This window comes from Pezoporus wallicus, unplaced genomic scaffold, assembly GCF_028554395.1.
Source record: "Pezoporus wallicus isolate ANWC-B61680 ecotype Strahan unplaced genomic scaffold, APGP_CSIRO_Pwel_v1 contig_5767, whole genome shotgun sequence".
Taxonomy (NCBI): Eukaryota; Metazoa; Chordata; class Aves; order Psittaciformes; family Psittacidae; genus Pezoporus; species Pezoporus wallicus.
Genome location: NW_026640599.1, coordinates 10207689 through 10262387, shown reverse-complemented (window position 1 = coordinate 10262387; position 54699 = coordinate 10207689). Strand labels below are relative to the sequence as shown.

Sequence of the window (54699 nt, the reverse complement as noted above, 5' to 3'; positions counted from 1 at the left end):
AGCCGGCTCATATTGAGCTTCTCATTGACCAACACCCACAAGTCCCTGTCCTCAAGGCTGCTCTCTATTCATTCTCCACCAGCCTGTATTTGTGCTTGGGATTGCACTTGGCTTTGTTGAACTTCATGAGGTTGGCATTGGCCCACCTTTCAAGCCTGTCAGGGTCCCTCTGAATGCCATCCCTTCCCTTCAGCATGCAGACTGCACCACACAGCTTGGTGTCATCAGCAAACTTGGTGAGGTCATACTCAATCTCATTGTCCATGTCGCTGACAAAGATCTTAAACAGTGCTGGTCCCAATACCAACCCTTAGTTGTTGGTTCTAAGCTGTGTTACTTACTTTCCAGCAAAACTATTTCATAGGTGCATTAACTGCACTCTGGGTGAGCCTCAAACCTACTTTGAGACCCTCAGGTGAAAGATCCTACATAAAACTGAAAATTTAGTTCATCTGGCACAGAATCGAGTAATCTCTTACCTTTACATGAAAATGCATATCATACAGGGTTGGCCCAACGGGACTGAAGAATGCAGCAAAAGTAAGAAGCAGAGAACAGATTAAACTTCTAAAAAGAAAGGGTTCTCTGAAGAAGCTCCTCATCTCTCCCTATCCTCACCTGGCTTGAGGTATGGAGACTTTGCTCTACTTAAATTGATAGGCGTTTGTGATCTGCTTATACATGGAGCCACTTTTCAACAGTCCATAAGCTGCCAGATGCAGTGGTAAGTACCAAGCTCAAAATCCTTTCAGAGACAAATGTGAAGTTTTAACTGCAAAAATAAATTCCCAGTGTGAACATACAGATTGGTGGAATAAGGAACAGTGTGACATAGCAAATAATGTAAAGGAAGAATTGGACCTTGAGGGAAATGGGAGCCAATTAAGAACAGTTTCCAAAACACTTAAGAGCACAAACTCACCTTTAAGTGCATAGTGGTCCTGCTGGTGTTAACAGGGCAATTTGTGTGCCTGAAGTGTACAGGTACATGGTTGCAGGGCTGTGCGGGTGTTTGCTGGCTCAGCATGTTTAACTCGCATATTGTCAGACAGCTAGGCAAGAGGCAAGAAGCCAAAACCGTACAGAGAACACATGAATGCTTGATGTTGCTGTGGAAGGACTGTTCACTTTCTCATACCTATGTTTTGAGAGAAGTATGGCTCTGTGTTAGATTTATAAAGGATTAAGTTGTATACAATTACTGCCAAAGGAATAAATGGGAAACAGTTTAAAGAAAGAAAAATAGTTGTTCCTAAACTCTGTCAACAGCATTTGGCTGTAGCCAGGAAAAAGTACAAAAGAATGCCCAGTGCTAGTCAGTAAAAAAAAAAACAACAAAACAAAAAACTTTAAAGGCAACTTGCAAAAGCTGTGACTTAATTCTGTATGTGTAGTACTTAGGACTACATTGCAAATGAAGTATTTTGGGATCCATAATAGATTACATAGTCAAATAAATGATTAAGCAAAAACAGGAAGAAAAATCAGAGAACCTTAAGGCACACTTGCAGGAGAAAATGCTTTTCAGGTTTTCATCATAAACTATATAAATGGAAACAATTAAACATAGACTTCTGTAATGTTTGGCAGAGGAAGGGGCTTTCTAAATAACCTAAGAAATCCTGTCTAGTATGTTAGATTTCTGTACAACTGTCCGCAGAGAGGCAATAAGGAGAAATAAGAGGTGGTACCCCAATTCATTTGAATCCTAAGGATTGTGGAACTTGAGACTTAATTTGTGAATCTTATTTTTTTCAAATGTACTTTTTTAAAAAAAAAGTATACTAGGCTTTAGAAAACTGCTTGAACTGAAAAGCTGGTGGTTTATATATGCATACCATGCAATTTCTTAATGAAGCCTTCCTCCAGTAAATATCATATATATTAACATTATTCCAACTAAAATATTTCAACAGTTTTCACTCCTGCTTGATCATGGTGTTCTAGTTCCTTGTATTTTATAAAAGACACTGAAGAATATGTATTTATTTAAATATTTGAGGTAATTTCTTTGACAGGATGCCTGTTCCTTGACATCAGAATTCATTGTGATTCCATCTTGGTTGCACATTGCCTTCTTAAGAGACTTGCTTAGGTTTTTGTTTCGGTTTTAATCCTTTCAAGGTAAAGAAAAGAGGAGAACTTACGTACTTGCAGCACTTCATATATAGTTTTTGACTGTCACAGCTGGTATGTTATTCGCCACATACCGAAAACTCTGTAAAAAAGTTTATCCTCCCTAGGCTTAGTCTGGAAAGGTGCAAAACAAGCACTTCTACTATGCAAATGGGATGGACTGGAGATGTACAGGAAATCGGGTGTGCAGATATTGATGTAACCTTACAGAAACAGGAGCAGCAACACAAAGCCAGAGTACATTCATAATTTCAGCATTCTAGTAAGTGAACACCAGGTATTAAGCCAGTTGTGCCAAAATAACTAGGGCAATGGAAGAACTGATGAATGACAAGTAGCGTCCTGTGATTTCAAGAAGGTGGCAACCGAATAGATCATGCATGCACAGGCGCCATCATATGGTCAGGGGGTGTCAGGGTCTGGAAACCAGCAGTCTGTGCTATGCATCATTATTGCGGTGTTATTATTGTTGTTGTTGTTGTTGTTAAGGATGTTTGGAACTTTGTAAGTGTTGAGCCCCAGCCTTGCCGCAAGAAGTGACCCAGAACAGCAGGGACACTGCTCTGGCAGAAGCGTGGACAGAGGCCAGCATGTGAACAGGGCGGGAGCAGAAGCTTAAACCTTTCACGTCGGCAATACTAAGGCTATCACCAAGATGACTCAGCATGGAAAACCAGCAGAAATTCATTTTCTGGCAGTGAGCTAGAAGGAAGCACTTTTGAAAGTGCTACAAAACTAATGCAGTAAAAACACATTTTTAAAATTCTTTTGTGTGTACCAGAACAACATCATGTTAATGGAAAACTCATGCTTCACCCCTTCTGAAACAGGAAGTGAGATTTGGCTAGAAATGACATTTCCCAAAGGCACACCAAAGTCTCAGAAATTATTGCTGACATGGCACCATAACTTTGTACCATTGCACAAGATACCTACTTACTTGTTTTAAAGCAGTGTGACATATGACATCATCCTGCCTTCTTACATATTGAAATAAAGCAGCTTGGCACAGAACATCTCCAGGCAGCACTGTATCCTGTAACAATGCTTTAGTTTAACTTGAGCCAATACCAAGTACCATATGATAGGTAAAAACCCCTTCCCTTGGTGCCTCAACCAGGAAAACAGGGTGAGACAGAAGTAATGGAATTATGGTTGAACTAACAGAAGTGCTGATCGCCCTCATTTTTCTCCCCACTACATTTTATTTTGGCTCATTTAAAGGAGCCCCTGAGAGACACTCAGCACTCTAAAAAAATTACTATGAAAAAGTCCTGAATAGATACTTGATCCACCATTAGGTATGTGAAGTCCTACAACAACAAACGTACATTAGTATATAACCACAGGTTATTTATACAGGGTGGTTATGTAGAGCTTAAACTTCTGCTTTTATGAACTAGTCCTGCATGTTAGAGCCAAGGTGGCTAAAGCAGCAATGTCTTCTTGCCTTTATAAGTCTGATTACACATCAACTTTTCCTAAAAGCTCTTCTTTTTTAAGATGTACAATGCAACAAAATAAAACAGCATCCTACATTTTTGTGAGTCTAAGCCTACCAATCCTCTTGAGCTTTTGTATCTTTCTCAGCATTCTGTGCTGAGGTGGAAGAGAGGTGTGAGTCCTTGCTGCGAGTGAGTTATGTGACCCTTGATACCTGGAATAGGGTGTTTCTGTTCTCCTAAGAAATGGTTTGTTCCATTAATAAAAGGGTTTCACACTCATCTGGGTGGAAAGCAGAAACATTTAGTGAACACCCCACGAGAGTATTTTCAATGGAAGAACTGCTTTTGGACATCTCTAGCCACGAAGTCTGCGATACACAGCGTAGCGCTGGAGAGATGCTGTAGGGCGGGGTTACATGTGGACCTCTGAAGGCAACCACTCCTTCCTCCCAGTTTCTATTCAGTTTTAAACTTGAGTTCTGTCAGAAACAATGGGAAGCTAGCATCCACTTTACTTGAGAATACCCTAGTTTCCATGCCTAAAATCAAGCAATGCAACAGCCACCCCACAGGCACTTACAAAAAGCTGGAGTGAAGAACTACTTGCAGTGTTCACCTTAAAAGCACCAACTTGGAATCTAATTTCTTACACATAGACTAGAGAACTAACCAGAAATGTAACTGTGGGTGGTTTGCAGGGCAGTACAGTATTTGTGACACAGAATCACAGAATAATTAGGGTTGGAAAGGACATGGATAAACATAATAGAAAACTCAGCTTCTCAAGTAGCTTGTTTGAGCTAAGCAGCAAGAACTCCCTGGAATGACAATCAGCCAGTCTCTCTTCCTAGTTTTAATACAGAACTAGTCACAGGTTGATAAAACCAACCAAAACTTGTCTAGCACAGTTAATATACACTGGTCTGCTAGGTTTGTTAGATATCAGAAATCTGTATTTACTGAGGCAATAAACTTCCCTCCTCATGGGGAAGAGGTACCCCTATACTAGCACCCTCCTAAAACCAAGTTCTGACAGATTATTGGAAGAGATTCACTCACCCAAATGAAGGTATTGGTGCCACCCTGTCATGGTTTAAACCCTAGCCAGACAGCTTGTTCACTCACTCCCAGTGAGTGGCGCCAGGCTGGAAGCAATCGTGTCCCGTTTCCCCCCCCCCCCCCCCCCAAGGCTCTCCCCTTCTCCACTCCCGGAGGGATGCAGAAGAGGATTGAAAGAGTGCAACTCCCACAGGTTGAGACAAGAACAGTCCAGCAACCAATGTACAACACAAATCACCACCGCTACCACCACCGACAACAATGATAAAAGAACAAGGGAAGAGAGTACAATACCACCCGCCGAGAAAACGAGTCCGACCCAGAAGCCTATGTCCTTCTGGGTAACTCTCAAGTTACATCCTGGGCATGATGTGTTGTGGTATGGAACACCTCTTTGGCTAGCTTGGGTCAGGTGTCCTGTCTCTGCTTCCTCCTGGCTTCCCCTCCTCCCTGGCAGAGCATGAGGCTCACAAAGTCCTTGGCCAAACCAAAACATCCTTGTTATCAGCTCTGTGCCCAAGCCGAAAGTCAAAACAGCACTGCACTAGCTATCAAGGAGAAAAATGACTGCTACTGCTGAACCCAGGACACACCCCCAGTGTCCTGCTCCATCCAACTACTGCTCCATCCAGCTACTGCTCCAGAATGTGGCAAGTGCAACAGCTGACAATTACACACGTGCGCCCTGGTGAGCCAAGTCATTTGAAATGCAACTGCGTACCTATGTTCAGGTAGCTAAATCTCACCTGTGAAGGGCTGAAAAATAAAATCATCACTCTGAAGCAAATCCTCAGCAAAGGGAGAGAGCTCACAAGACATCTTGGTATTTTTCAAGAAAGCCAAGTGATTTTGAACTCCCTTTTACATGGCACCTCATTTCAGTGAATGTGGCACGGGTGGATACAGACACACAGCACATATTTACACTTTTACTGTTCATACTTGGCTCTCTGATGCTGCAGAGTGATGTGCTTTATGTATTCACTGAAGTGTCAACACATTCCCATTATACTTTATTCATGCCAGCAGAGTCAGACCTTTCCAGTTAGAGGAAATGTAACATTTTGGTGGCAAAAAAGAACTTTGCACTTCATCTGCCCCCCACTTCTTTACCCCAGTGTGATAGGATACATAGCACACTGCGTGTCATATGGACACCACAGCTGACGCCTCAGACATGCTCCTAACCCCCCTTCTTTTCTTGGGAAGGATCAGGAACAGACTTTGGGCCAGACACACTTCAGTTAACAACCATCCCACTCTCAGGCAACTATTCTGCACAACACAGCATATATGCACAAATAACAAATGCAAGTCTACTATTGGAAGGAGAGAACAGCTGAGAATGTAAGAAACTGCCTTGGGAGAGGGCCCTACACTGGAAAAGCTGCTGTGAAAGCAGGTTGATGCAATAATGGGCCAGAGACAAAATTCACTACCTTGTCACTTTGTTGACTTTATTCTCTCTCTAGTACTTGCACAGACCATCAGGAAACCAAAATATTACTTAATATTTAGGAGGGAACAAGACATTTTCAACAGACATTAAGTTGCTGGAGCAGGTCCAGAGAAGGGCAACAAAGCTGGTGAAGCATCTAGAAAACAAGTCTTATGAGGAAGTTGACGGAACTGGGGCTGTTTAGTCTGGAGAAGAGAAGGTTCAAGGGGAGTATCACTCTCTACAACTGCTTTAAAGGAGGATGGAGAGAGAAGGTGTCTAATTTCTTCTCCCAGGTAACAAGATAGGAAAAGAGGTAACAGCCTCAAGCTGCACTAGGAAAAGCTTAGATATTAAGAAAAATTTCCTTCAACCGAAAGGGTGGTCAGGCATTGGAACAGACTGTGCAGGGAAACGGTGGGATCACCACCCCTGGAAGTGTTCAAAAACGGTGTAGATGAGGCCCTCTGACATGGTTTAGTGGTGGACTTGGCATCCTGGGGTAATGGTTGGACTTGATAATTTGAAAGTCTTTTCCAACCTAGCTGATTCTATGATTCCATAAAGCATGTCTTAATATTACTGATAACATGTACCTAATAAACCTGGTATCAAATACAGCAGTATCAAATCACATTTTAGACCTAAATTAAGTAATGACCTATGGCTATTTAGCTGGAAGAATGAAGGCTGGCTACTAATCCTAGCACTAAGATAATAATACTAGTACTTTGCATTTATTACCTCCCCAAGTGAAGGAGTACATGAAGTGTTTTGAATAGACTATGGCACTTCTATTTTTTAAATTGCAGATCAAGAGATCAAGGCCCAATCTCCGGATTATCTGGATGCCTAAAAATACCCGTTGGTGCTTAACCAGTTTCTCCAAAGCAGTTCAGCATTTCTGTACACTAGCCAAACACATTCAATACATTTAAGAATTCTTCGGACTAAACTTCAGCATGGTGGTGTAGTATCATCCTAGCACTCTGCAGTTAGGTGTGCTCATCCTCATGCTCCCAAACATAAGTTGGTATCCAAGTTCCTAGAATTCGGAGTCACAGAAATGAGTTTCCAAACCATGGAAGATGCAGTCTCTGAAACAGACACATTTATGACTGTTCTGGTCGAGCACTAGGAGAATTCGGAAGAACTATAGCTAACTCACTTTTAAAAAGGAGAAGCACTACACAAAAATTAATGTGTTTACTTTCAGCACCATGTGAAGTAGAAGTACTTTACAAATGGAGACACTGAATACAGGAATGTAGGTGGAATAAGAGAACACAAAATATAATGCAAAATCAGGAACAAAAGTCAAGCTGCTTCATCAAAGTACTTTTTGATGAAACAGTATTTACCGTTAGAGTGCCCTTGATGATATTAAATACGTCTAAAACCAGGCTTTGAGAATAAACACTGTACTTTGTATAAATATATAGAAAAGAACATGACTTGTTAAATAGCCTAGTATATAAAATACCTAGAACTATGTGTATTAGTACAAATGAAGAAGTTTAAATTTTAATGGATGAAAGTACTGGCACCCTACAGTACATTCATTACGTTTTCTCCTCAGGAGTGTGATTCATGCTAGCTAAGCAAAGTAGCTTTACACCTTTTCCTCATCTCATTCTGAATTCCACGCCTTTCCCTCCCGCAAATCATTCCCTTCTACACCTTTTCCACATATGTTATAGCTCAAGATCACAGCTAATACTTGCTCAGTATAACTTTGAAATAATCTGTTTACTCCCACTGTATAAAGAGCTCCCAGGTCACCCACACAAAGTTTCACAATGACAAACAGCCATATTTCAAATTAACCACATTTTTTTCATAAATCCCTTTTAAGATAAGGTCAAAACCAGTACTGCCAGTTCAGATCCAATTTACGTGTTGTTTTTCCTCAGGGGTTTATCCAAAACTCCTTGTAATATTGGAAGTGACAAAGTCAGTCAACATTGCCACCCTAAGTGGCATTCTAGCTTACCCAAAGTGTAAGCTAGAATCCTAAAGTCAGAACGATAAAAACTAAGGAAATTCTTGCTGTAAACAGTTGTCTAAGCAAAACAAGATGTGCAAAAAGGGTACTAGTCTTCAAGAAGTGTTTGGGTTTCTGCTTTTAATGCTTGCACTGGTTGAACAATCACTGCAATCTTTTGTTACTCAGAAAAATTGTATTAATGAAAATAAGCAATATTTTATTTCAATACCAGATTTATGGTTTGTGTGTTACACTGGGGTTGGCTTGACTGATATTAATCAGGTATGTCTGAAACACAAAATAACATAAATTAGACATTCCATGAGACATGTACAATTATTTTCTATGAAGATGTGGATAGTTAAACCCACTTCTACGCCAATTCTTTTACACTTTTTAATGGTGATAGTGACTAGTATTTTAGTAAGAGGGTAAAATTCAATAAAATTTATAAGGACAGCCATACAACTCAAAGATGACATTTGCACAGCTTCCGATTCCACTGTGAAAATATACCCCCTCCAAAATAGAAATAGGCACTTCATCTTTAAAAATGAAGCACACTCTTTTGTTCTTCAGTCATCATCAACAGTTGGCTTGATTGTCACTCCTCTTCTGATTTGACCCCAACCAATTAAACTGCAAAAAGAAAACCAGTTTATATTACTTTCAATAGTACTCAGAAATATCCTGAATAAATCAACATCCTTCTGTCATTCTTATCCCTTTAGTTCTCACAATTTGATTTTTTCCACTTGTCTCCCACTCAAAACATCCTACAAGACTTAAAACTGGTAACTGGAAATACAGCATAAAAAAGGATGAGGGACAGAGAACATTTGCATGTTTGTAACCAGCTAAGGATGTACCTTTGAACAATAAACTAAAAATCTGACAGTGTTGTAACATGATGTACTGGTGGACTGCAAATCTGTTCATAGCTTCATCTCTTTTTACCTTTACCTGAAGTGCTACATTAATGTTTTCAAACAGAAATGAAAACATTAAAATTCAGATAAGGTGACAGCAAAATTACAGAGCTGTAACTCTCAATGAACTTGTAACCTATAAAGGTTAACTCTTGGGTAAGATCTACTATTTACAGTCATTAAAATTAAGGGCCCTTTTATAGACAGCCGTTACCTTAGAAAAATATGTCTTTTTAAATAAATTATGTCCATTTCCACAGCCAGCAGGCAGCCCATGTTATTGACACAATTGTCTGTAAAACATTTCCAGTTTCTGGCAAGGAGATATGCAGAAACCACATATGCATCTCCATTGAATTTGATAAACAGCAGAGCTGCTCTCTGGACACCAGAAAAGGAAATGAAGTGTATTAGCCCAACACTACCCATTTTTAGGACCATATCCATAGGTTATAACTAGCCCACCTCTGAATTTACCGTTCCTTGGAATCACTAGTGTATCCTGTTTGCTTGGCCACTTGTTGTTTAATCTCTGTCCCTTTATATATATTTATTCTCTAATTTGTACCTAATTTTCATCTGTTGCTTTCACACTATCTTCCATCTTTTCAGTACTCCACTGCCTCAGGCTAAACAGTATCAACTGTACATTATCTTTATTTCAATTGTATTTTATTATGCTGATCTTCCAAGTTTGCCTCCTTTCCCCATTTCTCAACCTTCAGTCTCCTTATGTTGTCTCTGTCCTTTTAATACAGCATAGAAGGCAACTTTTTAGTAACATAGTCTTTATAACAGGCTGCCACTACTTGTCCAACCCATAATCCAGAGACAAGTGAGTTTTTTGGCAAAATCTGGTCATGATTTTCAAGTGGAAAGTAATCTTCAGAAAAAATAAAGCCCATAATCAGATTTCCAAAGACTACCAGTCTCTAGCTTAAAAAACAAAAAAGCAAGCAAAGCATAATTTCCAATATAAAATCACTTCTCCTTTTCCTTCTATTTTCCCTGACTTAATTCGGGTCCTGTCTATGTTTCTTTTCTCTTCTCCTGTTCAAGGCATGTTATCTTTTTCCTTGGTTTTGTCACGGAATAATCTCTTCTCTAATTTGCCAGCTAGCTCTGACAGCAAGCACTAAATTCCCATCTGTACCTTCTTGTTGATCTGAAAAAGAAATCTGCATCTCAGATATTTAAAGCTTGGTTTTTTTTATACAGTGCACACGTATTGTAAAAATGGCTATGTTCCCTTATACTATACAGGAGCTGTGCAGTGTCAACAAATCTAAATACCAGTATGTTCTTATGATACTCATGTGGTCTGATGGAACACTTAACAGGTACAGTATGCATAATCATCTAAAAAGAAGTATGGGCCTAAGATTAGAATGAATCATGAACCAATTCTGCCCATCATTTTCAGCCTCTAGATGCTTCTGTGCAGTCATTCTGTATTTGTAATGAGAATGGGCCAATCCAGTTGATACTTCTTTTTTTTCCTCTCTGCTCATAGTACATAAGATATTTAAACCTTATAATGTCCCCCCTCTGTTCCCCTGCTACTACTGCAAGATTGTGCTAGAAGTCACATACAGCTTCACAGGTAGAACACCATTGACTTAGGTGTATATAAAGACAGGCTTTGGCTTACCATTACTAGAATTTCCAAACCGCTGGACCAAGATTGCCTACTGTTAGCTCAATTTAAAGCTTGGGCAACAAACCACAAACCTCAGCTGTTTCCTCAGCTGTAGGTATTTACCCAATTAATAATGCTGCTTTAAAAAAGGAGGCTAATAATGCTATTAAGCATTCCACAATAATGGCATCCATATCTTAGGAGAATCCAGAGGAATTTTTGAAACAGACATACACTTACCTATTCTAGAAGAAATCAGATCCAAGTATTTTTTTGTTAACAATAATACAACCAGGTGCTCTACCTATTTAGCACCAACTTACCGCCAGTGTTTCTCAACTCTTCGACTCAGGGCGATTTTTTCTCCCACTTCTGTGCATACTGGGTTAGTTAGCATAATCTTCCCCAAATCAGCCTTTACTGCACTAACTCTCCCTCCAGTAGACAAGGATCCTATGTTTACCATTAAAACTTCATTCCTCGATAATTTTTGCACCTGAAGGCAGATATACAAAACTCTGAAACATAAGCTTTAGTATTAAAAAAAAAAAATACCACGGACAATATTGAGTATCTTCTCTTACCTACTTGCCACAGGAAAAAAAACCAAACATACAGCTGAGAAATGTAACAACCGTAAATACACACACACACACACAAGCCATGCAGAGTCAGTAGATAAAGCTTACACATGAAAGCATAAATATGTAAATACACTGTGTATGTAGTACTACGAGTCCTTGGTATGATACACTTTCTTGGGATTTCTGTACATTTTCTATAAAACATCCCGATGATTGCACATACTACACCAAAGTGGAAACAGTCTCAGATATGGCTACAAATTGGAACACGATACCATTCCTTTAAATTATGTGGATATTCTTATTTCCCTTATGCCTACTTCCATCAAAATGATTTCTCAAAAAAGAATTAATTTCACAGGATAAAGGGAGTGCTGAAGCACTTACTGTTGCATGAAATGCTGCATTAAACTGTTTTAATGAAACATTAGAATCTAATTCTAGATTTTAATGCTAACAAGGAAAACTACGGTATTTTAGTTTAATTTGTGTAAAATGGACCATGGAAAAACAAGACTCTGCCATACATCGAGTTCAGCTTCTTTTCAACAACAGCATTTCAAAAATACTTAGCTTTAAAACGTTCTTAACAGAGAGAATCTACAAAAAGCATGTAACCAGAAGTAGATCCATACCTATATAAAACAATTGCACAAATAGGCTGACAACAAAGAAAAACAATTATAGGTATGTTTCAAAGTACACCTAACTTCAGGACATAAACACTTTTTGCTACTTTAAAATACTCTGATACGAATTCCTACTCCTGTGAAAAACATTCTTCTGTAATACTAACTAAGCAGGTGAGTTTAGTGACAAACATAAAAAGGAGACAAAATTACTGCATAAGACCAAAACAATGTATATACTAATAAAACTTAGAAGAGAAAGCATGAAAAAAAAAAAAAACAAACCCAGAAAAAGGGGTACAGACCTTTGCAGCTTTCTTGTCTCCTTCAGTGCGCACACCTAATAGTCGTCTCAGCAAGAAATAGGAAATCTCTAGCTCTGTAAATATTTCTGGCAGCGCTCCAACAGCACCAAGGACCTGACCTACCATTCGGTCAGCCCGACACAGTGTTGGATCAATCTTAGTTCCAACACCTACAATACAACAAAGGAGGTCACAAGGAGTAACTGAAAGGCAGTTGTCACATGGACTTAGAGAACATGTGAAAATGACAAACAGAATGTATTGGGAATTCCCTACTACTTGGGACAGCACTTTCAGAATGCCAGCCAGACTATAAGCTCTGTCTAAACAGATGAAGAAATATTCTACTGCTAAAGCTGCTATGATTAGCATTGTGAGTTAATCTGTGCTGGCCAGTGACATTCAGGAAATTTATTAAATATCTGATTTTCACACTCATGTTGTCTCTCCCTCTATACATATGAATTATTTGAAATTCTTCATAGCCTTTTTGTTTACTACGCTGGGATTTATTGTTAAATGAAACCAAATGTTTTCACTTCATAAGCATGAAGAAATAAAACTTTTCACAAAAGAATATTCTCACCTATAAGACCTCCTGGAGCAGCATATTGTAGATCATTGTGTTCAGCAAAGAGTGACACGATTTTGGAAAAGATTGGCTTGCACATGAGTTTTCCTTCACTGTCCTTAGACACAATACCAGGCCGGACCTCAATTTCCTGGCCCACCTCATTAGGAAAGTGAAAAAGTGATTAACTAGTGGTTTCATAGGAACATAAAGCTAACTATTAGTCACAGAAAAGACCCACTTATCCCAAGATCTACTATTTATACAAGTCCTTGGTTCTGGGCTACTGCAGAACTCCTAAGACTTCTGTTGCGCTGCTTACTGCAAACTGAACAATACTGAAAGCTCTGTATCTCACAGCCAATGTAACAATCAATTTTCTTTTCAATATAATTTGTAAAACTCCTTGAACAAAGGATCTTTATCAGCAATAATGCTGACATCATAATTTTAGATTTTTTTCTTTTAAATAACATGTCATTTAGAAATGTTATAGCATTGAGAAAAAATAAGTTAATTTGATTGGTGTAATTGATCAGCATTGATAAACCACAGGACAAAGAAAATACAAGTTGCATAAATGTTCCAAGATGTGGTTTGCTTTCCAGTCTAGCAAAGCGACTTTTAAAGCTTCCATCTATTGACAGTATCCCACAAGCAAAGTAAAAATTTCAAAATATACAGAATACTTAAATGATGAAGTGGGACCTGCGGGAACCCATACATGCTTCCAAGGTTCTTTTAAAGTTCTTTTGCTATCCCTTTCCCCCTATAATTCAGCAAGTAAAAGTGGTAGGACAGAAAAAACAAATAAAAAAGGCACTCTCAATTTTTGTAAGCAATGAAATCAGTATCATGATTAGCAAAAGACTGCAGTAACAAAATATATTTGAAAAATAAAAAGCAGTGTAAAACAGGAAAGTAAAAATGAGGCACAGACAGAAAGGGTAAGTGCCATCTGACTGTACTTTTTTTTTTTATTAAATAAAATCATTTGTATAGATTCGGTTTGTATTAAGCACGGAAAGCATCTACTCGTTATCAATACACATCCCCAGACACAAAAGGGAAAAGGTTACCTTTAGAACACCCTTTAGAATACTGCCACCAGCTACACCTCCCTTAAGGTCATCAACTTCACAGCCAGGCTTGTTGACATCAAAAGACCTAATTACTGAAAAACACAGACCAAGTTTATACTTGAGATCAGGTTCTTAAAGAATGAGTGTCTTTAGCAACTTTGCTTCCCTATTCTAATGAAGGTATCCACATATTTATAAATATTACAAAAATGTAATTCAGGAAGAACACTAAAATACAATGAATATTTTACTCCAATTTTTAAGTAGATAGTTGACTTCTCAAAAAAAGCTGCCCATGTACATAAATATTTAAAATAATTGTTTCTGCATAGTAGAAGTTAAAGATCTGAAAAAGACAGCAGTGATAAAGAATATTACAAAACCTCTTCAATATTGACAATGTTAAATGTGAATATTGTAACCTTGTTTCAATGTGGTTGATTTTTCTGCATTTTTAACATGATTTTTAGGTCTCACATGTTTCATGTGGGGAAAAAAAAAGGCACACAAATTGCTTTATCGTAGTGGAACTAAATTTCATATATGCTGGACAAGAACAAAGACTGACAATTCTGAGACAGGAGATTAACACAGAAATAATAACCAGGCTACCAGTAAGTTTTCCATGGAAATAATTTAATTTTCAAATTCAACATTTTTTCAGTACTTTGTTAAATCAAATTTAAGTTCATAGCAATTTAAGGGAATGTTTTAAGACATAGAAATTTCTCATCCTTACTGCATTTTAGTGCTGTCATACACAGAAAATACAGAAAACCTAGCAGTTACCTCAAATAGATTGAGCTATAGCAGTTGACTATGAACAAACAATACAGCTCTAGGAAAATACGCAAGTTTTAAAATAAGAGCACACTAAACACTCCTTTTAAATCTACCTCTTTTTAGTGCATTCAGCTCATCCTATTTTAAGTGTACATACCTGTAGGAAATGGTTAGCCACAAAAGCCCAGACCTAAACATCTACGTACCAATAAGCCTCGGTTCAGATGTGAAGTCTCGCAGTGGGACTGGGATTTTTTTCACTATATACTCGCAAACTACCTCAATGTTGTATTTCAGCTGTGCTGAGATTGGAATTATTGGAGCTCCTTCTGCAACTGTACCTGAATCAAAATAAAATTCAACATCAAGCCTTAACATAGTGTTTACAGTAACATGACCAAGTGTTCTGTCATTGATAAAAATACTAATGAATTTCAATGCACATTTTTATGTGTGTTTCCCAAAGCAGTAAGTATCAGAGCATTTACATTTCCCTCCAACATTTTAGTTCAAACCAGCCAGATGTACTTTTGGGGGCATTCTGAAACAACCCTTATGTTGCCTTTGGGTAACTATACTGAAGAATTTTACAGCTGCTCTCTAAACATTACGCAAGGTAATCTTCTGCTCCTAGAGAGAATTCACTTCCTACATTGTGATCAGAAATATTCTTAAGATAACTTCCTCAGAGAAATCAGGTATCTTGCTATTTCATACAGCAGTATTAATTTTACAGATTTTATTCTGACAAATTACTTATCAATTTAATGATATATGTTTTCTAAGTTTTGCGATACAAATACAGATTTTAGAAAAATTGTAATTTTGTGGAAGGATGCATTTAGTTAGTTATCGAAGCTTGTTAAATATTATTAGTTTTAATTCTTTTTTTTTTTTTGTGGTAACTCAAATTCTCAAACTCCAAACGTACCCATTAAGCCACCCTGACATAGCTGTTACGAACAGCTTACGCATGGCAACAATTCTGAACTACAAATAACAAACAAACAAACAAAAAAAACTTCACAAGACCCACTGGTGACTTCTGATGCTGACAATCTAGCTCTGCAGCTTCTCACATAACTCAGCTGAAGCAGATAAGTAGGGAAAACAGTGGAAGCTTCTCTGAAACATGACACTCAGAGCACTAAAGCTGAGCAGAACACGGAACTTTACAGGGTAGGATAACACTGCATGTGCTGGACTTACAGAAAGAAAGACCAATCTTTTGTGATTAGATAAAAGAACACATTTATACCTACAAGGTGCCCTAACGAGTGCTGCTTCACTCTTTCTTGTACTGCAGTAAAATCACAGTACAACCTCTACCAAAGAAACAGGCCAAGAAGAAGCAATACCAAGAAACCACTGCAGATTCAGTATAAGCTACTAGATAAGAGCTACTGCTGTTAGTTTTACATAAAGAGCTCTGACCAACAGCCTTAACACTACTATATGTAAGCAGTCTGAAAGAGGTAAGAAGCATAACTCCAGTGGTCTATTTTCAGATTAACAGACTATGTACACTATCATTATCTAAGGAACAGAACCTCTTCTGCAAACATATAGAAAAGTACTATGTCCATGTCCCAACACCGAAGAATTTCCACCACTAACTATATTTCTGCTGTTGAAAACTTACCTTGTACAAATGCAAGAATCTGTTCATACTGTTCTTTAGCCTGGCTCTCCTTCACCAAATCAATCTTATTCTGTAGAATCAAAATGTGTTTCAATTTCATGATTTCTATAGCAGCTAGATGTTCTGAGGTCTGGGGTTGAGGGCATGACTCATTACCAGCTGAAAGAAAAGTGATTGCAATATAGAAACTACAAAGATAGACAAAATTCCCACAGTTAAGACATTACTTTCCATTGTATTTTTATAAAAGATGACTCTCTTACTCACCTCTCAGTAAGCTACACGTGAAGCACTCAAGTTAATAAGCACCTGCTCTTCCCCAGAACTGATGGCTATAACATCCACACAATATATGACAGAAGAGAGGTTGCCTGAGCGATTCCCTCATTCTACTTGTTCCCAGGGGAAACACACATCTAAAATTTCCAAAGATACTGACAGGCTTGTGTCTATTTGACTTATTTCACCCTTTAGGTCTTCAGACATCTTGGTACTGATTGTGGGATAATGGACAGTTTATCTTTTCTTAAAATTCTATGGTATTTTCTTATCACTAAGGCCATAAAAATGCCAAGATCCCCAAACTCTGTAACACACGATAAATATAGAGTATGTGAATAGGGTAGCTGTCAGCATGGTTTGGATTTCACCCACCCAAGAAGCCAGCTTTGGCCTGATGTGCCATTATGGTGGTTAATCTCACTTGAAGATTGGTCTAGCACACTTTCTAGATCAAAACAGGCAGAAGGAATGACAGCTCATCACCTGCCTTAGACTATTTAAACTATAATATCTGAAGCTGGTTTTCTTCTTTGTTGACATGTCCTATCCAGGTAAGATAATTACCATTTATCACTGCAGAGTACTAATACATATGTTCTATTATAGAACACTTGTACATCTACAGAACACTACGTTCCACAGACATACAAAAATCAGTTTTACACAATTCCTTTTGGTTGCAAATCAGAACAGAAAATGTCTGATCCAAGGTAAATCTCCTATGCTTCAATTTTGTCTGTATTCATCTGGGTTTACTGTCTGTATGGATGGTCACAGACTTTCCTGAATGACAAAGGCTACATACATATTTAAAACAAAGTGAACCTTCAGAGAAACTCAAAATGCACCTATAGCTAATCTATTTCAGTAAAATAATATAAATTTTACAGCACTATACAACTACAATGTTTCCTCTTATCTATCTAATCTTCCATCAGCTTGGCCAGCTACCACACAAATGAGTATGTACAGCAATGTTTTTTTAAACCCCAGTTTGTTAGGGTTCATTTTCATCATAGCATCACTTTATTTTCTTAAGCATATCTCAAAGCATTCACTTGTTTTAACTGCTCACCCACCCCACTGTATTTTAAAAACCATATACTGTTGCATCATGATATTAAAAAAATAGAGCTCTGCTTTTGTGTAGCAATCATTACCTATCAACAGTAAAGCTGCATCCATTACTGCTGCACCGTTCAACATAGTAGCCATCAAAATATCATGGCCAGGACAATCCACAAAAGAGACATGCCTGTTGCAGAAGGAGGTTAAAAAGAAATCCAAAAGACAATTATCAACAATTTATACAGCTGATTTATGTAAGCAGCTAGGCAGACACAAAAGTGAAAAGCATTTTTAAAATAGGTAAGTAAACATTTCAAAACACGCTGAGAAGCAATATCTTGACAGTATTTTCATAAACATTCAAAAAGAATACAAAGATTATTGAATGGCTACTGAATATTTTTTCTAAGATTTGACATACATCCATATTAGATACTGCTTTAATATCTCACAAATTTACTTGTTAATTAGACTAGATTTAAATGCACCAGAAAAAAAAAAACAAACCCAACCAACCAAACCTAAAAAAAACCAAACACACCACACAGGATTTTTCTTATCTTTTAAAAAAGGACAACTCCCATTCTCCTATTTTAGAAAATTATGAGTCTTTAATTACAGTTGTAATTACACTTCAAAGACTTATCTACAGAAACAATGTTACATCTTTTAGTATAATCTGTATGATTTTATTGTGCAGACCATAATAGTCAATTAGCTACATCCTCGTGTCCTGGTTTCAGCTGGGATAGAATTACCCTTCTTCCTATTAAGTGGTGCAGTGCTGTGTTTTGGCTTTAGTCTAAGAACAACGCTGATAACACACAAATGTTCTAGTTGTTGCTCAGTAGTGCTTACCCCGATCAAGGCCTTTTCAGTCTCTCATGCTCTGCCAGTGAAGAGGGACACAGGAAGCCGGGAGGAAGCAGAGACAGAACACCTGCCACAAACTACCCAAAAGGGTATTCCATACCACAGCACGTCATGCCCAATACATAAACTAGGGGCAGTTATCCAGACAGAGCAGATTGCTGCTTGGATCGGGTTGGGTATTGGTGGATGGTGAGCAATTGTATTGGGCATCACTTGGGTTTGATGGGGTTTTGGGTTTGAGGGGTTTTTTGTTTTTTTTTGGGGTTTTCTGCTTTGTATTCTCTTTCTCCTCCTGTTATTTCCTTTTTCATCATAATTAGTAGTAGTAGTAACATATTGTACTTTTTATTTTTAAACTCTTCTTATCCCAGCCAACAGGTTTCGGTTTTTTTTTCCAGCTGTCCTCCCTGCCCCACTGGGTGGTGGGGGCGGGGTGAGGGGTTGAGCAAGCAGCTGTGTGGTACTTATTTGCCAGCTGGGGTTAAATCACAACATCTTGCTTGAACCTATTCAGTGAAGAATCCTTGTTTTCTGGTAGCATGCCACCAAAAAGCAAGTTACTAATTTGCTGCTTCTACTATAAGCAAATAAATTCAAAGCTTTTAGCAAACAATTTAAAAATGGCTGGATGACTGTCACTCTGCAACAGAAGTCATTATTAGAACAAGTGCTCTACTGGGAATCTCAGGAAAGGAAGGAAATACTTGATTACGGCAGCATGTGTATTTTATACGTAAGTATAGGAACCTTGTTATACAACAGTCTTCGTGGCTACTCTCATTTGAGCAAGCACTGTAAAGACCCATGTAACAGCTGCTGTGGTTATTATGTTTGCATAGTGACCATGATATGCATTATTAGAAAGGAACTAAATAGAGGCCTGATCTCACATTAGGCATCAAGATTTCATATACTCATTAAGAACTTTGATAACCTTTCTGCTTCTAGGAAGAAAAAGTTAAATTATCTTCAGTATCCTGCAGATACCTGAGGACAGAAGACACAGCTGTGCTCTACTGTGGACTATGCATTGCAACTAATAAAAACAACAGCAATTCAGGTGATACCTTAGATGAGGGGTGCCCAGCATCTAAAAACATGTGGTCTCGCATACCAACTCATTCAGCTTTCAGTGCAATCCTGCCTATTTTCAGTTAACGCAAAAGGCGGTAAACACAATTTATACCATATGTTTTACAGCAGTTACCTGACTAGTTTAAAGTTCCCTTTGGTGCCAGGAATATCTGTAGGGAACTCATCTGGGGTGCTGCTTCCACAGGATCGGTAACACTCTGGCCGGGAACAGCTTGGGTCATCCAGCTTGTAAATCTGTAAGCAATTGTTAAAAATTGAGAAAAAGTTTATTCATCAAGTTTTAGCTATCTGTAAGCTTACAGCCATCTTGAAATATATTAGCAATATATTTGCTAGATTTTAGCAATGACTCACCTTTGCATTAGCATATCCCAGCTTGATCGTGATATTTCTTTCCAATTCATTTTTAAATCTGACAGTATGAACTCCAGATATAGCTTTGACTACTGTTGACTTCCCATGGGCTACATGACCAATTGTACCTATGTAGTAAAAGCAAATGTCTGTCAACAAACCGTCATTTACTTTTGAGTACTGTTCCACTACTATCAACACATAATTACCCCAAACTCTCTGTAGCCAGAGCTCCCACCAGAAGCATGCATGGGTTTCGTAATAAATTTTGTTTAAAGAAACAAAGCCCTCAGCGGACAGGTCTTTGCATTTTCATGAAACTCATTTTAGTGCTTAATTTTAAGGTAAAATAAAACTTTGCTTTAGCAACTATTCCCCACTTCATTCAACATGATTCTTAGAGTAAAATTGGTGCTTTTCAAGTTAAAAGGGTTTGAACAAGTCTCTTCCTACACCATGGTAAAATTTATAACGAACCCACTATATTTATATTAGTCTGATTCAATAAGAATTTCTTAAAAATGTTCTCACATAGATACCATATGCTACTGCATTAGCACCAGAAAGAATCACATTAACGCAACCCTCTTGTTTTAGAAGTTTGCTTTTACCTATATTAATTGTTGCTTGCCTGCTGATGACTTCTGGTGAAAGAGGTGTCAACTTGGTAACATCCTGTGTGAGGGAGATTTTAGAATTTATTCATCTTGTATCTAAAGGTTTAGAAAGTACTCTATGTATTTTATTAACAATTATCCAGTAGTTCTATTCAGCAAAATACAACCAGGCTCATTAAAATAATTCTATATATGCGTTTCAGTCTGTTAAGAATGTGAAATAGGAACAAAAGATGAACAAAGCGCTGACTGCAAACCAGTACGGGTTACAAATCATAACACTGACTTTAAGTTGGTATAGGCTGCAAGGTGTAGAAGATGGAAGTAAATAAGCTCTAACACCAAGAAAAGCCACCCCAAAAGTTCTGCTGTCCTCAATAGCCTGTTGCTGCAAGGTATAGGCTGCAAGGTGTAGAAGATGGAAGTAAATAAGAAGCTCTAACACTAAGAAAAGACACCCCAAAAGTTCTGCTGTCCTCAATAGCCTGTTGCATGAACCTACTGGTAGCACCTTGGAAATCAAACACAAACACATTCCGTACAGTTAAAAAGACAACTCTAAAAAAGTTAGTTTAGGGCTACTTTCTAGACTCTTTGTCCAAGCATTCAAATGTTGAAATCCCCTTAAATGTTCCTCTGTACTATTTTGGAGCTCTTTGCAGTTAATTTCTATCCTGCACTGAATTCATATGAATGAGCTACTCAGTTCAAGCAAAGATTCACAATGCCAAGAGTCCTCAGTGCTGGACAGGATAGAAGTATTTGCAAGCATACAAATAACCCCACAGAGAATAATTTACATTAATTCATGTATTATCTACAATGTTATATGCAGGTCCTGTGCGTAGCAATCAAACACATCTGGGTGAAAATGTAAGCTCATTCAGTCTATTCTCAATTGTTACATGAATACACCGTTCACATTCCAGACAAAAGATCTGTCCATCTAACACAGTCAATTAAATTTGTATGTCTTGTATATTTAACTTGAATGACTACCCACGTTGAAACCGGTGCTGGGAACATGACCTGCAGATGGCACCATCCAGCAGGCTGACAAGCATGTAAGCATGATGCAAAATCCTGTCATCAAGAAAATTGTTCCTGGTGCACATAATTATGCACGCATGCAGTTTTCTCCTCACGAGAGATGCAAGGCTAAGTTCAGCTATAAGCTCCAGTCTACTGTACAAATTCAAAGGCCAAATGTAAAAACACAGAGTAGGCCATAAAGGTAATTCCTACTGACCTCCCAACTAGGCCTGTGTTCTTTCTTACTGTCAAATGCCATGATCAACAATGAAAAGAAGAAACATTCTGAAATTACTAACGTGCTTCACTAACGATTATCAACATGCTTAGCTGTAACACAAAAAGAATTCTTCTGCTCAAACACCAAGATTATCAAACAGTATTACCATAAAGACAAATAAGCTTTTCTAACTTGCTGAACACCAGGGAGGCAGCAATAAGATTTTCGACTGGTTTTGTCTGCGTACATGTGTAATAAGAGAGACAGTCCAGGCAAGACCACCACAGCAAAAGACCTCTGCAAGCGATTTTCTTGACAGTCACGATAATTTTCTTGGTAGATCAACCAAGACAAGGCTAGCAACCAATCCATCTAGCCCACTGAGGAAACAGAACTCCAGTTTATGGTTCTGCTTCGGGGAGGGAAGAGCCTCTAACACTCCGCAGCACAGCCACACTCGCAAAGAGGAAACTGCACGTCTCCACTGCTGTGCCACTAAAGGCTCACTCGCAAGACCGGCACGTCAACCCGCCGAGCCTGGGGCTCACCTCACCAGCAAGCGATCGCCTTTTTCTGCCAACACAAACCCGCTGCGACCAGCCAAACCTGCTGCCAGCGCCGCCACTATGCCCAATGCCTACCCTCACCTACCCGTTCCTTCAGCCCCGCCGTACTACCACTCGCCTTCCCTGTCCCGAAGCCCGCCGCTCTCCGCTCCCCTTCAGCCCTCACCGGTCCCAGCGGGGCCCGGTGGGAGGCACGGACCCCGCCGCGTCCCAGCGCCCGCACGCCCAAAGCGGTCCGCCCTGCCGCCAAGGCCCCACCAACCGCATCCACCGCTCCCGGGAGCCCGCAGTCCCTTCCCGGTCCCCCGAGCGCCCCGCGGCTGAGTCTCACCAACGTGGCGAGGTCCTGCCGGCTGAGATGCGGCTGCCCCAAAGTCACTCCCGCCTCGTCCCCCGCCATCTTGGCACAAAGAGGAAGCTAGGCGGTCTGCGCGGCCGCCTGACCCCCGGCTCCGCGTGGCCCCGCCGGCGGCGGCGCTCAACCCGGTAGTCGCCGACCAGGGTAGGCAGACGCCCAGCTCCGGGACCGGCCACGCCGAGCGGCGTGGGGCAACCACCAGCCCCACCGCGGAGCTGCAGCGACTCAGGCGCGCCTCGGGGCAGCCCCGCGAAAGGACCCCCTTCTCACTCGCGCCGGGTGATGCAACCAGGCCTGCCACAGGTGCTGCTCCGCGTGCGCCGGCACCGCTAGGGCCGCGCGCGCGTGCGCGGGGCCGGGGCCGGAAGGCATTATGCGCGTGCTGCCGGGTAACGGCTGTGGGCTGAGCGTGGTGGGGTACCGCTGGGGGTGTGTGGTAATTAAAACGCACCGCTAAGGATGCTAAGCGTGCTTTCAAGCATAGGTTTAGCTGCTGCTGAGAAGTGTCTGGGGAATTCGCTCGTCTCCGTGTTTCCGTGGAAAAGGGGTTCTCTTTTGCCCGCAATGGGCCCGCGGTTATGCTGTGTTGGTCCTGTGCGTGCTGCGGATGTAACATACTGCCAGTGCCTCGGTAGGGTGATCGGGATGGGGACCTCGCTGGGTTAAAAGATAGGACAAAAAAAAAAAAAAAGATTCCTTATGTTGGTGCATGTCAAACAGCATGTCAGTGTAGTTTTGTTTGGGGCAGTGAGTGGGTGTGAAGCAGAAAGGAGCATGGTGGTAAAATTGAAAACAGATATGCTTGTATATAATGGAAATGTGCGTATCTAATGTGCGATCCACTTACCTGTTTGAGCAGTAAAATGTTACTGTACGTACCTTAGTGATTTCTGCTGGCTGTCAGCTTGGTAACATTTTGAATTTCAACCTTTCTCTTGTTACTGTGTCTTGGAGGCTGAGTGCTTAGTGTCAGGGAGACCACAGGGATACAAGATCGCCCCATGGTATGAACAGATATAGTCTGCTGTACCAAACAGCTTAAACCCCAATCAAATGCATGCTGTTTTCAGCCTTGGATGCAATGAATAAATGCTTAAAAAATGGAATAAAATCCCCAATCCATTGATGAGACCCAGCTTAGAAGCTCCACAGAGACCGAAGACCAAATTTACAACCCTACCCTGAGGGAAATTGAATTGACTTCTTCGTGGAAACCTCTTAAAGACATAGAGGATGTTGCTACTACTAAGATTTCTTCCATCATCAGAGAAACAGGTTTCAATGTAAGTAACCAGTTATAGGAAATAGAGGCACATTCATCAACAGTGGCTTTGCCTGCTGGAAAAAAATATGGTTCTTAGATTTTTGCCTGGCTAACTGCTTGGGTAAAAAAAACAGGTTTGCAGCAGACAGCCACGTGATTAAAATGTGGTGATAGAAATCTGTGTGAAACTGGTATGCCTGGTTTAACAATGCATGTAGCCTCCCACTTTTGCAAATACTACTATTTCCATTCTTTTCTGAGACAAGAGTTAGGAGTGTGTTCTGGATACAGCACATTGCCAGGGTTCTTGTTTTGAAGAAATGTGAATGTGAGGTACAAAACCTCAGTGTGTATAATGGTGCTGCTAATGACAAAATATATTTTGTCTTGAAAGCCAGTAATTTTGTACATTGGCCTGGAAAATAAATGTTCATATCTAACCTTTCATTGGGCCATGTGATGTTTTTGATTTGTCTAAAATATCTCACTTCTAGGAAAAACAGTAGAAGCTCATGACCAAGATACACAAAATATAGTGGGAGCATGATGCAATACTTTGTTGTAGTTGCCTCGGCATCCAGGCATATGTAATCATTCGTTTATGAAAATTAACTGAAAATACTAGACTCTAGTTACTTAGCCATTTAAATTATGCAATAATGCAGTGCAGTGTAAAATTATGGAAACAGTTTTTTGTCACATTTGCAGCAGCCTTCAGAAAGGATTTAATACTTGCCAAGAACCCTGTCAGGAATCTGAAAAAAAGAAAAAAAAAAAGTACACAAACTGTTGCTTCTATTTTAACAGTGAGATGATACATTTTGCATGTTCTGGGATGGTGTCATTATCTTGTTTCACTGTATTTGGAAATACTTGTAACATGAAGAAAACCCAGAAAAATCTATAAAACTGCACATGTTTAATTATTTCATAGAATCATAGAATGGTTTGGGTTGGAAGGAACCTTAGAGATCACCTAGTTCCAAACCCCCTGCCATGGGCAGGGACACCTTCCCCTAGACCAGGTTGCTCAAAGCCCTGTCCAGCCTGGCCTTGAACACTGCTTCATTGGGCAGCCTGTTCCAATGTCTCACAACTCTCACAGTAAATAATTGTTTCCTAATATGTAATCTAAATCTACCCTTTTTTAGTTTAAAGCCATCCCCTCTTGTCCTATCCTTACATGCCCTTGTCAAAAGTCCCTTTCCAGATTTCTTATAGGTGCCCTTTAGATACTGGAAGCTGCTGTAAGATCTCCCCAGAGCCTTCTCTTCTCCAGGCCAAACAACCCCAACTACAGTACAAAAAACATTTCCAGGAGTTATCAAGTATATTTCGTATATATATAAAAGAAAGATTAAAATTACTCAAACAGTAAATAGTGTATTAATTTAACTGAAAACCTTGCATCAGGATTTTTTTCCTTACAATAGTCTCAATTAAGCCAGTGGGAACTACTTAGTACAATTGCCTAAATCAGAGGGGTCAGCCCAAATCTCTATGTAAATTAATATTAACTAATATAATGTTGATACTGCTGCTCGTTGTTGAGGTCCCACATTTAACGGTCTCACATTTTTGTTTAGGAGACTATAATTGAGGCATTATTAACATATTTTGATTTTTTGGTAGAGGCAAATTGTCCAATGTGAAGGAGAGGAGGGTGGCAGTGTTTTGTGTTTTAAAATATTAAGAATAAGGATGACAAAGCTGTTGGTTTGGGTTTTTTTGGTTTTATTTTTTGCTAGGTTTGAGCTCCTTTTCTGTGGAAGTGTGTAGGAGAGACCTGAAGATCATCTTGAGGCACAGCTTGCTGCAAAGAGCAAAATGACAGTCAGGTAAAACCAGCATGGTCCTACTTAGCTTTTCTGATCCTCTCTGACCTAGGAAGGTCAAAAGTCTGAAGAGGGCAGGAGAATGCACAAAGGTTTGGTTGTATAATTTCTGTGTATGAGAAACTTGCTTTCTACTCCTTTTACTCCTTTTTTTTTTTTTTTTTTTTTTTTTTTGCTGAAGCATGAGATGTGAGTGGGTACGTGCTTGGTGTGGCAGAACACATACCCTATGAATAAGGGAGAGAATGTCTTTTCCTTTGAGGGTTAGGCAAGAGGAACGGTAGCTGTCTTGACACAGTCTGTACTGAAAGGTCAGTTGTTTTACCGTAAGTTCACGAGTAACAGGTTTTAAAACAGTGACTGGGAAGATGGGGAAAACTTACTGTCTGAGTAAGCAGATGAGATGGAGTAGTATCAAGTGTGCTGAGCAGAGAGTGAACAGGCCGCCGTGATGAAGGAGTGAATGGGAGCAAGTTGATTGTAGTCTGGAGTAAGTAGGCGGTGAGGGAGCGGTAGGAGGGCAGTTGAGGAGAGTGGGAATTAGCAGTGGGAAGTCTTTTGTGAAGCAGTGCGTGGGATTGCTGGTTCTTTGTGTGGAGCTGTGGAGGGTGGGAAGGATACTCAGCTTGGGGGGGGGGGGGGTGGCAGCTATAGGGGAGGCATGCTCTTGTTTTACAGACCAAGAATGGGGTGGGGGTGGTAATGAGAGACTGAAAATAGGCAGTGAAGGAGATGGGAACAGCAATAAACAGGGAGGAGATGGCAGCCTGTGGTCTGCTATTTAAAGCAGTGAATGACATAGGAGGTGACAGGGAGGTACGTAGTAAGGTAGCAAATGCTGGGGTGACAGTAGCAAACCAAAGGTCCATGTAATTTAGTTTACCTCAATAAAGTTGGAATTTGCCAGACAAAGGCAAGATAAAGCAAGGAGGTGATATTTGTGCCAAGACAAAGCCCTGTTCACCCCAGGCTGGGCTGCAGCTTCCCTGCATGCACAGCCTGCATGCAGTTTGTTGCTCAAGGGCAGCTACGCTGAGCACCCGTGGTGGCTGGCGGCCCTGGCCCCTTGGGCTCACCCAGGATGGCCTGGTTCCCACACCGGCTGGCAGGGCTGCCGGCCTGGAGCCAGAAGGGAGCCAGGATCTGCTGGCAGCACCTGCGGCTGACCCGGCGTCAGGGCAGGCACGCAGCAACCTGCTGGCAGGGGTGGCTGTTTCGCGGGATGGATTGCAACTCTACAGGCGAGCGGGGCTTCTGCCCTGGAAAACTGACAGTCTTGTGGAAAGGGGCCGTAGTTTGTGGCGGGAACCGGCCTAAGGGCCGAGGGGTGGAAGAAAACCACACAGTCTCGAGATACCAAAAGCAGATGGCCGTGGCTGAGCGTCCTTGTGAGCCACATGCAGACGATGCTTGCTGGTGCCGCTTGGCCAGGCCCCCGTCAAGGGACTTCTCTCCGCGGGGCGTGCCCGCTATCCCAGCGGCGACAGGGCCGGCCCGGCGCCTGGTTCACTCGGCATGGGGCAGGGAGGTGCAGGTAGGACAGGGCACGCCGCAGGGCGGGAACCGGCCGCTAGGCCGGGCCAGGCCGCCTGAGGCGGGAGCGCGGCGTCGGCTCTTCGCCGCTCCGGGCGCGCACCCCTCTCCTCCGCCCGGGCCCGCAGGTGGCGGCGGAAGTGACGGCCGGCGAGGGGTGCCTCTCGCGGGGGAAGATGGCGGCTGCGGCCGTGCTAAGCAGCGCAGAAGGTAAACAAGTGTGAGCCGCGGGGGACGGGCGGGAGCTGCGCGGACCCCGGGGGCGAGGCCAGGCCGGAGCGACGGTGCCCGGGCGGCGCGGCGGGGGGCGGTTCCCCACCTCCCCCTGAGCGCGGACCGTAGGGAGGAGGGAGCCCAGGATCCCCCCTTCCTCCGCCTTCTCCGCCTCCTCCTGGCTTTGCCTCAGCCATTGCCCCTCTCTTCAGTCCCCCGGCGCCTCCCTTCGCCGCTGCCGCCCCCGGCTTTATGTTACACAGAGGTACCCCTCTCCGCCGGTACAGCGGGAGGAGCCGCGTCTTCAGCGCCGCCGCTGCCGAGAGGTAGGTGAAGCCGCCGCCGAGGTCCTCTGGTCCCTCCCGCCACTGCGTTGCCCTACCGGGGGCGGCCCAGGCCCCTTCCTGGTCTTCAGGGACCCTCCTGCTAGGGCTGAGCCGGCCGCGGCGGGCGGAGGTGGTGGGCCAGGTGCCCTCGGGCGCCGGGAGTGGCGGAGGGAGGCAAGGTGTAGCGGGACGGCGGGCACTGTGGGGCCGCGCTGAGCGGTGTCGGACGAGCGGGCGCAGTGAAAGCATTGCGCGCCCGCGGGACGGCCTCTGAGGGGCGCCCCGCCCCCAGCCGGGCGCCGCGGGCTGCTGCTGCGGCATGTCTCTAAGTCGGAGCCCGCCTGCCCACTTCGTTGAGGAGTTCGGCCTGCGAGCTTTCGCTCACGGCAGAGTGGTGCAAAACGTGTCAATCCGATAAGCTGAAGTAGGTCATCCGAGTTCGTTCCCCGAAAGTGGCTATTTCGCGATCAGTAGCATTGGGAGAGAAAAAAGTATCTCTGAGCTGAACGAGCAGATTGCTGCCCAGGATTGGTACTGAAGCTTTGACTTATTTGGGAAATACTTAAATGTCGCTTAAAAATATCAAGTTTTTTGGGGGGGTGGTGGGTTGTGTTGTTCGGTTGTTTTTTTCCCTCCCCTTTAGAATAATAGGGGAACCGTAAAGCTGTTACTGGATAAAAGGGCAGAACTACTGAAGTCTGGCTTCCTGTTAACTTCTTTGTTGTGTATACCTGTCCCTGAGATAATAACCCAGCTCTTCTCACCACCATTGCCCCAGTTCACGCTCGGATCCCCTCAGCATACCACCACACGTCAGCAGCCTTTCTGCTATTTTCCAACACCTAACCAAGGAGTTTAATTTCTGACACATGTCCTATAAACTTTCCCACAGTCACTCCTCTTTTCACTTCTCTTAATTATACCCTGTGGCTGGTTTGAATTTACATGTGTGTTGATTTGCCTTTCAGCAAGCAAAGTAGAAGAGATAACTGTTGAGCTCACATTGGAGACACTATCTAGCTGGCAATTTGTGGGGAAACTAGAAATTTAGTAAGTTTGAGATTTCTGTCTTTCTGATGAGGTCAAAAGCTGTATGTCCTGAACAAAAGGCACAATCTCACTAATTTCATTTTTGCAGAAGATGCTAAAAGTATTAAGTTAGCAGTAAATGCACAGATAATAACAGACAATTGTAAGGGGTAGTTCAATTTAGGTTAAAATTATTTTTGCCAATATAGTTTAAATACTACTTTTATCTCGTTACCTTTTTATTATGCTAAAAATTTGTGTGATGAGAGTCCAAAACTATAGGATTTGATTTTTGCTACTTAACTTGCTACTTTTCTGTATAAAATACCCTATGATTTTCTTGACAAGTATCTTAATATTGAGAATATCACTCTTTATTAATATTTTTTCTTACATTTGGAAAAATTATTATAGAAACCACAAATATATATAAAAGGAATGTTGATACTCAGAGCAGGCCTGTCCACTTCAAGAGCAGTGGCAAACATGTAGTTTTTAACACTAATATCATTTAACTCTTGGGTATTAATGATAAAAGTTTTTCTAGTTAAAGACAATACTCTTTCTTATGGATATATTAAAAATATTTTATCCTGGGCACCTGTTCTGCTATCAGTAACTGTAACTGGAAGAGCATTGAGCATTTTTTCATGTTCTGGAACATGTTCAGGAGCATGTTTTTCTGTACAGGTATAGTGATGCAGTGAGCTTTTAGCCAAATGGTTTAAACTGTTTTAATGTCTGAAGTGTAGTTATATCATCTGCATAATGGGCTGATCTGATGAGAAACCAATGTGTATCTCATTGATGGTTAATTCATGAGACAGAAGCTGACTTTCAGTTAGGTGAAGTTAAACTGGCCAAGTAACTACATCTGATGCATATGTCTGGCAGTCTTAAAATGCTTGTCAAGCATGTACTTTCATCAGAATCCTTTTGATAGTCATCAAAAGCTGGATTTAAGCTGGGGAGCATATTTTATTCTCTGGAGGCTCATGTTGTAAAATGGAGAGTTCTAACTTATAATCAATTAGTATTTGTCTAAATTGAACATATGTGAAAACTATATTTTTTAACAGTATTTTGAAACAAAATTGTTCTGATATTTTGTGTGTGTGCTTGTAACATTTGGATCCTTCTGTGCAGAAAGGCTGAATTGGGTTATAGATTAAGTTTTTAGGAACAGAGTGTAATGTGACCTGAAAAACCTGCCTATTATGAATACCTGCATACGCGAACACCAACACATCTACTTGGGTTAGACATTTCTCAAAAAGAAAACAGAACAAAACGCTCTTCTAGTACTCTTCTTTGTGGAGAAGAGCTAAGGACTACTCAGCAGGGTTCTAGCATACTTAAGAATGACGTGTACAGAACTGAGAGACAATCCATACAGAGTTTTGGTATGTTTGGTTATAACTAGTTCTCGGAATGCTTCTAGCCTAACCAAGATGACCTCAGAGATGGCTGGTGTATTACGGAAGTGCTGCTGTTGTTACAGACTGATGCAGATTGCTCAGAGACAGCCACATGGGTAGAGGTTGTAAGAGGAGCTCTCATGGTCAGATGTGTGCCGCTGCAAAGTTCTTTGTACAGTATGGACAGTTTTCAGGACTGCCCAAGTTTTAATTTCGAGTTCTGGCAGTCTGGCTCCTCTGGAGCAATCAGTAAGCTCGTGACTACTCGCTTCCAAAGTAATCCAGTGTTTTTTGAATTCTCAGCACGGATTGGGTGAAGTCCTTAGGGTGAACCTACCAATGTGTTTAAGATAAATTATTTCTTAAACATAGCATATTCGTTCTGAAGGCTTTTAGATAAAACACATACAAACTTGATGTGTGTGTTTGTTTCCTACATTTGCAATTGTTTTAGCAATGGAAAGTTTTGATGTCGACTGGTTGTTGATCTGTCTTACTTCTGCATTATTTTTTCTGCTGCTGTTAGTGGAGAATTATGATGAAAAATGGTGGTTTGGGAAAAGTTGAATAGTTCTAGCGTCAAACTGTGTAAATAAAAGCTTCATTTGGGGGATAAATTATATATACTGTGTAAATATATATTTTTACACTCGCTGTGTTCTCATTGCAGTGCACTGCATTCAAAGGCCCAAGTTTTAGTGATGGATATGTGCAGTTGTGAATGTTTTCCTTGTATGTTCAAATGCCTGTGTGTATTGTGTTTTCATATGTCTGAAACACTGGAGAAAAGTCCTGTTTGTGCAGGAAAATGTTTGTTTTAACAAATTAGGGTTGAAGAATTCTCCTCTAAGCAGTCTTTGCTATGCACCTCACTAAAGCATATGTAATGGCTTTTAAATCTGCATTTAAATGCATGTTTTTGATGGATGAAAGGCATGGGATAGATGGAACAGATTACTGGATTTTAAGCTCTATTTTATTACTTTATGTAACCGGAGTATAGTTCTGTATATCTGGTGAAATATCCTTTCATGCAACTTGTAAATACAATATTTTATTATGTGAATTCACATAATAAATTGAGTTGTGTTCACATAAGTGCTTTTTCAGAATTTCTCTAATGAAGGTAGAATGAATACGTATTTCATGATCTGTAAACAGAGGAACTAGCTAGGTCTGTCTCAGCATCTCAAATGAGCTATTAAGGAACAGCAGTAAAGAAAAGCAGAAATCTGCCTTCCAGCTGGTGTGTTAGAGTTGGTAATGTAAATACTTTCTAGAACAAAACATTTCTATCCCTAGAAAGTGTGTATAAGCTTACATATTACATAAACAGACTTATTTAAACGGTACTTTTTCAGGCAGTACTGCATTTGGATAGATTTTTACATCTTTTTGGCATAAGCAAAAAGTGGATATTCCATAACTTCCTTCTTTGCATTTAGACTCCATTTCTTCTGCTTGTGACTAAGAGCCTCAGGCACCCTGAGGAAAGAAGGTTCTCCTTGTTTAGCAAGAAAAAGCAGTCTTGAACAGGGTTTTCAGACTTCTATTACAGCTGCAGAATAAAGATGAGAAATCAGTGTTCCAAGTAAGTGCTTTTACAGCACAGAGGAGTAGACTCTGTAATGCATTATATGCTAAAAGAGGAGAAAATGTCAGGAAAAGCCAATAAGGTTAAGCATATTTCTTTTTTTTCTTTTCTGCAGAGAATCTTACTTCCTGTGCTGCATTATACTGATCAACTCTAATATGTGCAGAACAATGCAGAACGTCAGTTTAGATTCCCCCCTCTTTGTTGTTTGCACATTGGATTTTTTTGTTCCAATTTTCTTACAGACCACTGTAGGCTAAGTGTCTTCCTGAGGATTAAGTGTGCTATTGTGGTTTGCATGTGTGAAGAAAATCTGAATTTTGCATTTTTATTGAAAATATGGAAAAAAAATCATTACGTTACTGTCCTCTGGGAAATAAGCTGCAGCATTTGAATAGTGCATAGAATTACATCTAAGATTGCAAGTGTGCGTGTGGGAGGAATGGCACAGCTATGCTTCAGAAAAATGACTTCGTTTGAGAGTATTTTGTATTGCTTTTTTAATATTTGAACTACCACATTGCTGTTTGCTTTTGACTGAGGTTATTGGCTGTAGAAATGAAGATTTTTACCAGTTAATTGTAATATGCATCTGACTACCTAGTTTCCCGGTTTCTGTGTTATTTAACCCCCTTGTGTATTTGCACTGGCCAATGCGTTTTTGTGTTTTAAAGAAAAATACATCTGCTGATACTGTATATGGCTTTATGCCAGAAAAAAAAGAGTACTTACTCCTTCTATTTAATGCAGGAAGACAAGTGGTCTTTAGCTTTTCACTCAGAATTTGTTGTGTGGGTGATGTTATGAAGAAATCTTACTGGTTTTGTCTCTACTTAAATAATCCATTAAATGCTGTCTGATGTTTGGGACGAAAAATATTTGGAGATTGAAAACTGTAGATTTTCTAAAAATAATACAAGCAAGGATGTGAAAATAAGAATTTAAGTGACTTAAAACTCCATGTTTTTTAAAACATTCTGGAATAATAAATTCAGTGTTGACCACTTTGTCATCATTGTAGTGTTTTGCAGCTGACTTCTGCTTTTAATTATTTTTACAGATTAATGTATTTTGGTGATTCCTACCACTTTATTTTTTGATAATTTAAAATCTGAGGGGTGGTAGCTGCCGTCTGATTTTTTTTTTTTTCTTTGCCTGGGTGTGTCTTATTTCTGTTTAATCAGAATTAAAAGCATGGTTGGGAAAAAAAATAACCAATCAATCAGTGCAGTTTCTATGTAAAAGCAGCTTGATCACAGAATCACAGTGTAGCTGAGGTTGGAAGAGCCCTCTGGATGTCATCCGGTCCCCTCCCCCTGCTCAGCAGCACCACCTAAAGCCAGTTGCCCAGGACTCTCTGTCGCTGGTTTTAGGGTTTTGTGTGTTATTTATTTGATTTGATCCTTAAAAGGGACGCTGGAGGTGCTTCACTGTATTTGGTGCATTTGCCCTCTACCATTTGTCCCTCCTTTTTTCCACTGGCCAGCTTTTTGCTTCTTTGAGGGTGGTGAAAGAGGACTTTTAAAGCCAACCTGTATAAAAGTTAATGTCTCTCCTTTTATTTGCAGAGTACCTATAATGTAATTACCTTTCTCAAGTTAAAGGGAAAGACCCTAGTATGTGTTTGTATCTTGCTGGTATGGTTCTCTGTTGTTCGTGTGCACAGTAATGTATGAACTGTTTTGAAGAAATCCCTTCCATGAGATTCCTGCCTGCATGAGCCTGTGTGATGGGATATCCTGTTATTTTCAGATTAATATGTGTTGTTTCAGTCATCTGAAGAATGTTGCTTAATTTCTGATGTTTTTCCCCTAATATATTGCTCTGTTTTTGTTAACATCTCACATTTGCAAATTCCAGTTGTCCTGTCCCATTTTTTTCCATTGATCTTGGATTTGAAGCTGAGCCATGAGTCCTAGTTCACCTCCTAAAGGAAATGTAACTTTAACGGTTGCACTGCCCTGTGAATCTTAGTCATGTTTGAACCTCTTGACTGATTACAGACAAAATTGAGAGGTGATAGTTTCAGGGTGCCATATATTTTATGAAAACGGGTGGCCCACTTAAAAGCAAGTGGCCATTAAATCTCTTAAATAGGAAAGACTGAAATATGATCTCAACTGTTATTAAACATCAGAGAACTGGGGTCAGGAGGGGAGGAGTTACAAAGAAAGAAAAAAGCTAGTGTTTACCTTTTCATTTGATACTGGAAATCCAATTAGAAAACAAAGTCCCATAAACTAGGCTTTATGCTTACTCTTCAGTTTGTTGCTTCTTTTTGAGGTGGTCAGAAGTTAGTAAAGTAATTATTTCCTTGTCTGCTTTTGTGCAAGAATTGGCAGCAACTAAGAAGAATATTTGGTACGAACTTTTCTTTCTGGTAGGCCTGTGCTGTGTTCAGGAATAAGAGACTCAAAATATGAAGCTTCAGAACAGCTTGCATTTTCTTTTTGTCTTCAGTGACGTTGGGAGTAGTGTGCTATCATGGATACTGGCGAGAAAGTGATTGCATTATCAGCTTTGTTCTCTTTCTGCTACTTACTTACAGGAATTTAGAATTTTAACATAAAGCCTTAATTGTCATGAACGCTCCCAGCATTTACTCTATTGTGCACAGAACCTGTCAGCAGGTCCCACAGTATGGGAGTGGTGCTGATTCCATGAGGTGTGGCTACAAACACCTACTCGCCATTTTAGTTTTACATGGACAAAAAGTACTTCCAGTTTTGTTTTCCAGGATGTGTGCTGATGAATTAAGGAGAGGAGATGATTACCCATTGATGGAGTCTAATAAATTACATTCCAGTTACAATGGCAGCAGTCCGGATGCTACTTGAGGAAGTGGGTGATAACAGCACTCTGAAGTTGTAAAACCTGGGCCAAGCTGGGTCCTGAGTCAGTTCTGGGTCCATACACTGCTGTAAAGTTCTACAACCTTGAAAATAATATTTTTTTTTAAATGTGTTGGTATTACTTAGTTTTTCATATAGGTTATCAGTACTAAGGCATTATTAACTTTGTTATAGGAAATTCAGGGTTAAATGCACAAATCAGTGAATGTTGTGCTGTAATTTAAGGTGAGATAAATTGAAATGGCTGAACCAATTCCTAGTAGCTGGTTAATGCCAAAAAGGAAAGATGTTACTCTTTTTCCCTGTTGCTGCTCAAATGTGATATCCTGCCCTCTGCATCGGGTTGGCTCTTGTGCCACCCTCCCTGCAGTGTCAAGTCAGAAGTCTGCTCACTGATAAGCAGAAAGCTCTCTGGTTTTGAGTTTCTGTGTGTGCTGGGGGTTGGTGGTTTGTGTACTGTGTCACCATTGTCATCTCCCTCTCTTCCCCGTACCCTGCCCTTGGTTTAGTTTTCAGTCACAATTATGGGTTGATTTGGCTTTCTAAGCAGTCAAGTAAACCCCAGAAATATCTCAAAGTAGGCTGCAGGAGCTCAGGCCCCAGGATGAGGAGAGGGTGGGAGCATGGAGTGTACCTTTGCCCTCTGACTAGTGATAAATTGTTGGACTGGTTCAAGCTTCCTTGTGCAACTTCACTGTACCTAAACCCAAGGAAGTTGAGCAACATTATGAGAAATTCGTGGATTTGGAATAGTTTGTTTATAAGGATTTTTGTTGAATATTTGTCTTCCTTTAACAGGGTAGAATCTTGCTAGCCTTTTTTGTTTTTTTTTTGTTGTTGTTGTTTTGTTTGTTTGATTTTTTTTTCTTATTTACAGTTTGATTGTAGCTTTCACATAAGTAACACTGCATCTGCAAATGTTCAAGTGCTTTAGAAGCAATTAAGTTTCAATAAACCCAGTATACAGAATATTATTTATTGTGACCTAATCTTGTCAGTGATTCCTGTTGCCATAGTATTTTGCTCTTTATAAATCTCATCCCTTAATTAATCCCTGTAGTAAGAAACAGGTGAGGGGGAGAACAGGGTGACGATTATGTTGTTGCAGAAGTGAAACACACAAATAGTATCTCTGAAAATGTTCAGTTTCCTAGAAATAACATTTGAGCAAATTGATATAAATTTTTAAAGATACTAAATTTATTTTTTTTTTTTAGGTTATACCTTGTACAGATCTACTGGAGCTTATTTGCAAAGTTAAGGAAGTTTGGCTTCCTTTCTGAAACCTTTGATATTCAAGAGTAGGTGTTTTATTGCACTCCTGAGATAAATTCTTCAGAAAGATTGAGGGAGAGAGAAGGAAAAACCTATATGACAACCTTTTTAACATTGCTTCTTCCTTATCTGGTCACTAAGTAGCTTGGAGTGTGGAATAATTTGGCAGGACCACATAGTTATTGTTTATTTCCCTTTCTTTAAAATGAAAGGGGGGGGAGGGGGGGGAGAAATAGTTAACATTTGTGGTTTAAGTTGTTTCTTAAGTTGATTTTTTTCAGCTGAAGAGAAAACAAAAGGATGGTGAAGACTTTTAAGTCTTAATATAAACAGTCTCAGGATTTATCTGGTCAGGAAGGGCTTGTGATATGTTACGAGAAATAACAATTTATTTTTATTTTTATTTATTTATTTTTTTCTTCCCCCCAGGTGATTCATGGCAGGGGACGTGGAAGGGTTTAGCTCCTCCATCCATGACACCAGTGTCTCTGCTGGATTCAGAGCACTGTATGAGGAGGGATTGCTTCTTGATGTCACACTTGTCATTGAAGACCACCAGTTTCAGGCCCATAAAGCACTGCTTGCTACCCAGAGTGATTACTTCAGGATTATGTTCACAGCTGATATGCGAGAACGAGATCAGGACAAAATCCATTTGAAAGGTCTGACAGCTACAGGCTTCAGTCATGTCCTCCAATTCATGTACTATGGAACTATTGAACTGAGTATGAACACTGTTCATGAAATCCTTCAGGCTGCCATGTATGTCCAGCTTATAGAGGTGGTAAAATTTTGCTGCTCTTTTCTCTTAACTAAAATCTGCTTAGAAAACTGTGCAGAAATTATGAGACTTCTGGATGATTTTGGTGTAAACATCGAAGGAGTCAGGGAAAAATTGGATTCCTTCCTGCTAGAGAATTTCGTGCCACTCATGTCCAGACCTGACTTCCTTTCATATCTGAGCTTTGAGAAGCTCATGTCTTACTTGGATAATGACCATCTGAGCAGGTTTCCAGAGATAGAGCTGTATGAAGCTGTTCAGGCCTGGCTGCGCCATGATAGAAGACGTTGGAGGCATACGGACACCATCATTCAGAACATCAGGTTTTGTTTGATGACACCATCCAGTGTTTTTGAGAAGGTTGGTGCATTTGAAAAGCAATAGACAGGATTCATCATTTAGCTAGGGCAGCATGCCATTAAATAGGTAAGATTCTCAAACCTATTAGGAGAAATAAAAAGATAGCATTTATTTTTCTAATAAAACAGTAGAAGACAAACATCTGGAAGTATTGTCATCTGATTATTAGACAATAATATGTACAGTGACTGGAGAACAGGTAGATTTATAATACATGTTTTAAAGTGAATTCTTATGGAAAGGACATTGCAAAATAGGGTCACTTGTATTAATAGAAGTTTTATTTCAGTCATTCTTACTGTTTTCGGCAAGTTGCTTCTTGCTTTCCAAAGATTTTAGAGCTACATAGAGTATGTAGGGCAAATGGCATGATAACTGTTATTAATATAATAAAAATATAGCGACTGTAGATTTTATGTGTTTTAAGTACAGTTATTTTTTATTTACAAGTGGAAACTAGAATCTGCTGTTAAGTCTGAAGGATGGTGTTAGTGTTGTATCTTCAGTGCTTTTGCTGTTGTTACACAGCAGTTGGAAGTAAGTCCTGATCCTGTATTTACACATACATTGGCGCTACACAAGGCACATAATACAGTCAAAACTTATTGACGGTGTGAAATGTAATGATTTATTTTAAATACCAGAAGAATTTTTGTAACAGGTGATCTGAAATTCAGTTGATCATTGTATGTATCAAGATGTTAAAAGAGAATTTTCTTTTTCTCCTGTTCTGTAGAAGAATAGACACACACACGCGCACACACAGTTGTTTTCTGTTCTGAGACTCTTGAGTATTTGTCAACAGTAGAGTATTACAAGACTTTGTAAGCAGCTCTCTTGCAGGCTAGTAACAGAAGGGTATTCAGGTCAGGAATTACTTAAACTGTGCTGTTTGTCTTAAAAAATGTTAATTTTGTGTGATACAACTTTTAACTTGTGTGGTTTTAACCTTTCAGTGAATTAATAGGATTTAAGACCCTGTGCTTTTGTTGGGTCTTGCAAATAAATTTCTTGTATATTTTTATTTTGGTATCTAGTAAATATACAGATAAGGTTGTATTGTTCTTGGTGGTTTAAGGGCTACTGGATCTTTTTGGTAGTAAGGCTTATGCTTATTTGTATTTTAAATTGTAAAAGCAATTAATTCATAAACAAGTGAGGTTTTATATTTTGGGTTGGGTTTTTTGTGTGTAAATTGAGTAGAGGAAATAATAATACATGAAATATACTTCTGATTCTGTATTAGCCAATAGACATAATAAACAGAATAAATACCTGTTTTAGAACAGTAATGTTTACATTGGGTTAAGCGATTTCCAACTAGTAAGAGCTGAACTCTGCAAGATGCTGTGTAGTGTCTTGTTTTGAAAAATACTTTTACCTTATTATTACAACATTTAAGCCCTTCAGTAAGAAAACTGATAGGATTCATAAAGTATCCTTAAGGTCAGTCTAACAGGGTAAGACTTGTATGAAAGAGTCTGCTTCAGCTCTTTGTGGTTTTGGGATCTAAGTTCAAGCATCAAGCTGTCTTCAATTAAATTTCTGTAAGCACAAGTGAAAAGTACATGTTGTCTTCAGCGTTATATTTTGGTGTAACTTCTGGAGTTGGTTTTGGTATCTGTGGTATAAATCCTGCATAGAGTGCTTCTCATGTTTTATACTGACAGCTACCAAATGGCCAGATAGGTACAACTTAAGGAGACAAGTAGTTTTCAACATCCTAGTTTATACACCCACATGCAAAAGCTTTATCTGTGGATACCCTTCCCATTAATTTTATGTGGGAGCAGATAGAAGCCAGCGCGGATTCTGGAGTGGGACAGCTCAGCAGAGGGAAGCACAGCTAAGTATGTATGCCATTTGTTGCTGCAGCTAGAAATGCATTTATGTTTTGCCCTGGCTAGAGAGCATTGAGTAATCCAGCATGACAAGTGACAAAGGACAACTGCAGTTGGAGCCAACATCAAAATACAAACCACACTTTTTTTTTTCTTTTTTTTTTTAAAGTGTCCTGGATGTTACTCTTTGCTCAGTGTAGAAGGGGGGAGAATATTGGTTTTATTTTTTTTTCTCTTTGAGATCCACAAACATAAATTATACTTTACCTGAAGCCAGCACATACTAAATGCCTGAGTGAATGTACCAAATACAATCTGAGATTGATTCTTAACAGTTCAGCAAACTGTATTTGCTATATACTGGCTGACTTGTCATATGTACTCTTATGTAATTTTTCTAATATGCATTACTAACATGCCTGTCTGTAGTGCATAAATAACTTACATGGAACTTTGTAAGTCACAGTAAGGATGGTCTCTTTTGGTCTCTTAAGCCGCTCTTTCTTACATCCTTTTTCTGAAGAGATTTACAATCTGAGAGGGATGACTTGTCCTCTTTGAAATGAGTGCGTAACTCTACACGTGATGTGTGTTTGAAGTACAGAAGCGAAGGTGCAGCCTGTTTGTTTACTCTCAACTGTCCTTGCAAAACTGCTTTTGAGGTATGAGTAGATGCTCCTTTTGTTCCTTAGCCCTTAAAATAGGTGTAGATTTATGCAGGAAAATGTAAATATTGATGAAGTAAGAATATGGTGAATAGTTAGGAAGTAAAGTATATGGGGAGAAGCACAGGTTCCACTATCCACTTTATTTGAAAGCGTATTATTTTCCACTTTATATGAAGCATATCCATGGCTCTGTAAGTCTTGAGAAAGGTTGGAGATAGAAGACATTTTTCCTAGATCATTGAGTTCATCTCTCTTTTACTGGAGGCAACCATGTCATGAAAAGACATGTAGGTGTGGCATTTAGGGACATGGTTTAATGGTGGACTTGGCAGTGTTGGATTAATAGTTAGACTCGATGATCTAATGTTTTGATCTAATGTTAATGTTTTGATAACATTTGTTGACAGGAATATGGTTGTACTTAGAATATGGTCAGAGATTAGTAGATGTGAAAATAATAAAGATCCTACTTGGTAGGATTTATGGATCTTTAATTTTGATTCAGCTTAATCTCTAGTAAAATACAGGGATTTTTCAAGAAAAAGTGTGATCTCCAGAAGCCGGATACAGATGCCATCTTTATTCATTGAAAAGGTGTAGCATAGCTTCTGTATTCCTAATAGTTGAGTTTGAGTTTCATCACTTGCACATTCAGCACTTGCAGTTATAGAAAACTTAACTAAGCACAATTTTAGAACCTTTGAAATAGTTCTTTGCTTACGTGGCTAGAAATCATGGAACCATGTTACGAGCCATACATTTTTTTGTGTGGTGTTTTTTTTTTTTTTTTTACCAGTTCTACAGAAGGAACCAAACTAATATCTACCTCATATAATAACATGTTAAGATTTAGTTACCAGGTGTACAAATAGTAGATATTTAGTTTGGGTATTCCAAAAGCAGCCTTCCATTACGGTTTTGAAAGCTTTTTCCTAAAAGCCCAACTGACAAAAATAGGGCAAAGCTGCATATAGTTGTATTAAAAAAAAAAAAAGTGCCAAATACTTAAGTCAGATTTGTATTACAGACCATTTGCCTTGCATTTCATTGTTCTTGCTGCAGCTTATTAATTTGCTTAATTATTTTTTGGGGATGATGAACATAAAAGGGTTGCATCCACTCTTTTGTGGGGATCAGTTTTCAAATTAGAAACTAATGGCATACATTTTTGGCTTTACTTTTTCATAAAATATAGATGGAAAATTCTAGAACTTGCATAGCTGCTCAGCTAGAAAAGCATGCATTGCAATACAGCAGAAAACTAGGTAATGATTAATAGCTGCATTAATTTGGAAAGCCAGCAGTTTTTAACTGAGTATTTCACTGATTCAAAATGCAATCAAGCTCCAATTTACCATGGCTAGAGGGATGGTGGTGATTTTGGTGGTCTTGATGGTTTTGATATTGACTGCCTAGTGTGTAAGTAGAGGCAGGGATAAGTAGTGGATGTTTTTAATTACTTTCTTCTTTTTTTTTAATGATACATTTGATTTTTTTTTCTTATGCTGTTCCCTGCCTGTGTACGTAAAAGTCCAGCTGTGAACCATTGTAACTGGTAGGTGATGCAGTCAGGTAGATCTCATCAGAGTTCTTCTGGGAACTTTTATATTACCACTACATCCCAGCAGAACCTCTGTAAGAAGGTTTTGTCCAGAAAATGAAGAGAAAGAATTGGAAAGGATGTGAAAAAAATCACATGAGCAAAGCTTTAGCATTTGGATTAAATTCCTTTTTACTGTAAGATTGGGGTTGCCAAGGAAATCCAACTTAAATATTTTTTGAGACCCTTCAGCAAGATAACAGAATAGGCTTTTTTTATACTTTGAAAATGCATTTATATTTAATCAGTTCAGAGTTGACGATGTACTCTTAAGAATGCACATTTGTTTTACTTCAAGGCTCATCACAGTTAGTGTACATTTCCATCTGTTTTGGATGCTTTGCAGAAACCTGTGAGCATTCTCTCTAATTGAGTATGTTGGTAATAAGGGCATTTTCCTTCTAGAGCTTCTCCGTTTGAGCTTAACAGAAAAATAAGTTTGTTGGTAAGCACTCAGTTGTTGATCAACTGCTCCTTGCCACTTTTGGGTAATGGCAGAAGCCTAATTTTGAATGTTGAAGAAATTCCTTCAGCCTATTTTGTATGTAAGACAGCAGTTCCCACAAAAGGCTTGCTAAAGGCCACGTTCTTTAACCTACCAAACCGAAATGTATGCACAATTCACAGTTGTGTTTTAATAGCTAAACACCTAAATGTTAATGCTTCTCTTTTTTGATTGTACTCACAAGTAATTAAAAGCATTGTAAAGTTATTCAGAAGTGTAGGTGGAGGGTTTTCCTTACGAAGGGCTGAATAGGAATTTAAAATAATTCTGGAAGATTTCACACAGACAGCATGTGAATATGTAAGTGGGTAAACTGACCTACATTCACTTTGTCTTCATTTGCATCAAGCAAGCCTGAGCAGTCTGTACTTTCATAGAGACATATTCTGACAGTTATCTTAGACCATCGTTTGAGCCTTCAGAGAGGTACTGCTCCTGTATTGCAAAGGTTGTGCTATGGAAAGCTGGAAGTTTAGAAACAGTGGTATTTTTCCTCAACAGTGAAATCGAGGAATCCTTGTACTACCTTTTCTCACCAGAATTTACGTAGTATATCAGTCTATGTTGCAATTTGTTTGTTTGGGATTTTTTTTGTCTTTTTTTTTTTCCCTGAATATTGTAAGAATTGATAGTGCTTATATATTTTTATGTTCATCTCTTCAAGATTATGCTTGTAGATAGCTTCCCCAAGAGTTGTTTATAACTGGTAGTAATACTTGCTTCTTGATGTCTTTCTGGTTTAAGGTAAGAGATTGAGGCTTTGCTTTCATTTCAGTGCTTTGTCAAGAGAAGTAGTACTGGTAGATTGATTCCCTGGTCTTGAGATTCTCTGTCTGGAATGAGAGATAGTCCTTGTTTGCTTTTGCATGCTCTCATGGGGTGAGGTTTAGGCTATGGAAAGAAGTATAGTGGTGAGGCTATATACAGCTTGATTCCAGTTTCTGGCTGGTATTTCAGTTTCTAGATCTAAAGACAATGGTAAATGTTGAGGGGGGGGAAGAAAATACATTTTCTATCTCTGCCAGGCTTTGCTGGCATGCTTCACATTGTTAGTGTGTTGATCCTGTTGTCTTCCATAACGAGTCCAAGAAAATTTGAAATGCATATAGGTGGAACAAAAATTCTTTTATCTTTTTTCTTCAATTTTCAAAATGATAGCTCCAGTTTGGGAGTGTGTGAAATAGTCATGCTGGTTTAGAATTTGAAAGTTACTTTTAAGGGTAAAGTAAGAGTCTTTGTTATTTTAATTTCCTATGTAATTTTTTTTACCCTTTAAAACTTTCTGTATTTTACCATTTTTCTGTTCTGTGGTTTTCCCTGCTACCTCACCCCCAGCATATTTGCTGGAAGTTACCTTCTCAGTCAGGCTCTACGGTTTATTCAGATGCCGTATGAGCAAATTGCCTGTGTTTTTATGATATATTCTTTATATAAAGGAAGAAAATAGATGTTATTCCCCACAAAAGTTGTCCTTACGGTGGGTGTTTTATGAGCACTATGCCTAAGTAAACCTTTTTGCTCCCTAATCACCCTCATAAATACAGTAGAAAGAAGTTGGATGTTGCTCCGAGAATAATATTTGCAATCTGTGTGTGCCCATCTTCTTTTTCCAAGATAAGTTGAACTTGTCAAAATAAAGAAAAAGCATAAATAAAACTGTTAAATTGCTCTCTTGAGCTACAAAGTGCATCACAACAATAGGTTAGTATTCAGGAGTTTTGAAAATCGGGTATATAAAACAATTTCAGTCTGTGCAGATTCTGTCCAATAGTAACATTTCAAAAAGTTTAAAAAAATATTTATCTTGGAGCGGAATGTCTTCATTACTGTACAAGGAAGAGAAAGGATTAACACAAAGTTAACATTTTAGTAGTATGTGTTATGGAATAAGCAACTGCTGTATTCACAAGGTATAAAAACATATATTTCCAAATTGCTTTTCAGATACATGAAAACTTGTACCACCCCCTGTTAGGTAAGTGGTGGTACAGGCTTTTATTACTTGGGGCAGGGAATAGGAGGAGGTGGGGAACAAATACTGAAAGATAGTAAATTCTGGTGTTACTGTGTGGTAACTTTGAGCTTTCAGAGTGGCCTTACATTTTTTCCAAGCATTGCTTCTCTTTCTGAAGCTAGTAGGTACTAAAGGTATTTGGGGTGTGTGAAAGCAATCTGTTTCATGTGAAAGAAATGGGGACTTAGGATCAAATCTGATAGAGGATTTGTGGATTTGGCCATATCTAGTGGGGTTTTATTTGTTTTAGATGTGTAATTCAGAATGTTTTGTTAGACCAGACTGTACAGGAAGAATGAAACCTCTTTGAAGAGAAGCACGTGGTGGCCTGAGGGCTGTCTGAAGCTAGATTAGTTAAAGTGTTCAAGACAGGGGTGTGTTTTGGAATTGTCTCAGAACCAGTCTTGGGACTTAAATTGACTTAGATAATAGGAAGTGTCCTAGAAAGATGAATTCTTATAATCTTCCACTCACTCCCAACTCCAGTGAAGCTGTGCAGGGGTAGCTCTTTTCGGATTGGGATGGCACTTCACTACTGTGTGGTAATTCAAAGGTGGTAGCTCTTACCTGGGAAGAGGAAGTTTAAACCTATGTCCACCAATTTCCAAATAAATGCACAACCAAAGGATTATAGGTTGAGATATTTTCCTCCTGTGTTAAAGGCATTTGTTAACATGGAGACTCGCAGAGGGGACCTATAAATGTAACCATCATGATGAGCGGTTAGTGCAGTCACATGTTCTGAAGGAGGGGTTTGATTGCCTTCCCTTCCCACCCCACTTAAATAGTTGTGTGAGGAGAGCCTACCATTCAGGAATACCTGCTTGGGCTTGGTTGCGAGAATTCAGCAAACGCTTAACAAGGATAGACCCTGGTAAACACAGAATGGGTGCATAGAATGATTTTCAACACCAAAAGAATAGTTCATTCTTCATTTAGATGCTTTGTGGATTAAGCAGAAGATGAACAGAGGCTTCTTGGGAAAGAATGAATAGTGTTTTTTAGGCTTGGGGATTTCAGTTGTGCCTAATTCCAACTTAAATTCTGTGTGTGAGTATTCTGCTGAAAATGTTAGTCATTGCTGCTGATCACTAAATTGCCTTCTGGATTTTGAATAACAATACGTTAGCTTAAGCCTTCATGCACAAATACAATTACTCTCAAGATTGCCTGAATGAAACTAAGTAAAATAATCTTCCAGTGACACACAGTCATTTAGGTTTTCTGGATTGTTTCTCTTGGTCAGAATTTTAATGTCTTTTAAATGTATTCATAGGTAAAAACATCAGAGTTTTATCGATACTCCCGGCAGCTGCGACATGAGGTTGACCAAGCCATGAATTACTTTCATAGCGTTCACCAACAGCCTTTGATGGAAATGAAATCGAACAAAATACGTTCTGCCAAACCCCAGACTGCAGTATTTAGAGGAATGATAGGACACAGTATGGTAAACAGTAAAATTCTTCTCTTGCACAAGCCAAGGGTCTGGTGGGAGCTAGAGGGTCCTCAAGTACCTTTACGACCAGACTGCCTTGCCATTGTGAATAACTTTGTGTTCCTGTTAGGAGGGGAAGAACTGGGGCCAGATGGCGAGTTTCATGCTTCGTCCAAAGTGTTTAGATATGACCCAAGACAGAACACTTGGTTACGAATGGCAGACATGTCCGTTCCACGTTCTGAGTTTGCTGTTGGAGTTATTGGGAGGTATGTTTATGCAGTGGCTGGGAGAACCAGGGATGAAACCTTTTACTCAACAGAACGTTATGATATTACTGAAGATAAATGGGAATTTGTGGATCCCTATCCAGTCAATAAATACGGACATGAAGGGACTGTTCTTGGTAACAAGTTGTATATCACTGGTGGAATTACATCATCTTCAACGTCTAAGCAAGTGTGTGTGTTTGATCCTAGTAAAGAAGGGACAGTAGAGCAGCGGACAAGGAGAACTCAAGTGGTCACTAACTGTTGGGAGAACAAATGCAAAATGAATTATGCAAGATGCTTTCACAAAATGATTTCTTATAATGGTAAGCTTTATGTCTTTGGTGGTGTCTGTGTGATCCTGAGAGCCTCCTTCGAATCTCAAGGTTGTCCTTCCACAGAGGTCTATGACCCAGATACCGATCAGTGGACTATATTGGCTTCTATGCCAATCGGTAGGAGTGGTCATGGTGTAGCTGTGCTGGACAAACAGATAATGGTTCTTGGAGGCCTTTGTTACAATGGTCATTACAGTGATTCAATTCTCACCTTTGATCCAGAGGAAAACAAATGGAAAGAAGATGAATATCCGAGGATGCCATGCAAGCTGGATGGCTTACAAGTCTGCAGCTTGCACTTTCCTGAATATGTGTTGGAGCATGTTAGACGTTGCAGCTAAACCAGAAAGAACAACCCAGTGAAATACAAAAGGCTGTACCTAATCTGTCAAAAAATACAAACCAGTTGAATTCCGTCAGAGACATTACCTTGTGTGTAAGAAGAACTGCTAAATGCTTAAGAGCATTTAGGATGTACAGGGAGTTTACTTACCAAGTTTATTAGAACAGCTGATAGTTGGTTCGATGTTGTAAAAGCTTTGTTTTTTTAACAAACATAATTGTAAGGGGAAAGAAAAATATATTTTTGAGTGTATCCATAAAACTTTCTTTTTATTATTCTTTTTTTAAATGGCCATTACACCATTATGCTTCTGAAATCAGTTGAATTTAACGAAATATTTGTGGAAGAAAGAGGAGGAAGGCTTTATTTTAATTTTATTGAGCCTCAAAATAAAACTCATCTGTACTAGGGTACAACCAAGTATAAAATAGCAATGCTAAACAATTTCTGTATTTTTATGTTGTCTTCTGGATGCTTTTCCCATGAATTGCAAAGTATTCTCAAATCTGTTAGGTGTTTCTGTTCTCCCTTATATATGTTGAAGAATAATCTCAAACTCTTTGCATGACCTTTTTCCTGGTTTTGTATAGAAGTACCAATAAGTCTGCCAAAATTCAAATTACACATTTTCTACTAAATTGAAAACAAAGCATTTTTATATTCATACCACTATTTCTATGCTGCCTTCTATTGTCTACATTATGTTTGTTGATTAGTAAAGAATATATACATACATGCATACACTGTAAAAACTATATATAAATACATCTTTTTATGTGCAGTTACAATATTATATTTTAACTAGTGCACAGATTCTGCCATATTGTTGTATTTAAGGTATAGTGCTATCCTTTAATGAGCTTAATAAGTCAAATTTCTTAAGTAACCGGAGGCCTCATTTGGTTTCAGAGTATCTTGTCGTTAATATGTACTGATTGATTCAGTAACTTTAAACTCTTTATATCAATGCTCATAATGAACTGTCAGTAATTTGCTCTTTTATAAATTATTTTTTAAAAAGAAAATACACCTTACCTGATTTCTTTTATGTTTGAATGTGCTGCCCAGTTTTCTTTTTTTTTGAAAATGGGAAATGTCAATAAGCAAATGCTCCGCGCTGCTTTGACCCACAGTTGTTTTCAGAACTGGATACACTACAGTTTATTCTCAGTACTTTGCTTGTAGTCATACTTCAATAGGAATACTTTGTACTCCTATTGAAGTGGTATAATTTATTTTTTTAATAATATAATTATTAATGGCTATGAACTACTGTGGTTTGTGGAGTTAGGTGGTTGGATCGTTAGTACCATTTCTGTTTCTTTCACAAAAAAACCTACATAGCTATAGCTACTTACCTCAGAGTGCCTGAATCAAGATGCGTGGTCCATCCAGGAGGGCTTTGAATAAACTCGTTTATTTTTGTCAACTTGCAGATGTTACTGACTGTAGAATGGTAAGAACTGTAATTACATTCTGTTTATTTTAAAGTATGTGAAATTAGCCACTTCTAGACTCTAAAGGAAAGATTTGGAGAACTTCAACTAACTTGGGCACTTAGTTCAGATGTGTATGGACAAAATGATGCTGAAACATGCACCTGCGTATGTTGTAAAATCTTACGCCACTATGTTTCACGTGAAGCAATAAGACTTTACTTTATATGCAGCGATGAAGACCACTTTACTCAGCATCTTCCAGTCACTGTAGAAAAGGAATGTACAGTACTCAGGGGGTTCAAAAGAATGCACTTACAAAGGGACCAAAATCACCCCATATTTCTTATGTTAAATATAACACCTGCCTGCCTAAACTAAGTTTGAAATAGTCAATAGGTGTTAAAACAACATGTTAAATTCTTCATTCTTGTACTTTGATATTTTTGTAGTAATTATGTTCTGGGTTTAGATGTAAGGATTTGGAGCTATATGGCAAGTTGGCAGATAATTTTTATTTTTTAATTAGAAATGATTTATTGATACAGTATTTTCTTTCAGTATGTTTTAACAGCAAGAGAGAATGTATGCCATCATAGTTTCGTCACTAGTGACTGGACCAAATACTGATATTCAGCCTTCTGATTCAGACTAGTTTGCAGTTGTCTCTTTTAATCAAATTTCAGTTTACTGAATTAGAAATCTGTTTTACTTTATTACTTTAATAGCTTAACTTAAAGCCAGTGTGGCTTATGCAAAAACCTCAGTTTTATTGTGAGACTTTGTATGTTCATCACCTGCATGGCTGCAGAGATGAACTGACTCCAGTAGGTGCTGGCTGTGTGCAAGTGAAAATGTTCTACTGTACATAGTTTATGGAATATCGGGGCACAAGGATAAAAACAAGGTTTTAAAATTGTTTTTATTCTCTTTGTCACCAGCTCATTTCTCAGTAAGTTTTATGTGGCAGCAAAAGCTAATTCTGCCTGTGTAGGCTTTCATGGACATGTTATGAATAGTACGGAGTACTTAACTTTTATCTAGGGCCAGTCTGGGGAGTGGACATGGTTCTGGATATCTGGTCTTCCATAATTCAGGTGTAGTAGAGAGACGTGGCCAAGACTTTATTAAAAATAACGGTAAGGATGGGGGTGTATTAAGTTATCATTTTGAGTCTGCACTTAAGCACCTTCTGAAGTTCTATGTGCTAGTCAACTGGCACTGAAGTCATTGGTGAGTACTGGCACTTGAAACGTGAAGAACCAGGTCATTTTGAGGTGCTCTGGTTTTAAATTCATATTTATCTTCAGGTGCTCAGCTCTGAAAGATCTTGTTCAGAATTGTAATAGTAATTATTCTGTGAAATTCTAACTTGAACTCTTGATTTCAGCTTCCCTGGAGTTGTGTTGCCATTGAGAAGCTGGCTGTAATCTTTCCAGCAATAGGAATGCTTGGAATTTTCTTAGGTTTAGAATTTGTGGAGGTATGAGAGAATTTTTTAATCTACATTTCTACCATGCTTTTATTGTTTCAAACATGAAACGGAAGTTACCTTACATTCTCTTTTCCATGGCAGTGGAACTTTTGAGGCAGTTTTGTTACTTTATATATCAGAGGGATTTTTTTTTTTTTACATCAAGTTCTGTTTGTGTTTGCTTTTAGTATTTAGCTCCAGATAGTTCAGTGTTTAAATAAAAGTAAGCTAGCTAATAAGAGTGGCCTGTTACTATCAGATTTTGAGCATTATGATCGGATTACAATGGATTTTTAAAACATTTAAATGCCTCTCCTTTGTCGAGGAAAAGGTAAGTTACAATCCTTGATTATTAAGTTGGGCAGGGTTCTTCTATTCCTACCCCAATCATAATGGCATACTGGCAAATCTCATTCCCATGTATTTAATATTTAACACTTGACCTGTTTTGAAACAGGAAATGTACTTGCATTTTCGTAAAAAGGTGGACACAGTGAGTTACACTCTTAAGTTCGGGGTGGGGGTTTTGTTTGTTTGTTTGGTTTTAATATTTGCAGAAAAAAATGTGTCAGCTTCCAGTTTTAATCTAGTAACGAGATCCAGGGGATATTTTGTTTTCAAATGAGCAAGAATGGACGAAAAGTGTGGTGCTCCTATAAAGGGGTTGGACACTGCCAGTTCCTGTTCCACATGCTGCTCTACCTGCTCTTAGGGGGCAGATAATTTCATTCAGAATTCAAAAATAGTTCATTTTTCCTCACAAAGTGTTGGTACTAGTGGGATGTACTAGGTGGCAAAAAAACCCTTCTGAATTTTTTTTTCCCCATTGATTCAGCTGGAGGAAGGCAGTACTTAATTTTACAAAGACTGCTGTTTCAGAAAGCACTGCTAGCAAGGGGGGCAAGTGGTAGCATGTGATATGCTGCTTTAGTATGTTACTGTATTTTGAAAAGTGTGGATGCCCTACTTCCTGCACAGTCCTGTTACAACTAGCTGTAAGGGTTTGTGACTGTAATATTTCTCTGGTTTCTGAGATTTGCAGCCATTTTTTCTTGAGGACCTCCTGCCTTACAGACGCAAGTGATAATGTTTTTTTGTGCTGATAATATGATAACTACTTGCATCAGGAATGAAGCTTCACTTGATGCTCAGGAAGCAAAGGATAAAATTCAGCAGGTACAAATTCAAATCAGTTAAAAAAGACAAATATTGCTTAACTCATTATGTCTGTTCTTCTGCAAAACCATTATGGGGAGATGCTAACAGCTTTTTAAAAGTGAACTTCAAGCTGTGTCAGCATTTATATGACAAAGTCGTTTTAGAAGTCACATTTGTAGAGGTATTTTGCCTTTTAAATCTATTTTTCCTTTTAAAAAATTAAATAGTGAATTGTACCCCTGATTCTTTTAACACTTCGGATGTGTACTTCACATACGTGAACAGTCCAATACAAAGAGAACAGAAAACTGTAAGGTACTTACAAGAAAACTTAAAAGCACAAATGTTACTAAACCTGTGCTTAAGTGTTATGGGGCTGGGGGCATCCAAGAAAACTTCTGTCCTGCTCTTCTTCCATTAATAAACCATAGCTGGTGAAGTTACTTGACTAAGCATGGTCCATCACATGTGGCAGGGCTTGCTGAAGGAGAGTGGGAAAGAATGTAACTGGAAAACGTGTGATCTGTTTAAAACAAAGCTTGCCGGTGTCCTGTAGCTAATGTTTTAAGGTTTAACATTTGTAAAACAATCTGAAGCTGCTTAAAATTATTACTAATGACTACTTTTGCATCTGTATTCTATTTTTGAAAGTTGGTGAATAAAGTTCCAGTTTGTGTGGGTAAACTTCATAAAACGTAGTTGTATGGAGCAGGTGGCAGAAAAACTGACTTGTTTGAGCACAGCTTTCCTGGATTTCCCTCTGCTATGGGTTTGGTTCTGTTTTTTGTTTTTTTTCACTTCCCAAATTTCAAATAATGTTTATATCATCTTTTTAAAATAACATTCAAAGCTCAATTTCAAGTACCTTTGGAGTAATATTAAGTTGGTGACTGAGGGAAAACCACTTCTATTTGGAGATGGTAGTTTTTATTTATGGCTCTGGTAGAAAACCTTCCTGTAAGTCTAGAAAATAAAGCGTTACATAGGACTGTAAAGTTAGCTATTCTTAGGGGGCTTTTATTACCTCAGTGGGACCCACCTAACTTTTATGTCAGTTCTGGGAACAGGTGAAGGGAAGAGTGAGCTATGTTTTTATTTTAAATATTTTTCCCTATATATTGTTATTTTTGTAGGTCTTTTTAAAATAAATTATTATATGCTGGAGATTGCAATTCTGCTATAGTATCCCACATGAGTCCAGTGTACAATATCAGATTGTTTGTATTGAAAAGAATGTATTTGATAAGTATTTGATAAGTTAATGGGAAAAGTTATTTTCAAACTGTACTGTGTTTGTGTTTAGCAATTGGAAATACTTTTCCTATAGAAAATTAAAAGTATATATATGACCTCATGTACATTTGGATTAACTGTCTAATGATTACCCCAGGGCTGCTATAAACTCCTCTGAATAATTTAAGAATTGCCTCTTTTTAACAGTTTTAAAGCCTTTTTTCTTTTCTTGGCAGAAAGTTAATTTTCCCTAGCTGTGGATACAGTATGCTCAGACTTGCATATACGCGCTGGTTCGGGTTTCAAACTGAAAACTGTATAAAATGTGTATAAAAGAAAGTGTAAATAAAATATTTTTAACCTTTAAATCACTCTCGTGTAAGCTTTTGTAATACTGAAAGTGTAGTAGGCCTGGATTACTTTCTGCAGGACTTCAGCGTTTACTCAGTTAAGCAACTCTTCAAAAATGTTGTGTCACTATAATTCATAGTGTTACGTTAAAGTTATCCCAACAAGAAATGTTGGATGTCCTTATATAGCATCAAGCCTATATGTTGGCCTGTATTTTACAATCTTCCCAGTTTTAATTACTGTATTGCATTCATGTGTCTACTCTGCATTTCAAGCTTGAAATAATGTTTGGAGTTGGCTTCATTGTTCCGTTTATATCTGGGTGTCAAGGCATAAATTTAAACTGTAAGACTGAAAACCAAATCCAGCCTTTGGTGTTAGCCAGCAGCCAGGAGAAGAGACTCTTCCCTGCTGACAAGTGCATGGAATTGAAGGCTCTGAGATGCCCTGCATGGACCTCAGAGTGCCAGAAGTTCCAAGTTGTACTGCCTAATGTTTCTGATGACAGGAAGGGGAAACTTCATTTCAGGATTGAAGTGTCAGATTAGAACAACATTCAATATCAAGAAGAAGTGGGTGGGGGAAGCAGATAAAATAGGAAGTTACAATCTCATTTTCTCTGCCTCATGGAAGCCTTCCTTGTCAGTCCCTTGCCACGCTTTCCTCTGCCACTGATTTTCGGCCACTCTCTTGCTGTCAGACCAAAGTCCTGAGTTCTAAAATAGCATTTAAATTGTATTCTAATACTCCAAATGACTGAAAACTTTATTTGCATGAAGTAGCTTTTACCCCCTTCCTCTTTGGTAACTTGACTTAATCCTACAATAGTACTGTTCAGTGGATGAATGCTGCGAACGAATTTGTGCTGGTCTCAGTGGGATGTGTCATGGGAGGAAGGTCCTCTTTAACTGTGACGTGTTGCCAGTTTTTGATTCAAAAGGAAACAAAATGTATTGGAAGGATCCAGTGAAAGAGATGACATGAGTCTTTTCATGCTGTGAATGTTATTTACAATTATTTTTCTTTACCTTTTTAATTTCACTTTTCTGTGAGCTGGGTTGTATTTTTGCCAATACCATTCTTCCACAATGCTACACTGTCCAACCTTTGTAGCTGATTAGGAATCTCTAGTAATGGTTCCATTATTTCACTAAGGAGAGCTCTCACATTATGGTTCATAGTTGCTCATACCAAATTCTTCACTTTTTTTTGAATATGTGTCTTTATTTTTTGGCAGTTGTTCAGTCATCTGTTTTCACTTGTTCTGTGTGATGTGAAATTAATGTTAGTTTGACAAAGGATTTTTCTTTTTTTTTTTTTTTTTTTTTCAGTTAATTCCAGATTCTTTCCTGTAAGTTATCCACCCTTGTTGACTTGAAATTCTTTGTTTCAATAGATGTTCCCCCTTTGATACAGATTGGGTAGATTGCATTTGGGGGGTTTTGGGTTTGGTGATTTTTGTTTTGTTTTTCCTCTGATTCCATCAGCTTCATAATATGTAAAGGAAAACAGTTGGTTTGAGTATTGCACAGATTTTGTCTTCATTTTGTAACTTTTGGGTTCATGCCATACTTACAGACATGTGATCTTCCCCCACCCAGCCTTCAGCCCTGCCACCTCTTTCTGATGTTTCAATGTCATTGTTTAATCAGAGTGCTGCCTTGTCCAAGGCAACTTTCTTGCATGTGCAGAACTGTCGTTCTTTCAAGAAAGAGTGTAAAGGTCTGTGTGTAAAGAAAGAGGTCTGTGTGTAAAGACAGCTTTAATTTTTTGTTTACATTAAAGTTTCCACTTTTCCAGTTGATGCTTTAGTTGCACCGACAGGTGCTTTAAGTAATGTTTACAGGTAAAAATAAATTGCATCATGATCTCTGTTTAAGTACCCAGTGACTCTTCTTCACTCATCTGTCCATTGGAGTGAATGCCAAGATGAAATGTCACATGCTGAGTGCCAAGCCTCCTAGACTGTAGGACTTCTAGAACTAAAATACTTTTTGCCATGTAACTGATGTCTGTCAAATGTGTCTCCTGGCAATGTTGCTCTTGGTATTGCATTGTCACTCTATTATGGATAAATGTTGCTCAGTAAGTGGTGCTGAAAAAAAACTCACTTGTTTTCTAATGAGATGGATGGCTTTAATGATTAGCAGTTTTTATCACACTGATTTTACCAGACAGATCTGTCTTTAGCCCAGGCTGGCAGCCTCCTTTCCCAAACAAATTTCAGTATGTCCTGAGCATTGGTTTGTTCCTTTTTTCTTTCCCCCCTGTCATGCGGCTCATCCTACAAGTTTGAATTAACACCAACCTTTTTTTTTGCTGCGTGGAAAACTTCACCTCCTATAGTGAATCATGCATATTATGGGTCTGTTTATATGTGTTTCAGTACTACTCATGAGACTTTCTGACTTTACGAGCCCTTCTCTGTCAAAAGAATTGCATTGTACTGACTGAAAACAAGTATTTCCCCCATGTTTAACTTCCATGGTCTCAATTCCAAGGTGTTTTCCTCTTGTAATTACCTCCCTGAATTACTAAATACATACAAAATGCATGGGATTCTGCTTGTGCTGATGACACTGGTGTCAATGTAAGGCATGGCCTAAGCATTGTCCCCTATCTTGATGTAGTGACAGCCTTCATTTTCACTCCTGGAATTCAAGAAATTGCTGTCACCTTGCGCCTCTCTGAAAGCCCTCTTGACTAATTTATTCACAGGATGGAGACCTAGTCACTTGGGTGTCCTTGGTCGGCTGAGGATGTTCCATGTGATTTGCCTGATGTCATAGAATCATAGAATAGTTAGGGTTGGAAAGGACCTTAAGATCATCTAGTTCCACCCCCCCCGCCATGGGCA

General features: G+C 39.1%; 2 protein-coding genes and 1 long non-coding RNA gene across 13 annotated transcripts; 2 read left to right on the top strand and 1 right to left on the bottom strand.

The window, feature by feature from the left end:
- The first annotated feature begins 1779 nt into the window (after positions 1 to 1779).
- LOC130604811 (uncharacterized) lies at positions 1780 to 2900 on the top strand. Its single transcript, XR_008973536.1, has 2 exons — positions 1780 to 2398; positions 2626 to 2900. It is a non-coding gene; the product is annotated as an uncharacterized LOC130604811 (long non-coding RNA).
- Positions 2901 to 8183: 5283 nt separating this feature from the next.
- On the bottom strand, positions 8184 to 22850 carry EIF2S3 (eukaryotic translation initiation factor 2 subunit gamma). The gene is made up of 12 exons (XM_057419716.1): positions 22668 to 22850; positions 20513 to 20576; positions 19902 to 20029; positions 19660 to 19781; positions 17672 to 17766; positions 16230 to 16388; positions 14794 to 14928; positions 13802 to 13896; positions 12738 to 12882; positions 12152 to 12321; positions 10957 to 11129; positions 8184 to 8704 (listed from the first exon to the last, which is right to left on the bottom strand). The coding sequence occupies exons 1-12, from the start codon at positions 22734 to 22736 to the stop codon at positions 8641 to 8643; spliced, it is 1419 nt and encodes a 472-aa protein (XP_057275699.1). The 5' UTR covers positions 22737 to 22850; the 3' UTR covers positions 8184 to 8640.
- Positions 22851 to 23536: 686 nt separating this feature from the next.
- KLHL15 (kelch like family member 15) lies at positions 23537 to 46435 on the top strand. Of its 11 annotated transcripts, XM_057419708.1 has the most exons (6): positions 27389 to 27536; positions 27752 to 27865; positions 31758 to 31903; positions 35976 to 36059; positions 36463 to 37174; positions 45079 to 46435. In XM_057419708.1, the coding sequence occupies exons 5-6, from the start codon at positions 36470 to 36472 to the stop codon at positions 46186 to 46188; spliced, it is 1815 nt and encodes a 604-aa protein (XP_057275691.1). In that variant the 5' UTR covers positions 27389 to 27536; positions 27752 to 27865; positions 31758 to 31903; positions 35976 to 36059; positions 36463 to 36469; the 3' UTR covers positions 46189 to 46435. The 11 variants fall into 11 exon arrangements, with proteins under 11 accessions (XP_057275697.1, XP_057275690.1, XP_057275691.1 ...); XM_057419714.1 differs by lacking the exons at positions 27389 to 27536; positions 27752 to 27865; positions 31758 to 31903 and adding exons at positions 23537 to 23977; positions 25707 to 25796; XM_057419712.1 differs by lacking the exon at positions 27752 to 27865.
- Positions 46436 to 54699: the final 8264 nt, after the last annotated feature.

Bases quoted from the DNA above. Each gene is read 5' to 3' on its own strand.
- EIF2S3 (XM_057419716.1), bottom strand. From the start codon at position 22,736: ATGGCGGGGGACGAGGCGGGAGTGACTTTGGGGCAGCCGCATCTCAGC. The intron at 20,577-22,667 runs GTGAGACTCAGC...TCCCTCACACAG, and splicing joins GGCAGGACCTCGCCACGTTG to GATGTTACCAAGTTGACACC. The intron at 13,897-14,793 runs GTACGTAGATGT...TGTGTTTTTCAG, and splicing joins ATCTGAACCGAGGCTTATTG to TAATTAGGTCTTTTGATGTC.
- KLHL15 (XM_057419707.1), top strand. From the start codon at position 36,470: ATGGCAGGGGACGTGGAAGGGTTTAGCTCCTCCATCCATGACACCAGT. The intron at 37,175-45,078 runs GTTGGTGCATTT...ATGTATTCATAG, and splicing joins CATCCAGTGTTTTTGAGAAG to GTAAAAACATCAGAGTTTTA.